The sequence below is a fragment of the Impatiens glandulifera genome, chromosome 3, assembly GCF_907164915.1.
Source record: "Impatiens glandulifera chromosome 3, dImpGla2.1, whole genome shotgun sequence".
Classification (NCBI taxonomy): domain Eukaryota; kingdom Viridiplantae; phylum Streptophyta; class Magnoliopsida; order Ericales; family Balsaminaceae; genus Impatiens; species Impatiens glandulifera.
The window spans coordinates 42528442-42600530 of NC_061864.1; the positions used below are offsets into that span (position 1 = coordinate 42528442).

Genomic DNA, 72089 nt, shown 5'->3' on the forward strand with positions numbered 1-72089 from the left:
ACTTGAATACATTTCAGGGGATTATTAATCAACTAGCTGGAATGGGTATCAAGTTCGATGATGATGTTCAAGGGTTATGGATTCTTGGTACACTGCCAGACTCATGGGAGACGTTCAGAACATCACTGTCTAACTCAGCCGCAAATGGTATTTGCACTATGGAGGTGGTGAAGAGTAGCGTCCTCAATGAAGAGATGAGAAGAAAATCTCAAGGTTCTTCTTCACATTTTGATGTCCTACTTACTGAAAGAAAAGAGGGGACTAAGAGTAGAGGCCCAAATGAGAGGAGCAGAAGTAAAAGCAGATCTGGTAATAATTCTAATACTAAGTGTTATTATTGTGGGAAAATGGGGCACATCAAAAAGTTTTGCTGAACATTCCTACGAGAGAACAAGAATACAAATGATAAAGAAAGGAAATCTGATGATGGTGACAAACATGAGAAAGTCAATGCTACCACCGTTGATTTCTTTTGTTTGTATGATAATGATATTAATCTCGCTTTCCATGAGACTAACTGGTTGATTGATAGCGGTGCTTCAATACATGCCACATCGCGGAGCGATTTCTTCACATCATACACTTCTAGTGATTGTGGAAGTGTTAGAATGGGTAACGATGGTATTGCCAAAGTTATTGGTTTTGGAAACGTGTGCCTAAAGCTTGAAAATGGCAACACGTTGGTTATGAAGAATGTGAAGCACATCCTCGACATCCGTATGAATTTGATCTCCACTAGGAAGCTCGATGATGAAGGCTTTTACAATACTTTTTGTGACGGGAAATGGAAGCTTACTAAAGGCTCATTGATATTGGCAAAGGAGAAAAGTGCTCCTCATTATATATGATGCAGGCAACGATTGCAGATTCTTCAGTCAATGCAGTTGATGATGAAGAAAACGTTGAGCTTTGGCATAACAGACTTAGTCATATGAGTGAAAAAGGTTTGATGATATTGGCTAAGAAAAGCCTTCTCTCTAGAGTAAAGAATGGTTCTTTGAAGAAGTGTACCCATTGTTTTGTAGGAAACAGACTAGAGTTGCATTCAAGAATGTTCCTTACTCGCGTAAACCAGGTATACTTGATTTAGTATATTTTGATGTGTGTGGTTCTATGAAAACAAGGACACATGGTGGTGCCTTATATTTTGTGAATTTTATTGACGATCATTCAAGAAAGAGTTTGGTATATACTTTAAAGTCTAAAGATCAAGTGTTAGATGCTTTCAAATAGTTTCATGCTCTTGTGGAAAGACAAACAGGCATAAAACTTAAGTGTGTTCGGACTGATAATGGTGGTGAGTATCGTGGTCCTTTTGATGAGTATTGCAGGAAACAAGGAATATGACATCAAAAAACACCTCTGAAGACACCTCAACTAAATGGTTTAGCTGAGAGGATGAACCGAACACTAGTTGAAAGAGTGAGATGTTTGCTTTCGCAATCACATCTTCAAAAATCCTTCTAGGGTGAGGCTTTGAATACAGTGGTACATATTTTGAATCTCACGCCAAGCGTTCCTTTGGATTTTGAGTTGCCAAACAAGATATGGTCGGGAAAGGAAGTTTCTTATGAAAATCTACGCGTATTTGGGTGTAAGGCTTTTGTTCATGTTTCGAAAGATGAACGATCTAAGCTTGATGTAAAGACGAGACAATGTGTATTCACCGATTATGGGTTGGATGAGTTTGGTTTTAGATTCTATAATCCAATTCAGAAAAAGCTCATTAGAAGTCAAGATTTGTGTTTATCGAAAATCAGAACATAACAGATATTGATAAAATAGAAACAGTTGAGAAGAATTTCGTTGATTCTATTGAGATAGATCCAGTTCCTACACATGCAGCGCATCCTAATCATGGGGGAGATGTGTCAAATGATAGTAATGGCATTGCTAATGATGAAATTCCACAGACCAGTAATCCAGCTGAAAATGCTGATGAAGAAGTTCAAGATGAACCAGTTGAACCTTCTTTGAGAAGATCGGTTTGAGAGCGTCGTCCATCAACGATGTACCCTTTAGGTGAGTATGTGATGCTCACAGATGCAGGGGAGCCAGAAACCTACCAAGAAGCAATTTCTGTTGATGAGAAAATGTCGTGGTTGAAAGCTATGGAAGAGGAGATGCAGTCACTTCATGAGAATCACATTTATGACTTGGTAAAGTTGCCATGAGACAAAAAAACTCTCAAGAACAGATGGATTTTCAGGATTAAGACCAAAAATTACAATTCACAACCAAGATACAAGGCTCGGTTGGTTGTTAAAGGGTTTGGTCAAAAGAAAGGTATTGATTTTGAAGAGATATTCTCTCCGGTTGTAAAGATGTCCTCGATCCGAGTTGCTCTTGGTATAGCAGCATGCTTGAACCTAGAGATTGAACAACTTGATGTGAAAACTGCATTTCTTCATGGTGATTTGGAAGAAGAAATTTATATGGAGCAACCAGAGGGATTCAAAATCAAGGGAAAGGAGCATCTCGTGTGCAAATTGAAAAAGAGTTTGTATGGTCTCAAACAAGCTCCAAGGCAATGGTACAAGAAGTTTGATTCTTTTATGATGAGTCATGGGTTTAACAAGACATCGTCAGATCACTGCGTATTTGTTAAAAAATACTCGAAAGATGACTTCATTATTATTCTTTTATATGTTGACGACATGTTAATCATCGGTCATGATACTAGCAAGATTGATATACTAAAGAAAGAGTTGAGCAAATATTTTGCAATGAAAGATTTGGGACCGACGAAGAAGATACTCGGCATGAATATTTCTCGTGATAGAAAAATCAGGAAACTTTGGTTATCTCAAAAAGACAAATCGAGAAAGTTGTTGAAAGATTCAACATGAGTAAGGCCAAGACAGTTTGTTCTCCACTTGAAGGTCATTTCAAGCTCACTTCTGAGCAATGTCCTAAGAGTGAGAAGGAGGAAGAAGAAATGAGCAGAGTTCCTTATTTGTCTGTTGTCGGAAGTTTGATGTATGCCATGATTTGCACTCGGCCTGATATTGCTTATTAAGTTGGAGTAGTTAGTCAATTTCTCTCAAATCCTAGTAAAGAGCACTAGGAAGCTGTGAAGTGGATATTAAGATATCTGAGAGGTATTTCCAGAGTGTGTTTGTGTTTTGGCAGTAGTGATCCTAGGGTATACAGATTCAGATATGGCAGGTGATGTTGATTCTAGGAAGTCTATTTCAGGATTTCTTATGACTTTTGCAGGAGGAGGTGTTTCATGGCAATCAAAGCTACAAAAATGTGTTGCGTTGTCCACCACAGAAGCTGAGTACATTGCAATCACTGAGGGTTGTAAAGAAGCTTTGTGGATGAAGAAATTTCTTAAAGAATTGGGTTATAGCCAAGAGAAATTTGTTGTTTTTAGCGATAGCCAAAGCGCTATCCACCTCTCCAAGAACTCGTCATTTCATTCTAGATCAAAGCATATTGATGTGAGATACCCCTAGATTCGAGACATGCTTAAAACAAAGCAATTGCACTTAGAAAAAGTGCACACCAGTAAGAATGGATCAGACATATTTACGAAGACTTTGTCGGGAGAAAAGCTTGAAGCTTGTCGGAGAAGAGCGGGCCTGTTGGAGCCCACCATATGAGTCGGAGGGGGAGTTTTTTGGGGTGTCCAGCCCATTGGGTTTGGAATACTAATATATATTATATTATTATATATTATATATTATATATTATATTATAATGGTATATTTTATATTATCATATATTATTTTATATTATTATATAGTATTCTATACTATATAATAGACATCAAGGTTTCCAGTCACAACACACAAGTTTGAGGGAAACACGACAGAGAACAAAACGAAGGCAGGCGTTAGGAAGAAAAAAGAGTTTTTTCTTCAACTACTTTCACTTCTCTTTCTAGATAGGTCTTAAAGGTTTAGGTAATCTTTCTGATTGTAAACCTTATTTTGTAAAAACTTTGTATTGCCCATTATAAACGATATTATAGTGGATGGTTTAAGCGGCCTAAGGGTCCCGTGGTTTTTTACTATTGTTTAAGGGTTTTCCACGCTAAAGCTCGTGTCTCATTTTTTATTTCTTTTCATTGTCTGATTGGTTGAAAGAAGATTAATAGCTTATAAACAGGGCACTAAAACTAAAAAGGAATATGTTCCGCATTAGGTTCTTTTTATCAACAGTAAGTTTGTATAATTTCATCATGATGATTTACATGATGTCGCCACATAGAAATATTTAATCCAGAATCTTGTTTAAGGGTAGTTTCATTAAACTCAACTCTTTGAGTTCAGAAGATGATTCTAGATTATCATCATAAAATACTATATTTGGTTCAATCAGCTCAAATAATAAAGGATTATCAATTCTTGGATTAAAAAAGATAGAATATTATTTTTTATTTTCCTCTTTAAATTTGACATTAAAAAGTTGTTGAATTTCAAGATTCTCAACTGGTATATATATTAGAAGCTAAAAAATTACCATTAGAGCATGAATAATATGAAAACGAGAAGTCCTACAATTTAAGTGCAAAATCCCAAGAAAGAGAGAAAAAAGCTCTGGAGATTTTTAAGGCACAGGCGGCACATCATGACACGGCAGCACGATAGACACATACGACATGACCGTCATAGGTGATACAATATTGTCTTGAGTCGGAAGTCATCAAATCGGCACTGAATTCACCATTTATCAAAGGAAGTGTGATCGGCACGGGCAGCACAATTGGCACAGGCAGCACAGCCCGATCTACACGGACGACACGATATTGTCTTGCATCATTAATGAGCCATTAAGTTTCTCTTGTCTAGGGTTTCTTGTGCATCTGTAAACATTGCTGGAATTTGCCCTCGATTGCGATTTATCTGTGATTATTTCTTAGGTTTCCTTCAATTATTTTGTTCTTTTTCTTCCATCGTGGGGAAGGGAAAGAACAAAAGTAATAAATCTAAAGAGGTTAGGGATTTTGTGTTGGAAGGAATCAAGGAAGTAGCCGTCAAAGAAATTGAAAGAATTGCTGAAGAAGTTATCAAAGAATAGCAGGATATCAACACTAGTAAGCAATCTACTCCAACTGCTACAAGAAAAATTTCTATTGAAAATGATGAAGGAAAATAGGGGGATAATGAAGGAGCTTGGAAGATACGCTATAATGAAAGAGCTAATATGTTTGGGCTCAAGAATCAGATTACAAAGATCTTTATGCATGCCAAAAGGGGAGAAATTATCATCAATAAGAAGAAAGCACAGCATATTACAATTCAACTCAACATTCACTATATTCAAGACTGGAATCTGTTGAAAAAAGAAGAATATAAAGAAATTGTTCAATGGTCAGTTTCTACAATGAAGGAACTGATGAAGACTCTCAAATCTAAGTCATATACTATCAGGAGAAACTCGATATGGAAAACTAATGAAGTCTGGAAAAACAGCAATGCAAAAAAAGTCAAAGATCATGTCTATAAAGGGAAAAATCTACTTAGGCAATACACAGACAAAATTGGAGGTATTGAATTCTCAATTTGAATTTAAATTGCCTACTGAAGTAGAGGAAATCTGTATAAAGGAATGGGAAAATGTACTTGTGGGAAACTACATAGGGAAAAACAGAGTATCCTTCCCAATTACTAAAGATGCAATGTTGAATCAATGGGAAGGAAAAGGGCTGGAGAAGATTTCAGCAAATGTCCATGAATTATATTTCCTTAAATTCAATAAAGGATCTAATTTGAAGGAAATTCTAGAAAATGGGCATACATATATAGGATTCAACTGTATGAAATTGGAAAAATGGTCTAAAGACTTGAACATATTGAGTAAGCCAAAAGAAACTGCACAGATATGGTTCAAGCTCTGGAATATACATGTAAATGTGTACAATTCTGAAGCACTTAGTCATTTTGCAGGTTTATTGGGTAGACCATTATACATGGATCCAATTATTGAAGGAGGAGAGCACCTATCATTTTCTAGAATTAGCATTGAGGTGCATCCTAGAAGCACGCTGCCGAAAAGTATGACCGTACTAGACAGAAAAGGAAAACCTAATGTCATAGAAATCACTTATGAGTGGAGGCCAGATAGATGCTCTTTCTGCAATACCTTTCAACGTGCAAGCCCAAAATGTGATTTGGCTAAGGAAGAAAATTAGAAAATTTATAAATGCCAGAAAGTAAAGATGTAGGAAAATGAAACAGAGGTGTCTATATTCAAAGAGAAAAATGTGGTTAAAAAACATGAAACAGAAGATAAAGAAAATTATGTACAAGAAGAAAGTAGTATGAAGGAGATGGAACCTTAACCTAATCATGTTGAAAAGATAGTTGAGGATTCTCAATCAAATCAAGTTGAAGTGGTTGCTGATAAAAATAGAGAGGAAGATACTCAGGTTAATCAAGAGGAAGAAGATAATTCCAAGGTTGATACAGAGGAATGCAAAGTTATTGAGAATTCCAAAGCTAAAGTTGAAGGAAATAAAGACAATGATCTTGAAATCAAGCTGAGAATAACAAGGTGAAGAGTCCGGAAATCCTGAATAATAATTCTTTCTATTAAATCAGAACGGGTTCATATAAAGAAAGAAATCAAAATGAGAATAGGCAGTATTTATCAACCTCTTCAAGTCATCCTCCTTTCATTAAAAGGGGAAGGGGAAGGAGAAGAGGGAGGACAATGGGGAAGTGGAAGACAACATGTTGAAACATCAGGTTGGTATGGAAATAAAAATCCTAATTAGGATAATTATGATTTGATACCGTTTGTAATCTTTGTTTGTAATCTTTGTTTCTTGTATGTTTGATTTCTACTAATTAAGCTCTTTAGAGTCGTTTGATTGTCATTATTTAATCATAATTAAAATTTGTCTAGCTTTGATTCTTGACCCTTCCAGTTTTGGGATTTTAATGAAATAGTTTTAACCGTTTTCTAAAAAAAAATATGAAAACGATTTAGATAGACACAAATAACTATAAAATTGAAATTATACAAACTTGATGAGAATGAATTTCAAAACCGACAGAATACCGGTCCTCCGTATCAGCTTTACAAATTATAAAATTTTCAAACTATGATAGATTATTATTGTTAGTGTCATATTTTTAATTTGGTTGAATAAATTATATATAATTTAATGGTAGATCACCAAGTTTAATTATTATTTATTTAAGAATTAATAAATTAAAATGTTGCCTAGTTATGAATAGATATATTATATAAAATATTAGTATGTCATGGTTGGAGCCGGACTAATATTATATAGAAGTTAATAAATTAGGATGTTATTTCATTATATATTATATAATATATTACTATTAAATGGATGGGGACCTTCGCTAGATCTAGGGTATCAATGAGAGTGGCTCTACCCCTAGACTTCTTCCTCGAGTCGTCTACGTCATCTGGTATTAATTAGAAAAAAAAATATGTTTGTGGACCAAATCCATGTGATTTAATTTGGGAAATGACTCCACTAAGAAATTGATCATTTCACCTAGCCTTGAAAGGGATCCCACTAACAAGTGGAGACGAATTCAACAATTGAGAAGATTGGTCATTAAGAGATATAATCTGAAGTTGGAGTAGAGGGGTGAAGCTCTAGAGTAGGGGAGGACTTTCTCAACTTGAGAAGGTCACAACGAGCAAAGGAGAATCATTAGATAGAAGGGAGAGAGCTCAAGAATAATGAACCATTGATGAAGCTCAAAGATTTCGAGATTTTATAGTTTTTGAGTTAGAAGTACTGTTTAACTATGGAGATCATTAGAGCTTGTTATTGAGTTCACTTAGAATGTGTATAAGTGGTCTAATCACTTCTATTAATCATATAATGTTGTAATTCTCAAAAACCCGATTTGAAGAAAAATCGTCATTTTGTGTTCTAGCTCGTTATTGTTCATTCTTACCCTTTCATTCATCTCTAGATACACAATGTGATCTTTCTAGGTCGATTTGACTCATCAAAACAGATAAAAACTAAACGCCCAAACTAAAAAAATTTGGAGTTTTGGTTTGATGTTTTTTCTTGGCTGTTAGTATGATTGAGCACCTCAAAGGGATCTGATCACAATCCTTACATAATTGAGATGGTGCTAGTGTGAAAAGAAAATCATGCGAACTTGAAAAATAAAATAACTTGTGTTGGTTGCAATGTTTCATGTTTGTAGCTTGTGATGTCAGATAGGTTGTTGTTTGTGTGTTGTAGGTTATGTGGTCACAAGTGAAGGACTAGAGAATTAAGAAAAAATATGGTCTGTAGTTTTGGCTGTCTAGTTTAAAAAATGATCGAGGGTCTTTACCACACACTGTTTTCGATTAACAAAACCCAACAGAGAAAAGATCGTCAGCGAGCGTTGTCCTCTATCCAACCGAGAAAGTAAGAAGTCATCCTACTGACAAAAAATAAGTATCCCACCGAGAAATCAAGGCCTTGCCTAGATTTAGACCGAAATTCATTGCTCCATTAATCGGGAAGCTCAACTTTGAAATGTGTTGTGATACTTATTGGAGAATGAAATTAATTTTAAATGTCTTACAAAATTTTCAAAATCTCAAAACTAAGTTTCAAATTTTCGATGAATTTGTGATGTTTAGGTGATAATGTTGTGATTAGAATTTGGTAGTTTGTGTATATGTTGATATATTGAGTAAATCTATTTTTGAGTTTCAATCAAAGAAATAAAATTAGATTAGACTTGTTAGTTGTTGTTTCTTCAAGTGAAGAATATATAGTTAAGAGTTTGTGCTGGCATCCTTCTCGACAAACGAGAAAATAGAGCTTTGACCAAGAAACTTAGTTGGGAGACCGAGGATCCTGCATCCAAGGCTGTTTCACTTGCCGCGCCTATGGATCCCACTCCATATCTTATCCATGCCCCGGGACTGAACCTACATAGTTTATGTAGCATGTGCAGAGTCGGTCCTGAATTTTGGGCTGCTTCAGCCCCGATAGAAAGAATGTCGATTTTTTTTAGTTTAAAAAATTGATAAAAAATAGTGCTAGAGTACTTTATGTTTAAACTTACACCAAATTTAATAAAATATCTCATTATTTTTTAGTAAATGGGTTGCCCTAACCCGAGGGTTTGTCGGGCTTATCCCAGGGCCGGCCCTAAGCATGATCCCATGTGGATCATTCTTTGCCTGAACGATCGCGACCCAACCTGCTTAGTCTCCATTTTCTTTAATCTTCTTCACTATTATTTGTTACTTTACCATTTTTAGCCATAATTAATTTTTAAAAAATAAAAAAATGACTAAGCAGATATTTACCAACAAAAATATAAAAAAATATATTTTTCTTAGACCCTTTTTGGTTTTATTTTTATTTCTAACTTATCTTTATATTTTTTTTTTAGGTATTCTTGAGACTTTACATTAGCCTATAAATATTTTTCTCGATCTTATCTAATTTGATGTACTATAATATAACATAGACGAATGTCTTAAAGACAGGTTGATACGAGCCTAGAGAAATATTTATTATTGAATTTACCCTTAGACGTATGTATTAGACGTTTTATAAATAAATGAAATATAAAATCTATTTTATAAAAATAGTTAAAAGTTTATAGTAGATACCGTCATTTGACAAGAACATGAGACATAGCGTCAATGTCTAAATTAGAATCTGATGATTGAACACCCAAAAATATATTTTCTTTGTTAATATCTAAGTCTAGATTTTCTAAGTACTTTGGTTTATCTTTTTTTCGAATCTCATAAAATTTTGCAAAGAAGATACTTTATTAGAAGTCGTCTCACCTAAATGTGACATGAGGAACCAAATATAAGTCTTACAAAAATAAGAAATTGATTTGTCTCAAAGGAGTCACCACCTAGTTTTCTTGTTGACTAACTTGGAAAGAAAAATGTTTTCACATGAGAGTTGTAAAGTGTACAAACGTATTTGAGAAATTCTAGTTTATTATTCGATGTTTAGTTACACGTGAGAAAGGGCGTCGACACTACGTCTCATATGCCCATTTATATGGGTCGTTTCTATTACAAATAATTGGTCATTTACGAAAAATATAATTTTTACACCTTTGTTTATTAATTATCCACATCCTATACACCTCAAAAGCTCTAGCCTAATTCTTAACATAGATCTTGGAATAATACTCATATGTTCCAATTGCATTCTTTTAAGTTCGTCATTTGACTATATAGGAAAAGACTATAATTATACACAATTCAAACACAGATATGAATATGAGACGATCAAAGATCAACTTAAATAGATTCCATAAATAATTGTTATTACACAAGTAATTCATACTTTATTTTAAGAAAATAAAATTATCAAATTTATATTTTTTTGGATTATATAATGCAAGTTATATATACAAATGCATATGAAAAACAAAGAAAATATGATTATTATCACGATAAAATTTGAAAGTCCAAGACGAACATATCAAGAAATTGACTTGAATGGCTCCATAACTCACATTCCTCATATATTCTGAAAACGAGATATGAGAATCCAAAATGGTAGGCGTATTCGAGCTGATTTCCAAGAACATTGAGTTAAGACTAATTTTTTTGGAAAACCTTTTTGATCACTTTATTACGTCCCATGGCAATGTCCACTTGAATCTCATAAAACGAAGTGAGAAAATAACTCGCTCGGTAGTTGTCTCACCAAAATTGAGATGAAAACCCAAAATATAATATAGCAAATGACACACACTAGTGAAAAAATAGGTTTCTGTAACGATGCTTAGTAACGGCGGTCGAACGCCCTTACTGAAGATTTTTATCAGTAACGGCTATTAAAGACCGTTACTGTTATAAACATATCTGTAATGGCTATTAAAGACCGTTACTAATAGAAGGAAACAGTAACGGACATAAGAAAGAACCGTTACAGATAATAGCAGCTTGAATTCTTTTTTTCGAACTAGTGGTATCAGTAACGGCTTTCGAAAGCTGTTACAGATACGGCTTCACTTTACAGTTTTTGGAATTGGTTATCAGTAACGGTTTTCTGAAAAAGACGTTACTAATTACATATCTGTAACGGTTATTAATAAAACCGTTACAGATATGAAACTGTCTTTTCATCTTCTCTTCCACTATCTGTAACGGTTATTCATAAAACCGTTACAGATATGAAGCCGTCTTTTCATCTTCTCTTCCACTATCTGTAACGGTTTATCAAAAACTGTTACAGATATGGCTTCACTTTACAATTTTTAGAATAGGAAACAATAACGGCTTTATCAGAAAACCGTTACTAATGTGTTATCTGTAACAGTTTTAGCAATAACCGTTACAGATAGTGTAAAAAGAAAATAAAACGGCGGTTAGCTATCTGTAACGGTGTTATCAATAACCATTACAGATAGCCTAAAGTAAACCCGCGAACAACTTCTTCTTTCTTTTTTTTTTCTTCTTTCTTTTCTTTCTTCCTCCGCGCTTTCTCCTCTTCTTCCCGATCAGTCGCCGCCCTTGTTGAAGTCGCCGCCCATGAAGTCGTCGCCCGTGTTGAAGTCGCCGCCAGGTAAGTTTTCTTCCCCTTTTCTTCTCTCCGTCGTTCCGCCGCGCGTTCCGCCGTTCTGCCGTTCCACCGTTCATCGTCGATCATCAATCATCGATCCAACAGGTGATTAAGACTTTTTCTCCCTCTAATTATGATTCGGTGATAGACAATCACACCATTTTCATCATACATTTGGTAAAAATATAATGGTTGATTTTCATACCCTATTGGTTCTATTTGGTTTCTGCTGTTCTATTTGGTTTCTGCTGTTCTGTTTGATTTCTGCTATTAGGGTTTGTATAATATGCATGTTGAACAGGAAATAATATGTACCAATATTTGCAAAGAACAGAATAAGCATTTCTTCTGAAGATACTAACCATTATAAACACTAGTTTGATTAGTCTCTAGTGCAATCATCTATATGTGCAAGAAAAAGTTGATGATTCAAGCATTATAAGTTATAGACAGCATAGGCAGTATAAAATTTTGATTAGCAGTAGCTATAGGCAGCATGTTCCTTCTGATCAACTCAGGTTCTAATTTTGTTCTATTCCCTTGGAAGTGTTCCAATTTAGTTACCATTAAAATCAGTTAAGAATCTGATATCAAATAGTTGATCGGTAATTAACTTCACATAATTTGATTTAGAATAGAAGTCTATTATTGATGAACTTGCAAAGGTTTGTGATTTTTTTAAGAATGCACATTCATGTATTTCTAGTTTCAAGAGTAACATAACATAATTGAGAAAAATATTATAAATAATTCACATTGGGACTTTTATAATTGAGAAAAAATCATTAGAAACTAATATTAGAAATTATATTTGTGTGGGCTGATATAAATTTGGCTGTGTTGGCTTCATGTATTCTACCTGCTATTATGTATCTGTAGGGGCTAATTATTTATTTAAACCATAGTTTTGAAACTTGGTCTGGTCATCAACCCGGTGATAGAACTTGCTATAGATTATGTCCATTGCTATAGATTAGTCCATTATTGCTTGACTAATCCATTACTATTAATAATTCAATTTTTAGTTTGCAAAAATTCTGAATTTCCACGTTTGAACTGTTAAATTCGTTCTTCACTATCGTTTGAACGGTATAATCAGGTATTCAATCATGTTACTTCTTATATGTTGAACTGTTGAATCAGGTTTTCATTATCACTTTTGCGTTTGAACTGTTGAATTAATTAGGTTGGATCCATTTCAATTCTATCGGGGTTTCAATTTTCCATTGTCTTTGTTGCCGCGGATTGTAGTTTGCACTTCAAAATCCAGGTTAGTTCTTATTTACAATCAATGTTAGATTGTTAGTAGATTATTTATGTTAGGTTAGTGGATAATTTGTATGTTAGGTTAGATAATATTGAATGCTAAGTTAGATTATTTGATGTTAGATTTAGGTAAATTATTTGAATGTTAGATTATTGCATGTTTGGATTATTAGATTAATTGTATGTGAGATTATTGGATTGGTAGATTAAGTTAGATTATTTGTATGTTAGATTATTGCATGTTTGGATTATTAGATTAATAAATGATTTGTATGTTTCATTATTGATGTTAGGTTGTTGGATTATTAATTTGTATGTTAGGTTAGATGGAAATCCCAGACAAAACATGGATGACTATACTTCGTACCGATCCTAAATATAGTGAGGGGGTTGACAAATTCATAGAATTTGCTGAAAGGTCTACGGGTAGGTCATCGATTGCATTTCCTTGTGTAAGGTGTGCAAATCGAGTATATGAGAATAAGAGTGTGGTTAAATCTCATCTAATTGTATAAGGAATAAGACAAAATTATGGTTTTTGGTATTTTCACGGTTAAAAGAGATCAATTGGACGTCAACTTGTAAATGTTGTTACCGAGAATGTGGAGGAAGATGAATCAGATGATGAAATTGAAGACGAACCGATCAATGAACCACCAAATAACCAGACTAATATCATGGAAGACGAACCTGTTGAAGTTTGTGAGGATCATCTAATGGAAGATATTATTGCTGAGGATCATCTAATGGAAGATATTATTGCTGATTTGTACCCTAATGTCAACATTGATAATGAACATCCGAGTGAAAATGAGCCTTTCGTTGATGATGCTACGTTTTACAAATTGTTGGACGATTCGAAATTACCTTTGTATGAAGGTTCTCGCATTTCCAAATCCTCAACTCTTCTTAAACTTCTTCACATAAAGAATGTAGGTCAGTGGACAAACACATCATTTGATTTATTGTTGAGTTTATTGAAGGAGGAAATACTTTCAATTCATAATCAACTACCGAATTCGTATTATGAGTGCAAGAAATTCATTAAAGACATGGGTCTATCGTACGAAACAATTGACGCGTGTAAGAATGATTACATGCTTTTTCATAAAGAGGATAAGGATTTGCAGCAATGTAAAGTTTGTGGGCTTTCTAGGTGGAATGTCAATAAATCTAATGGTGCAATTCGAACGAAGGTGAATGGTAAGTATATACCCAATAAGTCGCTACGCTATTTTCCATTAAAACCGAAGTTGCAAAAATTATACATGTGTTCCAAAACTGCTCCACGCATGACTTGGCATAAAGATAACAATCCCGAAGATGATGTGCTGAGGCATCCTGCTAATTCAATGACATGGAAGACCTTTGATAACTTGTACCCAAATTTCTCAACAGAACCTCGAAATGTGCGACTTGGTTTGGCTAGTGATGGTTTTCAACCTTTTGCTAGCGGAAAAACATCGTACAGTATTTGGCCAGTTATTCTCATCCCTTACAACGTCTCTCCTACCACATGTATGGATACAAACAATTTTCTTCTTTCAATGCTCATTCCAGGACCAAAATGTCCCGGTGATTGTATTGACGTATTTCTTGAGCCATTTATTGAAGAGTTGATGGAATTATGGAATACCGGTGTGAAGACATACGATGCAAGCAAAAAACAATATTTTAATTTACGGGCAGCTCTTATGTGGACTATTAATGATTTCCCGGCTTCTGCAAATTTGTCTGGATGGAGTACAAAGGGGAAATTGGCATGTCCGTCTTGTAATCAGAACACCGCGTCTTTGAGGTTAACAAATTGACAGAAGGAGTGTTACATGAATCATCGACGATTCCTCCCGTCTAATCATCGATGGCGCAAAGAGACCGATACGTTTGACGGTCATACTGAGCATAGAGGTCCTCCTGTACTATTATCGGGTTCCGAAATTCAATTGCAGGCGCGAGATCTAAAGGAAATTTGTTTGAAAAAGTACCTGCCTAAGAAAACGAAAGTTATACATGAATCCCGAGGTGATAATTAGAACAAATTCAGTATATTCTTTCAATTGCCTTACTGGAAATCTTTGATGTTGAGATATAATTTGGATGTAATGCATATTGAGAAGAATATATGTGATAGTTTGTTGGGAACTTTAATGAATTTCAAAGAAAAGACCAAGGATGGAATTAAAGCAAGGAAAGATTTGGTCATAATGAACATAAAACATTCCTTACATCCGGTTGAAGTTGATGGTGTTCTTCGGTGTCCGTCGGCCCCCTATGCATTGTCCTTAGAACACAAGAAACGTTTATGCCAGTATTTGAAAGATATTAAAATGCCAGACGGTTTTTGTTCAAATATTGGGGCGTGTGTAAACATGGAGGAGAAAAAAAATTCAGGATTGAAGAGACACGATTGTCACATTCTATTACAATATATCTTTCCACTATCTACACGTGGCCTACTTCCCGATGATGTGTACGATGCTGTGGTGAATTTGCCAAAAAAGTTTACAACGCGGACAATTGGAAACATTACATGACGACATTGTTTTGACACTTTGCAAATTGGAGAAGATCTTTCCACCTTCTTTTTTTGATATAATGGTGCACTTGCCAGTTCATTTAGCTTTTGAAGCTTGTCTTGGAGGGCCGGTTCAGTATCGATGGATGTATCCAGTTGAACAATATATGAGCACACTCAAGAAATACCTTAGGAACAGAAACTTTCCAGAAGGTTCAATCAGCGAGAGTTACCTTTTGAATGAGAGTATGAGCATGTGTGCCCGATATTTGGACGATCAAGAGTCAGAAGATGAATCGATAAATACAAGTACAGCATTCTCCATATTCATCGCTATGGAAGACTTATCAAATGGCACAGCCTACACATATCAACCGGGTGATCGTGAGCGTGCTCATTGGTACATCTTAAAAAATTGTTGCGAAGCTGAAGAATATTATAAGTAAGTCCATTAATTACATCTTATATAAGTATGATTTAAGTTAAAATTTAATCTATCATTTGCGCAGCGATTTCGTTCAATCATGCCCTCCTAATATTTCCAATGAGGCTCGGGATAAAAAATATGTTAGATATTTTCAAGAAAGAGTAAGTAATCGTCTCAACAATTTCCTTTTTTAGTATATGACAATTAGTTTAACAATAATTTCTAATTGATAGGTGGAGCAATTAACCGATCAATCCGATAGGACAACGAATCTTAAGATTTTAGGACGTAGGCCTACATTGTATGCAAAGAAATATAACTCGTGCAAAATAAATGGGTACAAGTTTAACACTGAAAAACATGACGAGAGCTTGACCACCCAAAATACGGGGTTTTGGTTGTTGGTAATAATGGGGCCGAGACTATTAACTACTATGGAGTAATCAATGAAATCATAGAAGTGATATTCTTTTGTGGAAGACGAGTGATTCTCTTCAAATGCAAATGGTTTGATGTTTATCACAAAGATCGGGGCATTAAAGTTGATAAGTATGGTTATGTTAGTATAAATATCAACAGGATTCTACAGACTCAATTAAATGAACCATTCATAATGGCAATCTAAGAACAACAAGTCTTTTACTCTACAGATATGGCATCAAGGCTTGAATGGAAAATTGTGACACCAATAAATCCCCGTTATTCTAATTAAGGTTGAATTATTTTCTATGAAGGGTTACTTGTAAATTTGTCTTATAAACATTACATTCAATATTTGCAGCTATCATGGCACCTAAAAGAATGCAAGGTAAGAGTTTAAGCAGCGCGCTAAACGACTTATACAAAGGACCGAGGAGCATTCAGAAGATCCTGTGCAATTGTGTAACTCTATCGGGGAAATTGATTTGGACCTTGATGATGTCATGAATGTTGATAGTGTACCAAACACTAACCCCGATGATGATGATGATGAGACACAGCCCCCGTCTGAGGAGCAAGATGGAGGTACTTGTGTTTTTGCTTAAGTTAGTTGTTATGATCCTATATAATTTTTTGTTTAATTTTATGATCTATTTCGAGGAGGAGACGGAGCAAGAACAAGAATAAAGCAGTTGGTAGATTGCAAGCAGGGCAAAAGGTGACTCTTCAATTTAACCCGGTTGATGGTAAACCAATGTGTGAGAATAGGACAGCTTGGTCGAGGCATATTGGGAGTGTCATTCGAGACTCCAATGCATTACCTCATAGGACTTTGCATTGGTCAGACCTGAGCTCTACACAGCTAGATCACATATGGATGGCTATCACGGTAACTTTTATATTATTAAGTCCATTATGTATTCAACACAATCTATAATCGTATTTTAATGTTGACTATTTAGGATCCTTTCGTGACTGTGGAGGATGACATCAACAACTATCGAAGACAAAATTTATTTCAAGTCAACAAATTATGGGATAGATGGAGATGTCATTGGAACACCATGTACATTAAATCCCGTGAAGTTAACGAGCAAGCGATTATGGAAAAACCCCCTCCCGAGATCGAAATAAGTGATTGGCATTGTCTACTTGATCGTCGCTTTCTCACTCCGGAATTCAAGGTAAATTAAAGTGTTTATAAAGAGCTCTTACATTAATCATTCATTAAACACAAATATTTTCTTATTTGCAGAAAACAAGTACTGTGAATGCGCAAAATAGGTCGCGTGTTGTGTACAAGAATCATGCGGGCAACATCTCATTTTCGCAAGTGGAGAAGCAAATGGTTCGTTTTATCATTGAATAACAAAGTTTTTAATGTTATTACGTTTTTATTAATTATTAAATTTGTACAGGAGAAGACTACCGGTACGTCGCCTAATTTTGCGGAATTATTTCTACACACTCATACAAAGAAACCAACTCTGCAAGATCCAAATCCGGAGGTTCCCCCTATTATTCAAGAAAATGTGGTAAGTCGTGTTTATTAGTTATATTTCTTTTATTTATTTTATGTATGTATGTAATCAAATGTAATTTATGTTTGTAGACTGCCTTGCGAACTGCTATAGAAGAAGACCCGAATAGAAATGAATTGCAGTTGGCTGAGTGCGCATTCGGGTCTCAGGGACATGGGCGAGTTGTGGGTTTGGGCTCCGGTGTCACACCTAGATCTTTTAGACCTGATGCTCGTGGTGGTTCTAGCACACCGCGCAGTGACACGCAAAATTTCCGTGAACAAAACCAACTTTTATTTGAGGAGATGTAGAGGATGCGAGAGGAGCGTGAAGCGGAGAAGCTTCAGTCACGGAGAGAGCGTGAAGAAGCCTTACTCGAGCGTCAAATGGAGCGTGAGGAAGCACAAAGGCAGCGTGAAATGGAGCGCGAAGAATTATTGATGCAGCGTCAAGATGAACGTGAAGAAGCTCGAAGGGAGCGTGATAGAATGCGGGATGAGATGCTTGAGATGAGATCGACGATGAACTTCTTATTATCCAGGATTCCCCGTGATCAACGTCCACCTGCCCCTCCCACTCGAGATGATGCCCCTCCTACTTAGAGATTATGCCCCTTCCACTTGATCGTCGCTTTCCCACTTGAATTCTGGTTATTTGAAATGTAATTTGAAGTACGTTAATTAATGGTTTTTGAGATTTGTGATATGATATTGTAGTTTGTGATATGATTGTAGTTTTTGGATGGATTATAGTTTGTGGATGGATTGTAGTTTGTGGATGATTATTGTTTTGAATTAATGATTGTAGTTTTGGGTTTTTGGTTATTGATGATTGTGCTTTTTGGTTTTTGGTTATTGGTTATTGATGATTGTGGTTTTTATATAAGTAAAAATTTGTAAAAAAAAACGATTAGGGTTTAGTAACGGTTAAATAATTTCAAAAACCGTTACTATAAACATAACTGTAACGGTTTAACAAATAAAAAACCGTCACAGAAACAACACAAGTATCTGTAACGGTTTTCGAAAACTGTTACAGATACTGCTGTCTTTCAGTAACGGTTTTAGCCGGCTAAAACCGTTACTGTTGTTCCATTAATATCAGTAACAGTTTTCGAAAACCGTTACAGATACTTATGTTGTTAATTCTGTGACGGTTTTAAGACGGCTAGAACCGTTACTATTGTTCTTTTAATATCAGTAACGGTTTACGAACGCCGTTACTGATACCTGTGAAGTTTTTGTAACGTAATTTTTAGTAACGATTGGTAACGGTTTTATTTGCCGTTACAATTATGTTTCAGTAACGGCGTTCGATACTTTCAGTAACGGTTTTCGCCCTTACTAATACCCCTTTTTCTACTAGTGATAATTGCTCTTTTGAGAGTTGTCGTCTAATTTTCCTACTTGAGAAATTAGGAAAGAAAACCTTTAAGAAAAACCTTATATGTTTAGTGATTCGTTATAAGTGGAGAAAGGCCTCGATGTTATACCCCCACACGCCCGCTCGAATTATCGTTCTTTACCCCCAAAACTTTTGACCTTTTAAATAACATGACATTTTACATGTTTTTTAAGTGAAGAAAATTTCATCATAGCCGCATGTGACTAATCATTCATACCTATGACATATTTTAATTCTAGGGAATTGCTCACAATTTGTTCCTAGGCATGTTTCTATATTACAATCATGTTACGAGAAATAAACATATAGTGAAAGAATTTACACACACGTGTCATAGAGGCAAAAGTAGGTGAAAACTTGAAATAATTCCAATCTAGCCATGTAAAGTCATCTAGAAATGAAAAAAAAAGTTAATATAATTTATATGTTGATGATGGAAAAAGGTATCGTCTTACTTTAGTAAAAAAAAATAATACCAACAATGAAAATAATAAGCAAGAAAATAAGTATACATCTAGGCAGGAGATTACTAATGGAACAAGACCTACAATATAATAAAATAGGAACGTGTTCATCTTCAATGTAATAACCATACCTCCTAAGTATTAGGGATAACAAATATACTTAAATTATGATTAAGAAATAACATTTCATCCTAGAAAATTGACATTGATCCACTTAAAATTTAATAAATTAATATGTTACAAACAAAAGTTATTGAGTGAAATCTATATATATATATATATATATATAAAATGATCCTTAATTTCAAAATTGTTCGGATTACCGGGTCAAGAGTTGTGATTAATTTGGATATATATGTGAGAGTAAATAGATATTTGGGTCGGATTGTGGGTTGACCCGCCCATAAATTTAAAACAGTTAAAAATAAAATTAAAAATGTTATATATATGTTTCGAATTTGCAACCTAACAAAATAAGTACAACCCTTTAACCAATTAGACTAATAAGACTTTATATTTTAAATCAACACCAAATTTAATGAAACGCAAGACATTTTAACAATATAAGTTCAACTTTTTAACTAACTAATCTATATATATATATATATATATATAATGATGTTTAATTTCAAAAGTGTCTGGATTGCCGTGTCGAGAGCTGTGATTAATTTGGATATATATGTGAGAGTAAATGGATACTTTAGTCGAATTATGGGTTAACCCGCCCATAAACTTAAAACGGTTAAAAATAAAATTAAAAATGATATATATATATATATATATATATATATATATATATATATATATATATATATATATATATATATATATATATATATATATATATATGTTTCGAATTTGCAACGACTTGAGAAAACATAAGGGTTTGTTCATGAAGAGAATGTCAGCTTGAGTAACGCAAATATTTGTGAGAAAAACTTAAGAGTTTGTCCATGGAGGAAATGTTGGCTTGAGTAACACAAACATTGGTGAGTAAACCTAAGCATTAGTCCATGAAGGGAATGTCGTCTTGAGTTACACAATCATTGGTGATAAAAACCTAAGGGTTTATGTCTAAAGGTGTAATTGAATGTTGAAAAATGCACCCTCGAATTTGGTTATTAAATAATTAAAATCATTATAAATATAAAAACTTAAATGAATTGGTTACTTGATTTTTTTTAATATTTTTATTTTTTGAAATAAGTATATAATAATAGGTAATATTATACTTCATTATATAATTTATATAATTATTCAAAATATAACTTATAATATATAGAGGAGTAATAGGGAAAGGGAATTTGAGAAATAGAATGACGTGTGTCCACATCACTAGTTGAAAAAATGATAAAATATGAGTAGAGAAAAAATTTGTTAATTTTTTCTCCTCAAATTCTCTCTCCCAAATTCTCTTCCCCAATTTTTTCTCTAAAATATATATACATACACAAAATTATAAAATTATTTCAACAAGCGTTTAAAATATTAATATTTCATTCTAAAGATCAGGGTTCGAATCCCTCTAAAAAAAAGTAATTATTATATGTTAGTGCGCGAACATTGGTAGATGAAGCGGAAGCGAGAATGTTGGTTTGAGAAAACCTAAGGGTTTGTTCATTGAGGGAATGTCGGCTTGAATAAAGCAAACAATTGTGACAAAATCTAAGGGTTCGTCCATGGAGGGAATGTCGGCTTAAAAAACACAAATATTAGTGATAAAAAAACCTAAATATTTATGCCTAAAGGTGTAATCGAATGTTTAAAATGCACCTCGAGTTTGGTTATTAAATAATCAAAATCATTATAGATATAAAAATTAAATGAATTGGTTAGTTAATTTTTTTAATATTTTTATTTTTCAAATAAGTATATAATAATAAGTAATATTAGACCATAGTAGATAATTTATATAATTATTCAAAATCTAATTTACAAAATATATACATACACAAAATTATAAAATTATTTCAATAATCATAAGTGGTCTAGCGGTTAAAGTGTTAACATTTCATACTAAAGAATAAGGATCGAATCCCTCTAAAATAAGTAATTATCATATGTGAGTGCGCGAACATTGATAGATGAAGCGGAAGCGAGAATGTTGGCTTGAGAAAACCTAAGGGTTTGTCCATAGAGGGAATGTCGGCTTGAGTAACGCAAATATTAGAGAGAAACCTAAGTGTTCGTCTATGGAGGAAATGTCGTTTGATGAACACAAACATTGGTGATAAAAAATCCTAGACCATCTCCAACCAAAAAACTCATTCTCAAACTCAAAATGCAGTATTTGTCTCATGAACAGTAATTTATCTCCAACCCAAAAACTCATTTTCAAACTCAAAAGAATATTCTTCTAATATTCTTTTTTACGTTAACTTTTTCAATACCACTTATATTTATCAATTTTACAAATTAAACCATAATATTTTATTTATTCCATTAGAGAAAATTCTTATAAAATTAATTATACATTAATAATTTATATACATTAAAATAATAAATTAAAAATTATTAATCCTATTTTTATTATTTGTCGTTAATTTTTATTTTTTATCTTGTATTTTTAGTTTTTTTTTATCAATATTCTTCATTATTATAAATTTATGATAGGTAAAAAATTATTAATAAAAAATCTAAATAAATTATATAAAAATAACTGAATATATAAAATTAATACATATCAATATTATTTTTACATTAAACTTCCTAGTAAAAAAATGCAAACTAAAAAAATAAATAATTTACCTATATATCAAAATTAAAGGACTTATTTATAATTTTGAAAAATAAATGCGTTTGTGAATAGTAATACCCAAATATGGGTATTTTAGAGAAAAAATAGTGTTTTCACCATTTTGGGTTTGGGTTTAAGGGTGGGTTGGAATGGAAAAACGCAAAATAGGTTTGGGTTTGAGGGTGGGCTGAAGATGGTCTAAGGATTTATGTCTAAAAGGTGTAATCGAATGTTTAAGAATGCATCCTCAAATTTAGTTATTAAATAATCAAAATCATTATAGATATAAAAAATATAAAAACTTAAATGAATTGGTTAGATGATTTTTTTTTTAAAAATTATATAATAATAAGTAATATTAGACCAACTTTATATAAGATTGATAATTTGATCCAGAATTTAATGTTTGAAGATTTGATTTATCGAAACTACTTTTATTTTCATCTAATGAATGTTGTAAATTTACATGATTTTGGGTAAGCTTAAAAAAATAACAAATTAATTTTAAATAAAACGACTGGATAAAGGTAAATTTTGTCATATTTTTTAATAATTAGATTAAAAAAATATTGAGTTAAATTATAAAGTCAAAATAATTTTAAATAAAATGAGCGGAGAAATGTAAGTTTTGTCATATTTTTTAATAATTAGATAAAAAAATATATTGTGCTAAATTATAAAGTCACATTTTTTACGTAATTTTTTTCTTAGTTTTTATATAATTTTTCGTGCAAATGCACTAATTCTTATAAATTATCATGTCTCCACAATCATGTATACATTACTCCTCTAAAACGTACGTCTCAAAACTCCACGGAAAAGTTTCAAAACTGAAACCTTTTAATGTAGTTCTCTTATTGATAGTACATTTAAAGTTATCATTGATTGCATCCCAACGGAAAGAATCTGGGCAAAAATAACATCAGCAAGAATATCTTAGATTAAAACGGTTAATCAATTTCCTATACCTTTCGACATGCATTTAACTCATAGATTACGTTTCATATAACACTGTGTAGTAAACAATGATTAATGCAGAAATAGCAAGGATAGTTAAATCAAATCAAGTGGTTATGCAATGAAATAACAGATGTTTACCTAGTTCATTACATTTTTTTTGAAAACATGCAATTTTAAAAAAACTTTGCTTGAAAACTTGCAGTTTAAAAAACTCCCGATCGTAAGTCACTGGTTTGATAAAAACAGGAATTGACAACTTTCTTCATAGTCAATTCGATCTTCACGATATAAAAATATGTACAGCTCAAAGCTAACTTTGATAGCTTACGCCGATCTCCAGCCTAGAAGCCTCAATTTGTTTGGAAACTAGAGTGGACAAATGATTTGCCCTCCAGATATTTGCCATTGCTTGTAAATCCTTCAATGTGAGTATCTTTAGTTCTTCATCTCATTAAAATGGATAACATGGTATCCATAAGTCAATGCAATTTTCTGTATATAATTATCACTACGTTCACATATTAAACCTCTTTTATCTATGGAGAGATCATTCTCGCTAACAAACTCAAGAATCAGAAAATGTATGTTGTATTATTTATATAAAAGAGAACAACTCTTTGGTGTAATTTACATTAAATTCAAATGTGAATTAATAGTGAAATTTAATTCAAATGAAATTCACACCAAATTCAAATATGAATTAAAGTAAAAAATTAATCTAAATAAAATTCACAACAAATTCAAATTTGAAATAAGGTGAAATTTAGTTCAAATGAAATTCACATCAAATTCATTATGAATTAAAATAAATTTAATTTAAATGAAAATGAATTTTTTAATTGTTACAATTAATATTATTGTCTTGAATGGGGTAATTAATAGATGGTGTTAATTGCTATTGTAACCACAAAATACTTATTGTTGGATGTAACTTATAAGGATGATGAAAATGCAAGCAAGGATAACCGTTGGATGAATGAATGATGAATTAGTGGTCGTTGGATTAAATAATTGATTATGAGTTTAATTTCAACTATAAATATCCCTTCACCTGTATTTTTCTCCACACATCATCTCATCCTTTCTCACTCTAGAATTCCAAAAGGTCTCTCCTTATTTTGTAAGTAATTTTCGAGTTCCTTGTTTGAAATTTCCGTTGAAACCCGATGATAGTTCAAGTACGTTGGTCAAGTTCGATGAGTAGTGATTTCAGTGTGGAATCACTACTAGATTCGTTGTACCCTGAGAGACAGTCATCTGCGATATGCTCCAACACAAACGGGAGACGATAAAACTGTTTTAAGGGAAATGTGTTAAACATGTGTCTCGAATCAACATCTCAAATTTGGTGATTTCCTTCTTCGTATATTTAATTTATCTGTAACATCATATGTATATATATATTTTTTCTATTTATTTCAAAACAAGATATATAGAGAGAGAGGAATTGTTTTAAGGGAAAAACATCTCAAATTTGGTGATTTCGTTCTTTGTATATTTAATTTTATTTAATTTATCTGTAACATCATATGTAAATATATTTTTTTGTTTATTTCAAGACAAATTATCTAACAATCTTAAAACAATCACATTGTGTTAAACTATTTAGTAGTTTACTATATCAAACTTTGTAATCTATGATGTTTCAGAAATACGAGTTGTGCTGTTACAAAATAGATGATGAATGTTGTTTGAAGGATGAAATCCGTTCTAAATACTTTAAAAAGAGTTGCCAACGGTTATTGTTTAATAACGCTAAAGTTAAAAAGGATAGTATGTTCTCTTTTATTTTATATATAATGCTAAGATAATATTATATATATTGGAAAAGAAAATGGACAAAAAATTGTTTTAATTAATAAAATTAATCAATGGTGTTATTTAAAATTAATTATAATTGAAACATATTGTTTCAATTGTAAAATAATTAATTATAAATATATATACCTTCTTAAATTAATTAAAAGTGATAATCGATTAGAATATGTTAAGGAAATATAGTCTATTATATATATATATATATATATATATATATATATTGTCTCATATATTGACCTTTTAATTTGGATACTAAGTTATCATTTTTATTGACAGAGTGAAGTGAAAAAAAAGAATATTTTCTTCTTAATAAATAAAACAAAATGTCGTAAAAGCGGTAAAACAAAGAAAGAGCTTGTTGGTATAGTGGTTTGAAGTTTGGATGCAAGGGTGTGATGTGAAAGGTCCCTAGTTTGAATCTCATTTCAGCCAATAATTTGTTTTTAGAAATTTGATTTGTTATAAAAAAGACTCTAGTCATTTATGTTGGAACCATACAAATTTTCTTGTGTAGAAATTATGTGATGAATTGATAGTCAATGATTTATTGGTAGAAATTAGACTAGTTAAAAATGACTTTAGTCATTATTGATGTTGACATTTCAATTTATTTTGTAAAAATTATGAGATGAATGGATAGTCAATGATTTCTTGATATAAATCAAACTAGTTAAATGACTTTAGACATTGATGTTGGAGATGTGTTAGGATCGAAGATAGTGTATCTGGGTTTCTCCATCATCTGAGGAATACCCTCCGTTGTATTTGTGGTTGTGTTGACCTTTAATATCTTCATGGGACCATCTATGATGACATACCACATGTCATCATCTTGTGTCGCCAGATGTGCTTGCATTCTGATCTTTTAGTCATCATAATCTTCCTTTGAGAACATTAGAATCTTGTTTAGGTAAGACATGATACAGATATTTGTAGTAGCTTAAAAATAGAAAACCTTCTCTGATACCACTTGTTAAGATTGAAGACAACATTAGAAGGGGAGTTGAATATTGTTGTTCTATTTTTTACTTAAATGTGATTTTAATCCTGTTAATGATTAAAAATTTGTTTCTATTCTTGGACAAATCGTAGTAAACTCTTGAACGGTTTGAAGTGTAGAAAATGTTTGCAGGATTTGAAGCGGAAAATATAAGACTAAATAAAGCAATGAAAAGACAACACGGGATTTTATGGATGTTCGAAGATAAAAGCTCTTACATCACCTCTTCTTCTATTTCCAAAAGGACTCTATTAGAAGACTTTGATTTGTATAAATGCTACACAAACTCACTCAGATCACATGTCTTAACACTTGCATGTTTGAACTTCTAGCTCTCATACTATCTTGTTGAATAGACGACTATCTTTTCTACTTACACAAGTAAGATGTTTATTGAATGATACAAAAGATTATTGAGTAAATTATCTTGTGTGACCGTCGTGTATGTTAATGTCTCTCAACGTATATCGTCTCATGTATGTGTAACGTAGTGACATGCAAGGAACTCCTTCACCGTTCTTCTTTGATGCCTTTTTATACTTGAGGCATGACAACGGTCAAATCCATTTTGTCGATACGTGGCAATGGTACGTTTGTCGTAGGTTTGGCATACGGGGTTTTAGTGTGCAAGGGAATATAATATTCGTTTATCGTTTTAAATTTCAAAGTTAAGATGATTGTATATTTTGTTGTATTGAAATTTATGAGTGCTTAGCTACTTGACTTACCTGATAAGCATTCAGCTGATATGGAACTCAGCTGATAGTGAGCCCTGCTGATGATCAGCTCTACTGATGAGCTACTTTACTAATAGCAAACTCAAGTGTTGATTAACTCAACTGCTAGCGAACTCTATTGATGGCGAGCTCTATTGCTAGCGAACTCTACTGTTTGGCCAACTCTATTGTCAGCAAACACAGTTGTTTGAGCAACTTTGTTGCTAGTGAACTTTATTGTTTGAGAACCTATACTGCTAGCAAACTCTGCTCTTTGAGTGACTCTACTGATATAAAATCTGATGATAGCGAATGTTTAGTTGATGTTAACTTTGTTGTTGGCGAACTTAGTTATTGATCAACTCATTTACTAGCGAACTCTGTTATTTGAGCAACTCTACTGCCAGCGAACTCTGTTGTTTGAGAAACTCTACTATCAACGAACTATGTTGTTTGAGCAATTATGCTGCCAACGAACTCTACTATTTGAGTGACTCTACTGATAGCAAATTTGCTGATAGCGAATGTTCAGCTGATGGAAACTCTGTTGTCGGTGAACTCTACTGATGGAGCAGTTCAGGTGATAGCGAGTCTGTTGATGGCAACTCTGATGTTAGCAAGTCTTCAGTTGGTGGAAACTCTGCTGAGCAATACGGCTATTGGCAAGTTGTTTACCATCAGTTTCCTAGAGCAGATGTCTTTGATTTTACCTATGCATTAATGTATTGTTGAATTTAGTTTTATTCATTCATTAAAACCACGTGTGTTCATTTTAATTATCCTAAGTTCATTTTAATCAATTAAAACGTTTTTCGTAATTCAACTTTATTTAACGATTTATCCCTTTAACTTAATTTAACAAGATGAATGGAGTAGTCAATGATTTTTTATCGATATCAGACTATTTAGAATGACTCTATCCATTGAGGTTGGAGATGAATGTGGTAGTAAATAATTTCTTTGTAGAAATCAAACTTCTTAAAATGACTTGAGTAATTGATGTGAAAATCATTCTAATTTCTTGTGTATAAATTATGAGATGAATGAGATCTATAACAATTTCTTATAAGACATCTGATTTGTCAAAATGACAATAATCATTATTGTTGACATCATTATAATTTCTTATGTAAAAAATTATGAAATGAATTGGGGATCTTAACAATTTCTTGTATAGAAATTTAATTTGTCAAAATGATGTTGTCATTAATATTTTGAAGCATTTTAATTTCTTATATAGAAATTATGTGATTAATTATGACAGAAAATGAATACATTCAAAAAGACAACTATGTAAGTTGAAATATTTTCGCAAGAAATGTGAGAACGATTAACCTAGATTTGTTTTGAGCATTGTCGCTTCACGTGGATTATCGTGAAAACACGATAATGTAATTACTTTGATTAAGACATGATGTACATTTGTAGTTATATATTGTGTTTCTAAGTGATTGCTTATATATATAACAGACATATTAGCTAATATTATGATAACTTGTGTTAATTCATAATATATATGATTAACTTGTTATTTATATACATATGTGAATAAAAATTATTGTATATATATTTTATTTTAATAGAAAATTTTAATTTTTTTTCATAAAATTATATGTGTCTTTTAGTATACAATAACTCCTATGGAAAGTTAAAAGTCATCATTAATTAAGAAATTGACGAATTAATGACATAAATAATTATTTATAATAATTAATTATTTTATATTTGATTAAAGATAAATTATCAATTATTGATGTATTTTATAAATGTATTTTCTTAATGATATATGAATAAATTATAATATATATGATGTATCATTTGATTATGTTATTCAATTATAATTTGATATACATGGTTCGATTTCATCATAAAGATTTGTTTAATTTGATGTTTTTGAAATCTAATAATTTAAAGAAAAGTTGTGTTTGATTTGAGAAATAATGTGGCAAACGTGCCGATATTATGGGATGAAACGTGCAACTAATATAAATATTTAAGCGGCTTCGACCAAATATGCTTGAAACATTATGATTTCTCTTATAGAAACCATTTGAAATGATGAATATGTATTTGATTAAATATTCTAATTTCTTTTATAGAAATAATGTGATGAAATAAATATTTCAATTGATTAAATATTATAATTTTTTATATAGAGATTATGTGAAGAATGATTTATATATGAATAAACATTCTAATCTCTTCTATAGAAATTATGTTTATTCAATTAAATATTTATAATATAGTTATTTTATTCATTGTATGATAAGTATAATAAAAGAAATTTATAAAAGAATTGTGTGACAATTTTTCTTGATTATAAAATCATTTATTTAAATCATACAAATGTGTGTGATTTAAAAAAGGTACCAATACAAATGTGGGGGGCAAATATTTTTATTTATAAAAACACAAAAAATTATTGTGTATATTATGAGAAATAAAAGATAATTTATTGTTAGAGAAATATGTTTTTATAAAAGATAAAGTTGCGCAACTTTACAAAAATAAATAAAATAACAAAAAAAATATTGTTTGTATTTGCTGAGTTGGTGCTCAAATCGATATATTAAATTTGAGGATTTTGAAATCAAGAAACGTGTCATATTTTGACATTACTTTCATATAACTTTAAAGAACCAATGTCTTCAAAAGAATTTTATGAAAAAATGAAAAATAAAGTTTTTAAAGTCTTGATATGACTTATAACAAATTTTATAATAATTATATGAAAATTTGATCATACTTTTATTAAAATGTGGATGTGACAATTATATATATCGTGATGACAATGAAAATTGTTTCATTACGTGTCTTTTGTACGATAATTTATCGTTAAAAATTACGATACAAATGATTAAATTCATTAATGATGTGAATTGCACTACACGAAATATCATGTTGTTATCAAATGATATATTGATATTATTAAATGAAAGATTTTACATTTACAAGTGAATATGTTTACACTTGAAAGTGCAATCTATGTATGGAAATCTTCTAAGAAAATTATGATTATAAATTAAATGTTATAATCTATAATTTTAACTTATGTCGAAAAATAAAATATTTTTATGCAAAATATATAATCGTTTACATGAAGTCAGAATAGTTTAAAGTTATTTTCTCTACTAGTTAGTCAAGTGAACAATATTTTCATAAAAAAATATTTTTTTAATGGTAAGCGTGTACGAATGACTATGCTTCTTATTAGAAAATATTTCAAGATTATCTAAAATGTACCAACGAAAATTTCTAATTATTGTGATAGTAATTTGAAATTAGACAAATTTAGAGTCAATGACAAGTCTAGACATACACGTCTTAGAAATAATGAATTAGACTATACTCTCTATTGGAGTTATCAAATTTTACTATGTAAGTCAAAGATATCATTGTGGATCCACTAACCAAAATTATTGAATAGAGAGTTAGTTTGACATCTTTTGAGACATTAGTTTACTATAAGTTGATATGAAGGAAAACTCAACCTATGCAGACTAGAGATCCCAAGAACTATGTCAAATGGGACAACCTAATTGTATTGACTTGAAAAGTTATTATTGAGGAGTAATCCTATAACGAAACAATATATATTTTGACGATGATAAGTATATTGTTTTTAATGATTCTTTGTGAGCAAAGAGATCACCTATGTGAGGGAGAAGTGGGGTCGCTTCAAAAGAATTGCACGGTTCAATTCTAGACTCTCTCACAAAAAATCAGGTGCTTGTTCAATGGCCAAAACGGACAGAACCATGAGAACTTGACATGTATTAGGGAAAATTCTATGGTGTGTAATCGTTTACACAAATGGCAGAATTGTTCAAGGACATCGAGTCTACTAATCAACTAGTAAAGTTATATACTTTCATAAGGGAAGGTTCAAACGGTTACATCTACCTATCCTATTTAGAATTCAACTGTTGAACATTTCACCAGGTTAATCTTGGAGATTGTTCGAATTAAACTAATTCTATTAATTAAATGGAAATGATATTTGGACAAATAAAAATTACACCAAATTCAAATGTGAATTAATGGTGAAATTTAATCCAAATGAAATTCACACCAAATTTAAATGTGAATTAATTGTGAAATTTAATCCAAATAAAATTCATATCAAATTCAAATGTGAATTAGAGTGAAATTAATCCAAATGAAATTTACATCAAATTCAAATGTGAATTAAGATAAAATTTAATCCAAATAAAATTCACATCAAATTCACTGTGAATTAAAGTGAAATTTAATCCAAATGAAAATATCTTAAATGAGTTAATTAACAAATGATATTAATAGCTATTGTAACCACAAAATAATTATTGTTGGATGTAACTTCCAAGGATGATGAAAAGGCAAACAAGGATAACCGTTGGATAAATTGATGATGGATTAGTAGCCGTTGGATTAAAGAACTGATTATGAGTTTAATTTTCAACTATAAATATTTATTCGCCTTGTATTCCTCTCCACACATCATCTCATCCTTTCTCACTCTAGAATTCCAAAAGTCCTCTACTTATTTTGTGAGTAATCTCCGAGTTCTTTGCTCGACACGACTGTTGAAACCCGGTGATAGTTCAGGTACGTTGGTCAAGTTCGATGAGTAGTGATTTCACTGTAGAATCACTACTAGATTCGTTGTAACCTGGAAGACAATCATCTACGATAAGTTCTGGCACAAATGGGAGACGATAAAATTGTTTTAAAGGAAATGTGTTAAACACCTGCCTCGAATCAACATCTCAAATTTGATGATTACGTTTTTCGTATATTTAATTTTATTTAATTTAACTGTAACATTATATATATATTTTTTTATTTCAAGACAAAATATCTAATATCACTTTTATGGAATCACCATTAATCTTCAATATTTCCGAAAGTACATGAATATTTGTCTCTATTGATTACTCGTGCTATTGATTTTATATGCACAGTACACAATGTTTTAAAAAGAACTTATAGCACAATTAAGAAGTGGGTCTAAATCAATCAAACAAAATCCATAAATAAAGATGAATGCTCAATAGAAGAGGCATAAAATTAATAGAGGATTGTAAAGTAAAGAATCTAAAGAAAACAACGATGGTGGATTGGTTAAAATAGAAATTGGAATTAAAATTGGGGATAGTAATTCTAATTTTTAAGTTTGGTAGAATATTAAATATTAAGAATTATATTTTAATATAGAATCGATGTTCTAGCTTTGATTTGGTTTGTGGTTTGCAAGAAGATGGGAAGGATGCATGGTTCCTGTGACCCCGTGATATCTAGGAATGCCACCTTAGACTAGGCCTTCGCTTATCGAGCCTCCCCGAACCTCTTGGGCCTTCAATTTCGCCCCCAACGAGTCTGAACCTCCTTTAGCGTTTATCTCTTGCCAACTTAAACTCAAGTAGGGCATTATTTTCGTCTCACTTTAATTATTTAGGTATTTTTTATTTAAAAAGTTTTAAATGATTTTTTAAAATTCTTAAAAAATAGAAAAAAAATTGTTTTAAATGTTTTTTAAACTATTTTTGAAATTATTTCTATCTTAGAACTGTTTGAGATTATTTTTCTATTTTTATAAACTTCTTGTCTTGTGTGCTTAACGTTAGTTTGTAACTTCAATAAATATGAGGAAAATTTTTAAATTATTCTTAAATTGAATCTGATTTTATTTTGCACTAACTTTAATTTTTGAAATGATTTTGGGTTTTTGTCACATGTTTCCTCTCGCAAATATGTTTGACTTCACTATTATTTTATAGTGTCCCTATTAAGAAAAAAAATGATTGTTTAATAAAGTCTTTGAAACCTTTGAAGGTTATGATTTGTAAAGATAAGTGAAGTTGATGGGCAGCTACAATTGCATGCAGTTTGGAGAGAAAGTTAATGATTTTTTTTAGTCAAAGAAAGTCTAACTAAAGTAAATAAATACCGAACTAGAAAATAATATTTGAAGAAAAAAATTTAAAAAAACGGTATTTCCTAGATTTGTAAATAGTAAATTAATGAAATCACATCTTCTTCTGACCTGTTAAATGGTTAAGTGTTTTTGCTGGTTAAATACTTAATTCATTGTCTCATTTTCGTCTGGTCAAAATAGAGTCGAGGTTTGTACGTGCCGATCTTAATTCATTTGCTGATTAAATTAACATGCCGAAAAAAAAATTCATCCCTAAACAAAAACTGAACATTTTAGCAATGACAAATATCTTAATAATATAGATAATATATTAAAGGTATATTTTTTTTCAATCATAGAAATTAAAATTATAATTATATTCAAATTTATGAAATTAAAATGAGAATTTCAATATTAATTCTTATAAAATTAAAATTTCACTGTCAATTATAGTTATCCAAACATACCTAAGAGAAAATACTATATTTGGATCAACTCCCTGTGTGAGTTATGTTGGGCATTGTTGGAAAGCTTCCCAGTTAACACAAAATTGTTTCATAATATTTTTTAATGATATAAATGTTAATTTTGTGCACAAAGTTGGATTGTGGTGTAAAATTTGTATATTAAGTTATAAAATTTTATCTATATATATAAACTTGACAAAATGTGTTAAAATTTGACAACTGTATAATAATAATAATAATTCACTTTTAATCCATATCATCTGCCATGTATTAAATAATATATGTTTTTAATACACATCAGCATTGCAGTACAAGAAACTCAAGGTCCAGATATTCGATTGGTGTTCTTAAGGACGAGGATGAACTCTGGGTCGTAACAGGAGGGGAATTTGATTCGATCCGGAATCGTCTTTCAGTTGGAATCCCGCCGGTGGGAATTACCCCAATTCCTTACTGATAGAAAAGATTTCAGTCGAAGTGTTTGATTATATCAGACCTATCAAACCCATTAGGAGCAAGAAAAGTTCTTGAGAGAGAGTTTAAAATTCATCTTCCATATTGTTCAATCCAATAACATTCATCTCATCTGCGACCTGATTTACGCTGGAACAGTTTCGGGTTTTCCGGAGAAACTGTTTCCTAGATTTCATAAGTATGTCGAAAATCATCGAAGTACGAATCGTAATCTAATCCATATTATCTACAATCACTCGAAGGATCTAGGATTTCCCAAATTTAGAGTCAAAATTATTTATTCGTACAACGATGAAGTGTTGAATTGAGCTATAAAAATGTCAAAGAAGCCAAATCGGTTAGATAACATGAGGAACATGTTCACAGAGGAATTGGCGAAATTGAGAATATGGAGTTTGAAAATAAATGTGAGTTTCTTCTTTATGGATAAATTTATTAAGGTTTTTCGATGAACATGAACAAGTGTTGAACCGTAGAGATGAGTTGGATTAAAACAATATATTTAATATCTTACATGGATTAATATTTTTTAATAATTATATAGTTGTAAAAAAAAATTGACATTATACATAAAATTGACATTTATCCCATTTTGACTTGAGAAAAATAGAATAGTAGAGTACCACTCACCCATTTGGTCCCGTAATCCATCTTCATCATCGCTTTGATTGAGATTATGGGTTGTGTAACAGAGAAAAGATGGCTAGCATCAAATAAAGATTGTCATTCTTTAAGGCAAAAAGAAAAACAAAACAAAAAGTACAGCTCCCTCTATATATCTAAGAAGGGGAATGCCTGAATTGAATGAGAGTGATGTATTGTTCCTATGAGGATGATGCTATTTTCTTCAATTGTTTAGCTTTCTTGAAGTCATGGGCTTGGTAGTTTTTATCAACCTCCCATGCAAGCTGAGACATGCAATTGAAAGTTGATTTTACACCTTTCTCATCTGTCACTTCCCGGGGGAATGGGATCCTAGCCTCAAACATTTCACTCTCCTCACTCATTAGCCGTACATCAAACCCTAACCGATCGAGCCAAACCATCTTTGCCTCAACTACCTGAAGTGGAAAATCAAACAAACAAATACCATTATACTTAATAATAAGACTGATTATCTTTAAGAACTCCACCAGTGCAGATTTCTTCACAAAAGAAAAGAATAAGAAAAAAAACTTTTTTTTAATAACGATGGGTTCCACTCCTCCTTCGGAGTGCGACTAATCCCTGCGGGTTAAGCATATAACCTGTAAACTCACTTAAGCAATAAACCAGATAGCGAAACTTGCTATCTGGCGGGCTCAAACCAGGGCATCAGGGAGGTGGGGATATCCATCCTTTTTTGTCGTTAAGCTAGAAAAGGGGATAATAAAAAAATACTTGATAGACACACAATCAAGCATCACAAACCTGGAAATTCAAATCAATGTAAACATTGCAAAAGCGATTAACATCCTCCATATTATGGGTGTTTATCTCATAAACAATCTTTTCTGCAAACTCACGGAGAGGATCAGGGTTTGCTGCTTTATATTCTGATGAACTGACCCATATCCCATCCTGAAAGAAAATAATTAAACCCTCAAGTACTGTGTATCTATCCTCTACAGCTTATTTGAGATAGTAATCTCATTTATTCAATTCTAGAATGATACAAGGTTCTTTCCATAAGCAGTTTCAATGGAATCAAAACTATCTGTCCCTATTTGTATAACAACAAATTACCTCTTTAAAATCTTCAATTTGGAGCACCCTGTCAATAGAAACAACATGAATGAGGTCTTCATCTACTTCTTCACCAAACCTCTTTTTCCATGCTGCCTGAAGCTTCTGTACAAATCCAACAGCTTACATTAGGCTTTCTTAAACCTTTTATTGAAATAATGAACTCAAAGTTTCTCCATTCTCCATATGCAAATAATGGATACTAGGTTAAACAACTGCATTGTCCCCAATATGGGAATCCTACAAATATTAGCCTAGAAGCAACGACTATACACTATAGTTGTAACTGCTACTGCGATTTGGATACTAACATGATTACATAAATGAGAGCTTTGATTTGAATTTGAGAATTATTAACTGTAAAATAATGTTGGATTAAAACCATATGCATGTCAAAATTGAACTACACCATTCCATACCCCACCCCACTAATTGCAATTTAGTCAAAATTCAGAATGTTACGACTTCAAAATCATTCTAGACCTGTCTAGAATGATCTCTTAAACTCGTGGTTTTTTTCCCGTTCTTGGAAATTTTTAATGAAATGACGCTAAGTCGTTTTTCCAAAAAAAAATAAAATAAATAAAATAAAATAAAAATAAAAATAAAAAATAAAAAATTTAGTCTGTTGCAACATTCTTATGGCCAACTTAGACAATACAAAGCTCAAGAAATAATTGGGTTAAAAGTAGGTTCATACATAAGTTCTAAAAAACAACAACTATTGACCACAGAGGGAAACAAAAATGTTGTTGACGCCCCCATTGTTTCTCCCAACAAATGGAATAGGGTATGATGCCATGTAACTGACATAGATGTTGATGGGCCTGATGTAATGGGCCAGACAGCCCTTTGTATGGACAATAATTAGTTAACTTATTATAAATAGAGAAAGTAGTTATATTAATTGTATAGACGTTGATTGTTGAAAGACAAACTGTTTATCATCTCTAGCTTAAACTAATCCATTCTCATCTACACTATTATCCTATTCTCATCTCATTTCTCTTGCTTTTCATCTCTAGCTCAAACTATTCCATTCTCATCTACAATATTATCGTATTCTCATCTCATTTATCTTATAAACCCTAGATCCGTTACATGCAACTGCACTGATACTACAAGAGCTAACATGGACAAGCTCAGGGATGAATGTTTACCTTCAAAAGAAATTTATCTTCAGGTCTGTCGATGCTTCCTTGAATGGTGCATTGCGGCGTCCTCAATCCAGACTGTTCTAACTGTTGTGAGATGACAAAATCCCGAAATAAAAAATTATTTACAATTCTACATATCGTAACAATATCATAAACAATATCACATCAAGAACAATAAAATATCTATCATTTTTTTCCTCAAAAAAAATATCTAACCTGCACATGTAGGCTAGATCTTTTATCTGCAGATAACAGTTTTCTAGATGAGTTCAAGCACAAAACTGGAGTACCCTCAGCATCAACAGCAAAACGGACTCCTACACCAAGGGGCCAACCATCGTGTCCAAAGGTAGAAAAGGTTCCCACGGAAGAAAGCTCCATTATTGTTCGTGAAACCTCTGCAGGGAAAGGTTTATTACTACCATCCAATTTTGAGTGGGTAGGATCAGCAGCCACAGATACAGCGCATTTAGGGAGCCGAAATGCTGAAGTGCGGGATAGACAACGCTTCGAGGAGTTGAAATTGGTTTTCTTTGTGAAAGTAAATAGAGAAGTTGAGAACTTTGGGAGGCAGCAGTCTGTGGGTGGGATTGAAGGAAGATGAGTGGTGAGAATCTGGGACTGAGGAAACATCTGATCTGGTTGAATTGGTATGTTCTTTACAACTTCGGGTTTCACTGCAGCAAAATTGGGGAAAAATTGACCCAAAATTTGAGAATTAACTTTAGATAATTATCTAATATCCACTTTATTTAATTATTTTCCTAATCCTATTCTATTTAGTATTTATGCAATATATAAAGGGAAGATTGCAAACCAAAAAGTTAATACAATAAAACTCAAGCTTTTGAGTCTTTCATTTTTAAGCTTCAACACACAAGGTAAGAATCTGCTATATCTTCAAATTCAAGAACAGAGAAATTATTGTTCCTTCATAAACAGAAAACTTCAATCAAAGGTGAAACTAAAAATAATAGTCACAAAAGTAAATCTTGTCATCAATTTTATTTTTAGTCGGAATTCGGAAATAATACCAACTTTTAGTTTTAATAATTATAAGGATATAAAACACTAAATAGATACCTCGTCTTCTAATTCGTTCCGGTGCAGGGAAGGAAGTTGGGAACACACTACAGACAGGAGCTACCTGCTGCAGATCTAAAGGAAAAGGTAAGATCGAAAAGGGCAGTTGAAAGATGAAGGTTGCAGATCTAAAGATAGAAAAATGAAGAAGGAAGAAGAGGTTGTATGTGTACATGAGCAGAAAAAAGAACGAGGAAGAAAGATCTGGTAGAATTTAAGCTAGGCTACTTATCTATCTGTGTTCCAGATGTAGTAATGGTGAAGAAAATGTGAAATTAATTGAAACATTGCTGCTGCTATGTTAAACTTAGGAGCCGGACTGCTAAGAAAGAAAAGAATGGGTTTGTAACGATAAAATTGCCTGCCCTTCAAGAAATTGAGTGATCGTATCGTCTTTGCACAGTTGAGGTTTGATAGTCGTCACCTGGTGATTATTTTTACTTTTTTATTTTATTGATCCTTGCAAATGCAGGGATGAAGACGGTAAAAGAACTACTCCCACATTTTCCTAAAATCAAATTCCACTATCTTTAGTCAATTGGCACAAGAGTATAGAGTCAACTAATTTAAACCAAGTTCTAAATTCTAATTCAACTCAAGTTAGTATAAAACATTTAGAATTGACTTTGATCAAATGACCTCAAATCAACCAAGGTAACAACAACTCTTAGCACTTGAATTAAGCCAATCAATATTTTGGAACCTTAATCACTTCCAACATTTTAAACAGATAGAATACTTCATTCTAAGTACAAGCTGATCCATCAATCCATCAAGCTAATTCTCCTATATCAAATAGTTCCAGATTATTTACATCTAGTTCAAATTCATCCAAATCATGTTCTTCCAAGTTATATACAAACCATTCCATCTATCAAATTCAAAACTAATAATTCTAGATTATTTCAATAAAAATTTTCAAAACAATCCATCAACCCAATTTCATCATCTATAATGTAGCAAGGAATCACATCTTCAGTTGATGACAAAGGAATTACCCCATAAAGCCGATTTCAGAAGAATCAAATAAAATTAATAATTTTTAGACATCAGAACATTGGCTGAGCTTCATACATTTAGAATTTCATAAACTGTAAAACGAAATCCAGGATACTAACAAGACTCACCTAGATTGGTAATAAAAATGTAGCCGGCGCCGGTCTTCTTCGGCTGGTTCGTCTGCCTTTGCTGCCGCTACTTTAATTTACTGTGGACTGGATTTTGGAACTCGGCCGCTTGGAGCTCGAATAGAGAACTAGAATGGAGAGAACTGGAGATTATTTAGGTCGGTGGCTCTAGATCTCCAAAATTGCGGCCCTTGGAGGAAGCATCTTCGATCGAGGGCTCTCCTTCATCTTCATCAACGGGCAGCTTTCGAGCAAGAATCAACGGTGGAGCGTGGGCATCGTGGTCCCCTTGGCTGCCCTAATGTGGAGCTCTTCCGTCTCTTTCACTCAGTGGGCCTTTTCATGGGAAATTTGACGAAATGACCGTAATATTCACTTATTTGCGTCTGTATTCACTAGATAATTTGAGAAATTTGACGCAATGACCCTAAAAAGGTGCTTTAACGAGAAAAGTGTCAACGCGATGACCTTTTTTTATGACGAAAATGCTCATATTGCGTCACGCAACCTGGGTGCATTGTGAAAAGTCCACAATGACCTTGCTATATAATTAAAAAAATTCAAATTCTTCTCTTTTCTTTTTATTTCTTTTTTCCCTGTGTTCTCTCTTTTCACGTCCCCTTCTCCTCTTTCTCTCTAAAAACAAGACGACTCCCGACGACGACGTTGGAACCACAGCGAAGGAAGGACGTCAGAATCCCATGATGCCCGCTGCTCCTGTTATGTTTCATTTGTCCTTCACTTGTTATTTCTTTCTTTCTTTGAACGCATTGTTTGTTAGGTTTAGGGTTTAGGGATTGATTGGTTAAATACTACCGTTGCGACGGAATTCGGGTGCGTCTCGCGAATCCGGATGCGTCTCGCTGGTGCATCTCGCGAATGCGGGTGCGTCTCGCGAATGCGGTTGCGTCTCGCGACCAAACCATTTATAGTTAGTACTTGCATTTCATTGTTACGGTTGTGTCTCGCGATTGATAGTATCGTTTTTTTCAATTGCAGCTTAAGTATTTGTTGACGTATTTGTTGTGTATAATGGAGAGTGGAAAATTGCAGTTGATGGTACTAGGTCTTTCTGTGAAAAATCATGCAAAACTATGGATATACCCCAATATACTACATTTGCCGAATTAGTTGATATCATTTATGAGATGATTAACGTGCAAAAGTCTACATATGATTTAGTGATTGAAGTCATGTATGATGTTTCGACAAAACTTCCACCTATTGTTATTGAGCGAGATAATGATGTGGACATCTATTTATCACGGTTGATTTCGGGTCGCACTTCGTCACCTTTGTCACCACTATGTGTCTCATTAGTAGAGAAGTACCCAAGTCAAGATAGTGCACTACCACTACTTACTAAAAAAATTATACATGGAGTTGTTTCTCGAGTTGTTTCTCGAGTTGTTTCTCGAGTTGTTTCTCAACATATTATATTTGAAAGTGAAAATGAAAGAGGAGGAGGAGAAGATGAACGGGCTCATCATGAACTGATTAATTATGAACGGGTTAGTGATTTTAATTATGAACGGGTTAATAATTTTAATTATGAACGGGTTAGTGATTTCCAAGCTACTACTAGTGTCGCACCAGCAATTGCACGCACGTCGCACCGATCATCAATACCTACATCATCTAGTGCTAGAGCATCAATGGGTATACCATTTAGTGCAAGAGCATCAATGACTACACCATCTAGTGCAAAAGCATCAATGGGTACACCATCTAGTGCAAGAGCATCAATGGCTACACCATCTAGTGCAAGAGCATCAATGGGTACATCATCTAGTGCAAGAGCATCAATGGCTACACCATCGACAGACCCGACAGACCTATCACCGACAAACCCTTCATTTACCTTGACATTAACTAGTGAAACCGTATTGGAAGTCGGTGCGTTGTTTGATAATAAAAAAGAACCTCAACTGACGCTATATAAATATGCGATGACTTATCATTTTGAATTCAAAGTGATGAAGTCACGAAAACATCTTTGGTATGTGAAATGTTTGGATGAGACATGCAAGTGGAGATTGCGTGTTGTGAAAGGTAAGTTGTCTGAGATGTTTGAGATTCGGAAATTCAACCAACAACACTCATGTTCAGTTTTGTCGAGGCCGGAGAAAAAAATGCAAACACCGGCATGAGTTATTGGGCAGTGCATGAAGAGTAAGTACATGGACCATCACCATAACCCTTTGATTAAGAAAATAATTGAAGACATGCAGTCAACTTATGGGATATTTTTGACTTATAATAAAGCTTGGAGGGCAAGGGAAAGGGCTTTAATGGCGGTGCGAGGAACGGTAGAGAATTCCTATGAAAAATTGTCATCATACCTATACATGTTGGAGAAGAATAATCTTGGTACCATAACAAATATCCAGACAGACGAGCTCGGCCACTTCAAGTATATGTTCATATATCTAAGCCTCTCAATTAGGGGTTTCAAAGTCTTTCGTCGTCATGTATTGTGCGTTGATGCCAGTTTTCTCAAGAACAAGGTGGGAGGTCAACTATTGGTGGTTATTGCATTGGATGCGAATGAGCAACTATATCCTGTTGCATTCGGCGTTGTTGATTCAGAGAATAATAACTCATGGACTTATTTTATGCAAAAATTTAAAGAATCAATTGGATTAGTTGATGATCTTGTCTTCGTATCCAATAGACACCCAAGCATCGCCAATGTCTTGTGTGCTGTTTTTCCAGAAGCAGACCACGGTGCGTGCACATATCACATAAAGATGAATATTATGGCCAGATTCAAAACTGATAATTATCATGTGGAGTTTGATTTGGCTTCTCGTGCGTACACTATCCCCCCACTTTAATCGGTTTTTTGACAAGATTAGGGTTAAAGATTATAGGATTGCTGCCTATTTGGATGAAATTGGGTTTCAAAGATGGAGTAGAGCATTTTCCCCGGTAAGTGATACAATAAACTCACAAACAATTATGCTGGGAGTTTTAATAGTCAGAGTAGGGAACCATAAAATATCACATTTCAACAATGGATGAGTATTTAAGATTCACAATACAACATTAGTTTAATGATAGAAGAGAAAAAACGTCCAACCACCAAAATTTTTTATCTCCAACGTATGAAAAGTTATTATGTGAGGGTTTTGAGAAGGCTAGATTCTATACCGTATCATCCCTTAACCGATTCGAGTTATATGTGCATGACAATGAGTCCCATTTAAAGTCAATTTGAAAGACAAGGACTGCACTTGTAGGGTATTTGAAGTCTCCGGTCTTCCTTGTACGCATGCACTGGTTGTTGCCCGTCACCGGAATGTGGTTTCTTATGACTTATACTCAAGGTATTATTCAACTCAAAAATAATATCTATTTAACCAATTTTTGAATCGTTTTATTTTCCTTCTCATAGGTATTACACATGAACTGTATCTTGGGTGAATGCATATGTAGAGACATGTTATCCTGTTGGTGATGAAGAGAATTGGGATGTTTCCGATATTATCAAACAACGTGTGTGTCTAAAACCACCTATAAATGTTAAGAAAGGGCATCCACAAACTAAGCGTAAGAAATCCCAATGTGTGGTCCGTAAGGTCCCGAGACGATGCAGCTCATGTGTAGGTCTGGGACATAATAGGGCAACATGCAAAGCAGTGATGCATGCACCATCTACTGCAAGAGCAAGAGCATCATCATCTCAGCAACTTGAGTCATCATCATTTCAACAACATGAGCCATCATCATCTCAGCAGAATGAGCCATCATCTCAACTGTACGAGCCATCATCTCAGATGTACGAGCCTTTAGCTTAGAATAAACTTGTTAGAGAATGAACTTACTAAGTGTAGTGGTGTTAATGTTGTTTTTGTAATACAGGATATACTAGAGCAGTACCATCTTGTAATGGTGTAGACTTATTACCAAGTGTAGTGGTGTTAATGTTGTTTCTAGATATCTAGTAGTGTTAATGTTGTTTTTGTAATACATGGTATGCTAGAGCAGTACCATCTTGTAATGGTGTAAACTTATTACCAAGTGTAATGGTGTTAATGTTGTTTCTAGATATCTAGTGGTATTAATGTTGTTTCTGGATATCTAGTGGTGTTAATGTTGTTTTTGTAATACAGGGTATGGGTGGTATGATTTTGTTCTGACATACAGGTTTGGATTAGTTATGTGACGCAACTGCATTCGCAAGACGCAACCTGCATGACACAACTCAAATGTGTGACGCAACTGTAAATGTGTGACGCAACTGCATTCGCGAGACACAACTGCAAATGCGTGACACAACTACATTCGCGAGACGCAACTACAAATATGTGACGCAACCGCATATTATATTAGTTCAGAACCTAGAAACAATAACATATATAACATTTAATACATCAACAAAGTTTGATATCATTACATCAACCATATTACAAAAATTTGATATCATTACATCAACCATATTACAAAAGTTTGATATTAACATTACAAAAGTTTGATAAATAACATATGGTTCTACAAGTTCATGAAATAACCTGACCGCCCACTTTTCTCTCCAATCTTTCATCTCATTTGAGGTCACTTCTGCTAGACTCAGGTTTGCAGTCAAGTACTCCATATGCATTAGTACAAAGACACCACAATCTCCACTCTTAGTTGCATTGGGGACTTGACTCTGGAAGTCTTGTGTATGGAAAAACGTCTAAATAAAGCCGAGGAAATCTTAATTTTTCAGCATAAGACAATGCCTTGTCAAATATACACGGAAGCATTTTACACATCGGTTGCATAAATTTATCAAGATTAACATAACATTCAGGATTGCAGTCATATACGTCTATGCGCCACTACTGTAGACAGACAACGCAAAGTATCCGGTGGACGTCTTTGTTGTTCAAAGGAATATATATATATATATATATATATATATATATATATATATATATATATATATATATATATATATATATCATCGCATAATTTTCAACTATCATAAAGTTTTTTTCATTGCCTTAGAAGTATTCTATAAAGTTTCTAATGTCAAACTCAATATAGGATTTCAAGAAATTTTTTGTAATCAGCAACGAACCTGGGGCAGAGCCAATAATCTACAATTGTGAAATTATTGTTATATGTCTTTGGATATAGAAAACATCTTCTTCTCATAATGAAGCAGCATGCAACGATTTCTTGCACGATAGAAAAACAATCAAAATACAATCTACAATTGTGAAATTATTCTAACATAGAAGATGACTTACCTGATCTTGCAGCCAGTTGAACCTTTTCAGCCCTCGGCAAAATAAGTCTTTATCACCTTCTAAAGTATGGAGCTCAATTTTTTTGTCATCAGTATTTGGATCTCTAAGCCATGTTTGCAATTCAGTTAGCAGTTGATCGTCATATTTTAGAAGGGGATTGACGGTGATAGGATCTTGTAACTTGGGTAGTTTTAGATTAGGGTTGGTCATATCTGGATCATTCCTCGGCTTCCTTGTCCTTCGCGAGACAAATATGATTTTCTTAGGAGGAGTATTGCATAGTTTCAGATCATCGTCCTCCTTTTCCTCCATTTTTTTCCCCACCTTCTTTTCCTCAATTTTATTCCCCGCCTTCTTTTCCTCATTTTTATTCACAACCTTCTTTACCGGCTTTTTCTTCATAGTCTTCTTTACCGGCTGCTTTCTCTTCACTGCCTTCACTTCTTCTTTCTTCTACACTTCTTCATTCATCGGGTCCTTGTCAAACTTCTCCACTGCTTCCATTTTCTTCTCCATTAATTCATTCTCATTCACCATCTCAACGTTCTTAATCGGATCTTGAACAATATTCTCAATTGGATCCTTCTCAACGTTTTCATTCTCATTCACTGCCTCTTGAACAATGTTCTCAATCGGATCCTTCTCAACATTCTCCTCTTCAAAAATGATCTCAATCGGATCCTTCTCAATCGGATCCTTCTCAATGTCCTCCTTTTCAACAATCGGATCCTTCTCAATCGGATCCTTCTCAATGTCCTCATCTTCGACAATCGGATCATTCTCATTCTCAATATTCTTCTGCTCCACTTCAACATTGTCCTGCAAAATGGCTCCAATATTCGAATCTACATTATTCACCTTCTCATTCTCCTACAAAATGGAAAATAAAATTAGCTTCAGGTAATTCGCGTCACGCAACTACATTAGCGTCACGCAGTTGCGTGATGCAACTGCGTGACGCAACTGCGTGACCCTAATGCGTCACGCAACCATAACATTTTTAATATAACATTGAAGATGCATTGCACGAATTACCTGGTAGGTCTTCTCATCTAGTTTTGTTGTCACGTGGTTGGCGAACTGGTTGATTAGACTGAGAATCATCTTTTGAAACAAAATAAAGTTGTTTTGTTGATTCACTTTGATGTCTCTTATGCCTCCCTTCATCTCTTCGACATCTTTCTTCATCTCTTCCACATCTTTCTTCATCTCTTCCATATTTTTTTTCATCTCATGACATATACATCGAACAGGAGATGCCGGTGATGATGCAGGTGTTGAAGTTGCGGTTGGGGGACTAATGGGACTAGGGGGACTAGGGGAGGTTTCCTACGATGCTTTTTGGATGCTTTGTTGGGAGCTACATCATAATCAAGCTTCCTCTTCCTCTTCGAAGGTTGGACAATAGTATGTTCTTCCTCTTCATCAACATCTTCAAATTCATCTGATTCCGCTTCAGCTTTTCTCTTTCTCCTCCCTTCAGTAACTCCCTCAAACAAATCATCGAATAAGTTGTCAATTTGTTCAAAATCCTCCCTACTGTACAATATTTTCTTCGTGGAGGACTCTTCCATCGTAGACAAAACAGTGCTATGAAGGGCAGAATGTAGCTCCTGAATGGTGTTCTTCCTTTTGGATTGATACAATAGTATCCTTGGGCGAAAAGGGCCATCAACATTCACCTTCGTGGCGAATCTAGGGACAAAGCTTTGGATAACCTCATAGGTCCACACTTGTAGTTCTAGTGAAAACCCATAAACGTTATAGGCAAAAATATTAGTAACTTCAGTCCCAATCTTGGACATATATAAAGACATGTGGCGTTTCATGTCCTGGTTAAAGCCCTTCATGGTGACTCTAAAGGACACCTTTCTCATGAAAATCGGAGGAATTCTTCAACATCTTCAACCATATAGATGATTTTGACATTTATAATCCGTCATGGGTCAAATGAAAAGAGGTACTAGCAAATCAAGCATATCAGCCCCATCTTCCATGAGTCTTCCTTATCGGTGCATGTCATAAAAGCAGATTCCATCTCCTGCATTTGAACTGTCATATTCCTTTTGAAATATTTTATCAGCAAGGGTGGACAACTTCGGCATTCATCTTTGTATTCAGGCCATCTTTCGAAGTTGAGGCCTGTAATCAAGGCATACTCTTTCATCCCAAAAGTCAGTTCCTCCCCATTCAAGTTGAAAATCATCCTATTCGAATTGGACTTAACCTTCCGAAGCATCATCTGATGTAGAATTGTTCCTGAGAACAACAAGTGCGGGACTCTTTGAATAAATACTGAAATTGGCAATTAAGAGCCCTCTCCATAAGATCCATCTTTTCCAACCTATCAGATATTTTATTTAGGGCTTGGACAGATTTCAAAGAAATCCTACCAAGAAAATCAGGAACAAATGTCTGCCATCTACAAAAGGGAAAACAAAAACAACATTGTTGGTAAAAACATTTTACAACAAATATAAACAAACAAGAAGAAACCGTCAATCGCTAAAAACAACCATCAATCGCTAAAAACAACCATCAATCGCGAGATGCAACCGCGAGACGCAACCATAAAACCTAACATAAACCATTTGCAAGACGCAACCCTAAACCCTAACATAAACCCTAAACCATTCGTAAGATGTAAAAGACGTAACAAAGTTAAACCCTAAAACAAAAACCAACAAAACTAACACTAACCTAATTATTGATGAAGTCGGTGAATGAACGAGAAGACGAAGACGAGCAGGAAGTGTCGTCGAGGCAGGTGCGAGAGAGAGAGAGCAGGAAGAGTCGTCGAGGCTTATTTGGGTTTTATAAGCCTTCAAATAAAACCCAAGAAATATGAAATAAATTTTGACACGTGCCAGCGTGACGCAGTTGCGTGATGCAACCAACATGAGTGCCCATCAACACCTGCATTCAACGAATCAAGGCGAAACAATGTCGTTCTATAAACGAAATAAACACAAACAATCATTTATAAATGAAATAAACACAAAATATGGATCTATAAACGAATATAGTGGAAATTTTATCTTTCGTCGTTGGAAGTTCTTCGCCGCTCTACGCCATTGAATATAGTGGAATGGTGTTTTTTTATGTGTTCTTCGCCGATGAAAAGAAGAGAAAGTCTTCTCCACCATTAGGGTTTTCAGCGAAGAATACAGAGATGAGAGATAAAATGAAGCAACAAATAAAAAAATATATATATATATATATATGATTTTATAGGGTTCTAATTGCGAGACGCACTTGGAGTTGTGTCTCGCGAAAGGGTATAATTGTCATAAAAAAAGGGTAACTAGCGCTATTTAAATTATGCACTGGCACTTTTCTCATTTAAGGACATTTTTAGGGTCATTTCGTCCCCGATAATTTTTATTGATTTGGTGATCACTTTATTTTTTTTGACGAAAATACCCTTATCGCGTTTCGCGAAGAAAATAGGATTTTATATAAATATTCTAATTTTTTTATTTCGTTATTTTCTTTCTCTCTCTTCTCCTCTACTTCGCGTTCTCTCTCTTTCGCGACGGCGGAACCCTAAATGAACACATCATATAGATCGACGACCAAAATCCGTTCTAATATCATTTGTTCTTCTTATTGTTAATCCTACTAATCGATTTATGTTCTTATTTCGTTCATCTTCAAACCGTAAACCCTAAACCATGAGATTGTTCTTAATGTTCATTTTGTTGATATTTTGTTCATCTTTTTCATATTAGTTGATCAAATTCATTCTTCATATTGATAATATTAATATTTGCATATTGATGTTCAGGGAAATTCATGTTCACGATGGAGGTAATCCGATAAATAGAGTATGGCTTCATCACTAATAGCAAACTCCCACAGGCGATGAACTACTGTAGACTTCTTCCCATACCGTATAGAATGAAAAATTCGTTTTAATGGGAGTAGCTAGATTCAAGCAAGCATTCCAGCGAAAGGATCCTTCGACAATGGGCTCTGCCCAACACTAAGACTGACTGACTTTATACAGAGAGAGTGTCCCTTCGCGATGGGGCCAGATTTGTTGGTTGATACAATGAATCGGTTGTTCCTTTTTCGATGATAATATTTGCAGATGATGCCCTAAATCGGTTCCATTTCAGGAAAGATTCGTGTGATCTCGTGAAACGGCGTAGAGGTCATGCGAAGTAGCACGGTCGTCACGCAAAGCGGTACGGTGGTCACGCGAAGCGGCATCGCGTTACGCGAAGGCCCATCGCATTACGCGAAGAGGCACGGTGCTCACGTGAAGCGGCACGGTGGTCAAGCGAAGGCCCATCACATTACGCGTAGCGGAACGGTCGTCACGCGAAGAGGCACGATATTCACGCAAAGCAGCACAGTCATCGCAAAGCGGCACGGTCATCACGCGAAGGCCCATCGCGTTACGCGAAGCGGCACGGTAGTCACACGAAGGGTCATCCCTTGTAACGAAGGTCCATCCCTTGAGTGTTTTGTTTTACCTTCTGACTCAGATTTTGTTGGAAGTTTTCGTTGTTCAATGTTCTTTGAATCTTTTGATATTCTAAGATTGTCTAGAAAGACAATTGTTGTATCTTTTTCACTAGTTTTAGTGGATGATTATCCAATTGTTAGATTATCTTAAATTTGGTTCTTTGTGACAATTATTTTTTGAGCAATTTATATAAGGCCTTATTGTTTTCAAATAACCTTAATTACTATAAGTAATAGATTCTTAATTCGAAAATGAGTTTATTTGAAATTAATCTCAAATCGATTGAGATTTACAACTATAGACTGAGACGAAAACATAGTAGAGAAAAGATTGATAGAGTTGATGATACAATGTTTGTTCATAATATTCAGCATAACCCTAAACCTATCCAAATTAAAACCCTTAAATACTAAGTAAACCTTAGCAAAAGTCTCAACCATAGTTAGAAACATAACTGATAAGTCAAGACAAACAAATAGGCCTGAATATGAGCATATGACATATTCTTTAATCAAACCAAAAAAAGAAAATCATTCTTAATTCAGCTGAAAAACAATAGGAATCGAATTTGGTGTTTTACACAAATCTAAGTACAACTCCACCATAGCACGTATGTCTGCCCTTCGCGTGACCACCATGCCGCTTCGCGTGACCACCATGTCGCTTCGCGTAACGTGATGGGCCTTCGCGTAACGCGATGTCGCTTCGCGTGACATCGTGCCGCTTCGCGTGACCACTATGCCGTTTCGCAAGATCACACGAATCTTCTCTGAAACGGAACTGATTTAGAGCATCATCTACAAATATCATCATCGAAAAGATGAACAATCGATTCATAACATCAACCAACAAATTTGGCCCCATCACGAAGGGACACATCGTGAAGGGACATTCCATCGTGAACATGAATCTTCCCTAGACATTAATATGAAAATATCAACATTATCAATATGAATAATGAATTTGATCAACCAATATGAACAAGATGAACAAAATATCAACAAGATTAATATTAAGAACAACATCATGGTTAAGGGTTTAGGGTTTAAAGATGAACGAAATAAGTGTTGGGTTTCGCAACAACAAAACTACGGATCTTCTTAGAAATCAAACCTGTAACAAATCAGTTTCCAAATCGTCTATGACGAACAACAGATTTACCAAGAACTGAAATAGCACAAAGCAATAAACAACAACACAATACACGTGGTTCGATTAAAATCGACATACGTCCACGGGAGGGATAAGTTTCACTCAATCAAAGAAATGTCAATAGTAGAAACTTACATGCCCTGCTCTCAAATGAAAGAAGTGATTACACTAGGAATGATTGGACTACTCCACAATCTAAAGCTCCCCTAATCTTTCTCTCTAGATCAGCCAAAAAATAAGAAGGAAACTAGAAACCCTAGATCTGTTCACTCTCTCTCAACCTTACTATATTATGAGAAAAATACTTTAAAAAAAGTATTTATACTTTAACCCGTTTTCATAACAGAAAACACTGACCCATTTACCCGGAATTTAAGAAATCCGCCTGCAATGGGAAGGAACACCTCAATAATTCTCCCCCTTCCGAGCTATGGGAGAATGTTGCTATAAATATTCATCATCATGATGCTCCTGCCAGAACCATTCTGGCTTTGGCACAATATATCTCATGCTTGCCTCTTCGCAAACACTTTTTCATCATATCTGACTCGTTCTCATCTGTATGCATTTTCTCTAAGTATAACTTCTTCTTCTCGAGCACTTCACGAATCCAATGGTACCTTCTTTGGATGTGTTTTGAACATGAATGGAAACTTGGATTCTTGCTCACATGTATAGCACTTTGTGAATCACTAAACACCACAAACCTGTCTTGTGCAATGCCTATTTCTTTCAACAATTTTTCATCCATCTCATTTTCTTACAACATTCAGTAATGATAATATATTCATCTTCTGTAGTAGACAAAGAAACACATTTCTGTAGACGAGACTGTCATGATACAGCTCCTCCTCCAAAGGTAAACAAATACCTTGAAGTTGATCTCATTGTGTCAATATCACCACTCATATCTGAATCGGAAAACCCTTCAACATGTGGCTTTCTAGTACCATAACACAAAGTGTATTTGGAGGTCCCTCGAAGATATCTCATTAGCCACTTAACTTCTTCCTATTGTGTCTTACCAAAATTCGAAAGGAAACGACTAACTACTCCAACCGCATGAGCTATATCTGGTCTTGTACAGACCATTGCATACATCAGATTGTCTATTGCTAAAGCATATGGAACACTACACATTTCTTGTCTTTCCTCTTCATCCTTGGGAGACATTATCTTATTTATTTTCATGTGTGTAGTCAATGGACAAGTAGATGGTTTTGCCTTGTCCATACATAATTGTTTTAGAATCTTCTCAATATATCTCTCTTGAGACAGTCATAGTTTTTTCTTCATCCGATCACGAATGACCTGCAATCCATGAATTTGTCTTGCTTGACCCAAGTCTTTCATCTCAAAAGACTTAGCCAAATCTTTTTTCAACTTGGCAATCTTGAGCTTGTCTTTCTCAATAATCAGCGTGTCATCAACATATATGAGAAGTATAATAAAATCATTAGATGCAAACTTTTGTACAAAGACACAGTGATCTGTAGACGTCTTCATGTACCCATGGATGGTCATGAATGACTCAAACTTAAGATACCACTGTCTTGGTGCTAGCTTCAAACCGTACAGACTTTTAACAAGTTTTCACACCTTGCTTTCTTAACCTTTCTTATTGTAACATTCAAGTTGCTTCATATAAACATCTTCATCCAAATCACTATGGAGAAATGTAGTCTTGACATCAAGCTGTTCAACCTCAAGATCCATACAAGCAGCTAGACCTAACACCATCCGGATAGAAGTCATCTTCACTACCGGTGAGAAAATCTCATCATAATCGATTACATGCCTCTTGCCAAAACCTTTGACAACCAGCCTAACCTTGTATCTTGTCTTGCTATCATCACTTCTTGCTTGATCTTGTACACCCGTTTATTTTGTAAAACTTTTATGTTCTTTGGTCTTTCAACTAGTTCATATGTGTCATTTTTCAGCAAAGACTTCATCTCTTTATCCATGGCAGCTAGCCATTCTTTCTTATGAGCATCATCAAGAGCCTCCTTATAGCATATAGGCTCCCCACAATCAGTTAGAAGAACATACTCTATAGCAGGGTACTTAGAACTTTATCTTTTCTCCCTAGTAAACCTCCTAAGTACCTTTGTTTGTTGATTCTATTAATTTCCATCTTCTTGTTGAACTTCAAAATCAGCCTCAATATTATCATCAAGATCAGTTTCAGTATCATTTCCATGGCCTACAGCTTGACCCTAAGGAACATCATCATCATTATCTGAGTCTGAAGCTACATGTGGCCTTGTCTCCTCAACATTATGAGACAACTCAAGACTAGAAAGGTCACGTATGTATGCATCAAGCTTTTCACCATCTTCAAAATTCTCAATAGTCTGATCTTAAAGGAATACCACATCTCGGCTTCTCAAAACTTTCTTGTCAACTGGGTCATAATACTTGTATCCCCACTTTTCATCACCATAACCCAAAAATATACATTGCATAGTTTTTGCATCTAGCTTAGACCTCTCATCTTTTGAAACATGCACAAAATCTCTACAACCAAAAACACGTAAATAGTCATAATTAACATTTTTACTTGACCAGACACTTTTTGCACACTTATTATTCAATGGCTTGGAGGGAGAACGATTGATCACATACACTGTAGTGCTCATGGCTTCAGTCTAAAAATGCTTAGCCAACCTGGCATGGGAGAGCATACTCCTCATCCGTTCCAACATTGTTCTGTTCATCCTTTCTGTCACACCATTTTGTTGTGGAGTCTTGGGCATAGTCTGTTCATGTCGAATATCATGCTCTTAGCAATAATCATCAAATGAGCCTATGTACTCTCCCCCATTATATGACCGCACCCTCATCAGTTTTCTTCATGTCTCTCTTTCAATTAGCTTGTGAAAGACCTCAAACCTTGTTGCAACCTCATCCTTGGACTTTATAGCATATTCCCAAACCTTCCTAGATGCATCATCTATGAAGGTTGCAAAATATGAAGCACCACCTATGAATTTAATCTTCATAGGACCACAAATATCTGTATGGACCAGTTCAAAGACATTCTTTTTTAGTTACCCTTTTGACTTACTGAAGGAGACTTTGTTCTACTTACTCTTCAATCAATGCTCACAATTTTCAAGATGAGCATTCTTGAGATTCAGCAACTCATTCATTTTGATTAAAACATTCATCCCCTTTTCACTGATGTGACCTAGTCTCTTGTGCCACAAATCAGAGGATGACTCCATCACGACAAAATATGCTGCATCATAGACAATTTTCAAATTTGTCTTATATAAGGAACAACATTTCTTACCTCGTGTAATAACCAATGAACCCTTGCTTAGCTTCCATGCACCACCACTAAAAACATTATGGTAGCCTCCATCATCGAGTCTACTTGTTGAAATCAAATTCATTCTCAAATCAGGATCATGTCTTACATCTCTCAATATCAGGAACTAACCCATGTTTGTCTCGATTCTAACATCATCAAGACCAACTATCTTGAACACACCACTGTTACCCATGTGAACCTCACCATAATCACCAGCTTTGTAGGACTGGAAGTAACCTTTGTGTGGAGTAATATGGAATGAGACACATGTGTCAACAATCTATGTTGTTTCATTTGAAGATGTACTAAGATAAAAGTCTTGAAAGTTAGAAGCATATGTCAGTTCACCATCTGAAGCATAAGCAGATGTATCTGCACTCTGTTCTTTCTTTTCTCTAGGTTTCACCATACCCTTCGTTTTATCATTTTTAAATTTTCAGCACTCGTTTTTTCAATGACCCATTTTGTCACGGTAATGGAAAGCACCATCCTTCTTTGGAGCTCTAGACTTGCTTCTAGACTTGCTCCTGCTCGAACCACTTCTATTATCATTTGATCTTCTTCTATCAGTCACCAACATATCAGACTGAGAGGGTTTATCCCCCTTTTGATTCTCCTCATCAAATAAGGAACTGGTGACAAATGCCATATTGACTTTACCATTTTGTGCTGAGTTGCTGAGAGTGATAATAAGTGTCTCCCGACTTGTAGGCAAAGATCCAAGGACTAAAAGTGTTTGCACCTCATCATCAAAGTTTATTTTCATACTACTCAGCTAATTCAAAATATTTTGAAATTCATTCAAATGTTTAGCAATTGATTTATTATCAATGTACTTTAAATTCACCAGCCTTCGTACCAGTGTTGCTTTATTCCCTGCTAACCTCCCAGAGTAGAGAGCTTCAAGTTTGCTTCACACATCAAACCTCGTAGTCTCATTCTCAACATGGTGCACAACATTTACACCAACCCATGAACAAATAAAGTTGTAGGCCTTTCTATCTGTCTTTTTCCAATTAGCTTTTTTTGTAGTCTCATGTCTAACACCCTCATTTTCAATTGCTTCATTCAAATCATTGGAAACTAATATATCACTAATCATCAGTTTCCATTTCCTGTAGTTTGTATCATTCAGACTCACCATATCAGGTCTAGATTTCCCCATTATTACTGTCTTAACAACTGACAAAACCCCAGCAAAGAAACCAGTTGATCTTCTCTTTGAATTTCGTCAAGTAATCAGTAGAACACTCTACTCCAATGTTAAAAAAGATAATCAATCAATACTGCTCTATACCACTATTGGGTTTTGCAACAGCAAAACTATGGATCTTCTTAGAAAATAAACCTGTAACAAATCAGTTTCCAAAACGTCTATAAAGAACAACAGATTTACCAAGAACTGAAATAGCACAAAGCAATAAACGACAACACAATATACGTGGTTCGGTCAAAATCGACCTACGTCCACGGGAGGGATAAGTTTCACTAAATTAAATAAATGTCAATAGTAGAAACTTACATCCCCTGCTCTCAAATGAAAGAAGTGATTACAATAGGAATGATTGGACTACTCCACAATCAAAATTTCCCCCAATTTTTCTCTCTAGATCAGCCAAAGAACAAGAATGAAACCAGAAACCTTAGATCTGTTCACTCTCTCTCAACTTACTATGTTATGAGAAAAATACCTAAAAAAATATTTATACTCTAAACCGTTTTCTTAACAGAAATCCCTGACCCATTTAATCGGAATTTTAAAAAAAAATCCGTCTGCAATGGCAAGGAACACCTCAACAATAAAAACATAAATCGATTAGTAGGATGAACAATAAGATAAACAAATGATATTAGAACGGATTTTAGTCGTCGATCTGTATGATGTGTTCGTTTAGGGTTTCGTCGTCGTGGCCGATGGCCGTCGAGAGAGAGAACACGGAGTAGAGAGAGAAGAGAAAGAAAAATAACGAAATGAAAAAAAATAAAGTATTTATATAAAACCTTATTCCCTTCGCAAAACGCAAAGGACCTTCGCGTTACGCGATAAGGGCATTTTCCTCCCAAAAAAAATAATGTGATCACCAGAGTAATAAAAATTATCGGGTGACCACGGATACAAATAAGTGAATCATTAAGGTCATTTCGTCAAATTTTCCCTCTTCATCTCTTAAGCACGTTTGGCAAAAGCAAGCTTTTTTAAAATTTCTATTTAACTTGTAAAATTTTAACATTCAGTCTACTTTTGATAAATTCTTTAACTATTTTAAATTTATAGTATAATGGTGAGATTCTAAGAATTATATAAATTATTTTAATTTTACATACTTTTACAAAAACAAAATGAATTTATATTAAATATATATATAAAAAAATTATTAGTTGTTCAAATAAATAAGCTTATGCTTAATATTTTCATTTGTTTATGATTATTTTTAAATTAATAAATATTTGTTTAGAAAATTTTGAAGTATATTCTGAATTTTACAAATATTTAATAATTTTAAGTTAACTTTCGATTTTGAATTAAAATATTTGCGATACAAATCCTCAAAAATTCCAAATGTCAGATTCTGTTTGAAAGATAAGATGCCTTTTTCACCTAATTAAGAAAAATTGAATCAACTGGCCAAATTTCAACTTCTCTATAATTTGTTTTTACAGGATGACAGATCAACTTACCACTTCTCATTTGACTTACCTTACTAGATTATTTACTTTACTTTTATTAATTTAACTGTATAAAAGGTACTTTAATAATTTATCCTAAAAAAATCTTTATTGATTAAACAAGAGATCAAAATCTTAAAAAAACCCAAAGATCAAACAAGCTCAGAGATATTAAAAAAAATTATCAAGTAGAGATTTAGAAGAAATTACAAAAAGGGTGAAAATCTGTATCAAAATTAAAAAAAATAATTGTCCAAAAAAAGAAAGAGCCAATGTTTTGAAAAATGGGTTTTGTGGGCTCTTTCACATCATTGAAAATGGTTTAACTCGACTTTCATTATATCTTCAATCCAACTTTTCTCCAAACTCTTCTGAACCCAACTTTTAAGTATCTTTCCAATAAACATTATTTTGCTGACTTTATTTTATATTGTTTTCTAAGAGTTAATGTTTGGTTTCTTTTGTAGGTGTTTTTTAATATATGGATTTAGGGTTGTTAAGACATTTGAAACCTAAGCCTTCCACCTAAAAGTTCTTCGATCATTAAAAGAAATAGGAGGATTAGGTTGCTTTAGAAATGGTCTGGTTCATCACACGGGATGCCCCCAAAGAAAAACTACGAGTTTTTGTGCCAAAAGTCTGACTACATTATTGGCAATGAGACGTGTTTGGTAACTATTTCTTATGCAAACATGTAACATTTTACCAAGAGGTCGATAATTGGAGAGGCTTGTGCAGAGCATGTGATCCAATTGGACAATCGTGACAACCTGAAAAAGCCACACAAAAAAAGCTTTATAATTTAGGTTTTAGGCAATAACTAAAGATTTCAAGATGTCCAACAACTTATAGTAAAATGAGATTCTCAGTTTTCAGATGTGATTTATCTGATGCAATCCTGGATGAGAAATCTGGCAGAAATAGTGTTTTCAAATGAAGATGCTGTGTCTCATTATACAAATTCAAATCTCAATTATTTGCTCTTGACAATAAAACCACAATATGAGGTGAGAACTATTCTTTCTTGCATCTTCTACATCAGATGAAGTTAAAAATGCTTTCTTGAATTGGGCCTAAAGGAAAAGATTTACATGAAACTTCTAACCAGTATGCCAATAAAAACTTCTCATGAAGTATGCAATAAACCAAGGCATTCTTTCTATGGGTTGAAGCAGCAGCCTGGTTTGAGAAGCTTTCTAATATTTCTCAACTGTTTTTCATATTAGACTAAGGGGTTTGATTATTCTTCATGTGTAATATATATTGTAATTCAGTTAGTGAAAAAAATTATAAAAACTTTCCAGAAACTCTCTTATCTTAATTTCTTCTCTAGCAGAGTTTGAGAAAGTGTTCTACATTCATATTAATATCTAGGACTTCTATCATTGGATAAAGCTCAAATTGAAGCATATTTTATTTAACCTCTTTATTTCTCTATTATTTACAACTACAACTTATTTGAGACAAATTAATGTCAACCAATTTTAGTCTCTGTTGCTATCAAGACAAACCTAGTAAAAAAGCAATGGTTGATACTGGGAAGATTTACATTATCAATATGGATAAAGCTACCAATATACAACACAATAGGATGCAATGAGAGAGGAACATAGTCACATACTCACATGTAATCAGTCATCCTCATCTTCATCTTGATTGCTTCTGTGGTTATTCTTTTGGGCATTATACATATCTGCAACCTGAAGAGGTAATTTGGATAAAAAGCCAGTTATAGAACTATGACTTAGGGTAGACTAAGACTTGTAAGACTGGAATTTTATTCTTTACCATCTCAGAAGTGGAGGCTTGTTCTGGATTCTTATCTTCTCGTATACGAAGAAGTCGTGGAAACCGGAGAGAAATGCCCTTTAGGAAAATGCAAGGCATGAGACAGAATGAATATTTTAATATAATAAATAAGAAGCATAAATGGAATCTACTTTGGCTTCTATTCGATCCATAAATGCCATACAAGTAAGTATTCATGAACCTAGATAGAGCATACAGACAGAAAAGAAACAAACCTTAGCAGGGTCCACAACACCAAAAGCAGCACGATGAACAGGGCTGATGGTCAAATCTGCGGCTTTTACTTCCCAAACCTGAGACAAAATTGAACACCTTTTACGCAAAGAAATATGAAGACAACCGAAGATGAAACTAAAAAGGCCACAAAAAAAGGTCATGTGCCTCATTTCAGTTAAGTTATATCATTATGTTTATTCTCAAATTATATGGAAATTCAGAGCTGAAACAGAGAAAGAATATAGATTACCTCAACAGGTTCAAACCAAACATCTGGATTGATTGTTTCCGCATACCGATAATATGGCTGGAAATCATGAGATTGTTATCATCACTATAAAATGGAGGAACTGTTAAATAACACAAAAGAGTCAACCTTTGGTTTAGTTATCACTTTGGACCGTAGGCTGGCAGATCGTTCCTCAAGCACTGATTCAGTAAACCCAGTTCCTGTCCAGGATAAGATCAAAGCATTTTAGCTTGATTCCAAATTTCCATCATTGAACTTGATGTTCTAAAAGCTTAACTTTTAGTATTTGGTAACTTGATGGCACCTCTGACAGTTTAATGAGGTCATGAGTATAGATTCAGTATCACTCTGAAGTTCTGCTAATCTATTATACTACTCTACTGGTTCTTACTAGACACGCACAAGATGGTTTTGCATGATAGAAATTATTAGTTTGATAATAATGTGAGTTCTTTCAAAGTTTTAGCTTTTAGGTACAGTGGTAACAAACATTTTCCCACTCAAACAAGGTGCACAGAAAATCTTGTAAGCCACAAAACTTTGTTGCAGGACCTATCAATCTTCTAGGAATTGAACAAGTGTACAAAGAATGTTTTCTCTTTTTAGGTGCAACTATAAGAGTTTTACAGAAAGCATTGAGGTTTTACCAATTTTACATATGCTCTGATATTCCTCATTGTTGCTGTCATAGCAAGCAATCAAAAAGGCCCCATAAACACCTGTGTGGAGAAAAAAGAGATAGTGTTAAGACAAGTGGTCCTCAATACTATAAGCTGAGATGATTGAGACAATCCCATGCAACATGTTTTCTAAATTATACAAGAAAATACTGTAGCAAGAAGAGATCTAGTTTGGGGCAGAAAAAAAGTTGATCTCAAATGGAGCTTATTCTATTGAAGCCTCCCACTGGATAAATTAATTAACATATGCAATGTTTTAAAATGTTTCTAATGGTGAAATTAACTTCCTAGGTATATTCGTAAAAAAATATCTTCAGAGTAACATGTGATAAAGTTTACCTAAAATAGTTCATTTTAAATGTCAAGTCTAATGATATTTAGCAAATGTTATAAATTTTTTGAGTAATGATAAAGAGTGGGAAAAATCTTGACAAGAATGTCTAGGGAATGATGTATCACATTTTGGGTGGATTGAAAATTCAGTAGGAGAGAGAATTTTCAGATTTTCAAACCAATTAGAATGTAACACATCATTCCCTACACATTCTTGTCAAGATTCTTCCCGCTCCCTATCATTACTCAAATTTTTTATAAAAGATTTTATAAAGCAATTTCCCAGTGTAGTCTAACATAATCCATGTTACTTAGACTAACATACACTAGATAAGCAATTTCCCAATGTAGTATACATAATCCAGCAAATATTACCTGTACGCTTCCCTCGACCATGAAATGCACCAATAGGCACTAAATCCAATGAATCACCAATACTGCAAATTTTGCCAGCAATGTCAGAACGCAACCAGTCTTAAAAATACTAGTACAAAAATATAGTCTTCTATCTATTTGGAAACACTATATTTTTCTGTATCGAATCTAGATGAGAGACTGTCAATCAATTTCTTAAATTTGTGTTTTTTGTCTAACTAATTTCAGTTTCTAAATGTGATCCCACCTGTATCTAGAGACATGATAGAAAAAGTGTTTCCATATGAAGCCAACGACTCTACCTTTCCATGTAGTCTTTCTTTAACTTTAGCCAGTTATGGGACCTTTTAGCCGGTTCGTATGTAGCATCTCCTCTAAGAGTTTTGATAATTAATCCCTCAGAACTGTAAATAAGATGAAATCAGAAACCCCAAAAAATTAACTATGTACAATGAATTGGAAAATTTCTGACACCAATTTCAACAAACAAATTAAATTCGCAAAAACAAATGAATGCAACTAGGAATCGTGGTGAGCAAATAGACCAATCCAGTCCAATCAACATAATTCAATTTAATCCATAATAGTTATGGACTAAATTTAAGATTAACTCAAAACCCAAACTTTTACAAATTGAGTTCTGTAACTATTTTGTTTTCTATTTTCCATTTAATAATAACAAAATAAATTGAACCTTGTATGAGTATGTTAAAGATTAAATGGAGAGAAAACACTAATGATTAAACATTCACAAAAAAATGTAAATGTGAAATTGTTGCATTCACAAAAAAAATGCAAAATTGCTGCGTTCTAAATTTTAAAGAATCACTTTGGAGATTGCGAAGATTCCCAATCCAGATTTTTCTTCTTTGAATAATTAAAGTGTCACATAATCAGATGCAACAAGTTGCCATGCAAGAGTCTGAGATAATATTACCAAGTATCAACGGCATTGTCAAGAAACTTCTGTATTTCTTCCAGATCATTTGATGTAATAGCTGTAGCAAACTGAAAATATCCATGTTCTTCCCCAAATGATTCGTAAAGATGCTGCAAAAGTCAATGAATAACTTCAAACTATTTAGGGAACTGTAGAAAAATGGGCACAGGTGTAATCTCTCCTAGCAGTGCTTTCAAGAAAATATCACTGTCTATGTTGTGCACACTAAAAAAAGAACAGAAGAAGTAACTTAAAAGATAATGTTCTTCGCATGCATTAAATGGATTTGCTTTTAGCTGGGTGGGATTGGCAGTTATACAAAAATTGGGGGCATACAACAAAACTAGAAGAATTTTAAAGAAATTATAGAAAGATAATCAGAAACATATTGAAAACACCTTCCCACAACCATGGCCATGTAATTACACAAGCAAAGCTAGACTGGAGGCCACATATATGCTACCAACCTCCCTCAGCCACAATATGAAAATTACTCTCAGAGGAGTGATTAAAAGGGTCAAATGATACTAGTGAGAAATGGTAAGTATTATTTTAAAAACTAGCCGTCAACTACTTTATTCATTTAATCATGAAGTAGCTGCAGAATCAAGATGCAATCTGTTGGCATCTTGATATATCACATACAATAGCACAAAGCACCCCTAACAGTGCAACACAGGATCAAACTACTGCATCAAATAAAATAGTAAAATTCTACTACCCAAGCAGAAATATGGAAGTTTTATGGGGAGATTAAATCCTCCCCATAATCCAATTATTCTCAAAACTTTGATCAAATAATGTTATTTAAACCTCTAAATGTTGTTTTAAACCTCTAATTTGATTTATTATAAACTAATACTACAAACACATATAATTTATATGTTTTTTTCATATTTCGTTTAACATCTTGTCACTGTTTTTAATTACATGATGACTTAATATTATAGTCCAAAACCAACCCAAACAACCTCTTAAACTTATTGGTCAAAAACTAATCAACCACCAGATAAAGAAACAGATTCAAATCTCAGAAATATGTTTTCCATCAAATATGTGACACAATATGCCATACAAAATACAAATAGGAGAACAGACCACTGGAACTCCACTTTCTATTTACAACTCAATCAATGAAAAGGATATAATTACTTTCAAGAATTTATCCGTCTCAAGATCCATAATATCAATATCCAATCTCCTTATGTTAATGCTGCTCAAGTATTTGGTGAGGAACAGTAATTAACACTAACATTACCAATATGCATACGGACAGGAAAATAGACCTCTAAGAACTATATATTGTCTCCTTACATTATTTTCATGCCAGAAGCGTGATAAATTGAAAATACAAACTACTATTGAACAAACAGGTAGTAATAAGGTAGAAAACTGCTTGCAAATAACAGATCCCTCAATTTTTTCGGCAGAAGAGGTTATGAGGAATAAGACAAAGAATAAGGTAGAAAACTGCTTGCAAACAGGTAGTAATAAGGTAGAAAACTGTTTGCAAAGAATAAGTTATGAGGAATAAGACATACTTCTCTCCGAATATAAAGTTGCTCTTGCAGAAGAGGTTGACCATTCAGGTACAGAATGTCAAAAGCAAATATGCAAACATCAACCTTGATCTCACTTATTACCACATTTTTACGAGCACGGGTACTGAGTATCTGCCATAAAGGTATGCCAATAAATTGTATACAAAACAGAAAATAATGAGAAAAAATCATAATATATCCACATGTATTCTCTTAGATACATATAATAAAATTAAAGATATTAAACTAAGCCATTTAATAAGCAAGAACAGTTGAAATTTACAAAAATATTCCTAATGGTAATTAAGGCTTCATTTAATTAAGAAATATTAACACAAAGACTAGACAATAGCTGAATCTGAAACAAATCTAGTGCTGCTTGTATTTTGAAAACCTCATACTTTAGTATCCCACAATTTTTCCAGCCATCTTCCTTCCCTGTGTCATGGAAGGATTGAAGGATCAGGGAGCTAGGAAAATGGGGAGTAAAGAGAAAGAGTGGGCAGAGGAAGAGGAAGAGAACGAGAAATGAGAGAGGAATTTGAATATTCTCATTTGCATGTATCCTTCAGAACCTCTAGCTGGCTTCATAGACCAAGGGGTTAAACCTCCACTAGCAGAAGAACAATAACCAGCCATATATTTACAACTATAAGTTAGACTAATTTTACAAAGTTTTAATTGGCTAAGGATAATTTTCCATTTTGGCAAGCTGCGAGTTTCAGAACTTTTCAAACAGACATAGGGAAGTGCTTAAAATGCTAAGCATTAAGATATACCCGATCACCAACATCAACTTTGTATTCCATTGGTCCCTTCTTTCAAGCAAAAGGATGAAAATCAACCAACTATTTGTAGCTGTTAGTTATAATATTTTTGGAAAGTCCATTGGAGATCCTTGTAGACATTGCATATATTTAAATTCCCCTAATGGCTAGTTAATTACCTCTCTCAGTACTACTCATCATCTTAATGTGCCTTTCCTCCTCTAATCACAATAGGACACAGCATGTAAAATTTGAAATTTATCAAATAAGAAGGATCTAGGGAAAGAAAGGATAAAAATAAAATAAAAATGAAAGTATGAACAGTTAGCTGCCAAATCTTCATATCACTACAAGACAAAGCAGCTTGGAAATATTGGCAGAGAGAATCGGACACGAAAGGGAAGAGGTACGAGGAATTGAAAAATATGACAAAGCTTAGTCTTCGAGATTCAGAACTGGGAATATCTTGCCAATGTATATTAAGAAATAGAACAACTATCCCTAGTTAACAACTGCAGGTAGCTCAGTGACAAAGCTAGAAGAAATATTTAAACTGAAATAGCTTTATGCTTACAGAGTGGAGTTTCTTTGCAGAATGAGCCGGGCATAATAATTATTGTATAATAGTCTGAATTGAGTCAATTTTCTTGTTATCACATTTATGTAGAATGACATCATAATTTATCTTTTCCTGAATGTTGGAGTTATGGATTGTAAATGAATACACTTTTTTGGGTAATAACAAGTCTATCAAACTTTATGTTTGTTGTAACATAAGATAAGAGACCATAAATTGGGTGTTGTGCACCTTACCTGGAAGGGTAATATTTTCTTCTTGTCACGATCATAAGCTACAATTTCACAGTCAAGAACAAATGATGTTACTGATGGTTTCCTCAATCTGCAGTAAAACAGAATGAATTTTTCAATGGGAGTGTGATTGTGCTTGTGACATAGATCGTGACCAAATAGGAATATTTTGCTACCTCAAAACAGCTGCAACAACATCCGGAAATTTCCCAGTATTTCTCTCTGCATTCCGACTGTATATCTCAACTGAACCATCTTCCAAGTAATGTATCTGTGGTAATTGTCGAGTTGAAAATACAAATTATTTGTCCAAATCATCTGCTAGATTCAATCACATCTAAAAGGATAAATTACCTGGGCACGTTCACCGTCATACTTGAATTCACAAGTAAATTCCATGTCTTGAAATTTATCCAAGATCTCAGATACACCCTTTGTTGGTTTTGCAAGCATGGGTCCAATTGGAACACCAGGGGTGAAATTACATGTCTTTGGAAGATCCCAGACGCCTCCAGTAAGAAGAGCAGGGATTATGCGATCATACACAGGAATTACAGAGTATACTTGCTTCACAATTTTTGAAGCCTAACATCACAAACAAGAATACAACAGAATGAAGTCTGTAAAACAATGATCAGAATAAATAGAACCTCTAGAAAGGTAATTACACACATAGTTTCAAGACCTCAAAACTAAGTACTGTCAAAATTAATAAATGTTTAAAAATAAGTAAGAGCAATTAAAGCTAAGTAAATAAACACATGTTACAAATATGCTTATGGTACTCCTGCAAGAGTATTATTAAAAGTATGTTGAACAAATTAGCAACAACTGAAAATGCATATAAGACAGAAATTCTACCTCTTCCAGTGAAGAATCTGCATTTCCTTTTCGACTTGAATGTTTTTCTGTGTATACTGCTGCTTGACCTAATGCAGCTAAAAGTGTTTGTTCAGCCAAGCCAATTCGCAGCTTTGACTGGAAAAATATCCAAAAAGTGTTAAGAACAGGGCGAAAGATCCTAATCCTACATTCTAAGATAAACAAGTACATCTCAAAACCTGAAGAAGGCGAATAAGATATTGAGGTTCACAATCCGTAGCTGCTACTAGAAGAGCCTTGATATGATTACTTTTCTTCTGCTGACTATCCTTGCCGGACTCCTTCCAAATTAAAGCAAAATGATTTAACAATAATCATTAACTGTATTAACCAAGCTACAATGAACAAGTATCATTCAAAAGAAGTAAGACTTTTTTAAGGTCACAGGATTCAGATTCATTACTTTATTAGAGACTTTGTAATCAAGATATATGGAAACCAGATGAAAAGACTAATAAAGCACCTTGGCAATGAGGCGAAATGTATCAAAGACTTTGGCAACAGTCAACGGTTCCGGTTGTCGCATCAATGTCTGCGACGAACGACTTGCCTTAGCAACAAGGCCCAAGTCTCCTAATGTCTAACATCATAGAGAAACATAAATAAATCAAGATTGATGGTTATTCGTGTACATTTTGAAAAAGATATTATAACCAATAAAAAACCTTGTATTTTTTCTTAATTTCTGTTTCTGTAGCTCCACAAGCTGCTGCAAGAGCCTTGATGATAGAAGCATCTCCTATCCCAAGCTCTATACCTTCATGAGCAGGTGCTATTCTATTCGCTGCCAGATAAACGACAGCAAGCAAGTCATCAGGAGTTGTTGTAATAACAGTCCTTAACAAATTACAAACAATGTCCGTAATTGCAATCCTGCCAGACTCCTTATCAATAGCATCAAAAGCTTTAGCAATAAGCATGAAAGGCACCCGTTCTCCCTCTCCCCATAATACAGCCTTTTTAGGATCAAAATGTGTCGGTTTCTTCCTTAGCTCAGTTATACTCTCATCCGCAGTAATCAATAGAGGTTTCTTCGGTGAAGGTGAGCTTATCTTCGACATGGTAACAAGTTCCAAAGGCTCCTTCTTGGGATCATTAAGGTCTTCTACCTCATTAGAGATTTTGGTTTCATCAATTGGCTTGAAAACAGATTTGAGATTCTGGGTATCCTTAGAACTTGTAGTTTCAGTCAATTTACGCTTCTTGGGCGATGATGAAGATGTTTGTTGAGGAAGCTTCTTCTTGGCGTCAGCTTTGGCACGTGACATGAGAGCATCGAATGCGGATGGACGGGATGACATGATTCTGACCCTAGAGCTAGGGTTTACAAAGATAATGGACTTAAGAGGAAATTTGTGGGTTGAAAAAGAGGAAATGAGATGAAGACAGTTGATTGTGCTGTAGATAGATAAGTTCTTCACATAACATGAGAACATTCAGATGAATTGCAGAGGAAGTTTGAGAGAAAGATTGGACCAAAACTGATGGCGGGAACTGGGAAGTGCAATTTGATCCAAAGTTGTAAGGGTTCAAACACAAATATGGAAACAAGGGCTTGTATCAAAGATAAACAATGTCTATATTATTTGGTAACCTATTTGGAAACTGAAGGGAGAGTAAACCTTAAAAATTTTGATTTTACTAAATCTTAGAATTTAACATGAATATACAAATTTAGAATTTTAAATTTTTAATCTAAGTTTTTTAGATTTTAATATTATTTTGATTTTACAGTGTTATATATGATTTTATGTTAATACTGTGAATTTTATATTTTTAAATTAAAACAAAAATTATTAAAAACTAGATTAGTTGACTTTCTAATTATAATTTGTTTTTAATATCTCTGTTTATTATTATTATTATTTTGTAATTAATTAAAATTTATTATATTATATTATTAATATTATTTTTTAATTAAATTATAAATAATCCGAATTTTCAAACTTCTAAATTCCAGATTGAATGTGACCGTGTGCCTTCACACACAGAGAATTCAACTTTTGGCACACAAATAAGAAAATAAAAATTATTTTATCATTGTATGGAATATGAGAAAGTGATGAAAAATAAATTATGAAAAACAGATGAATAAAGTCTTGTTATTATGGGAAATTTGATGAAATGGCCCATAACAGGGAAAATTCCAAAAAAGGCCCGCGCCTGCTAATGTTGGCAAAAAGGGCCCTTTTGTCCTGCGAAATGTCAGATATACCCCTCGCGCGTCAGATTTTACGCTCATTGACGCGAATTACCATTCACGCGATTTAATCTAAATCGCGTGATTTAATTCACGCGTTTTAGATGAAACGTGTGAATGGCAATTCGCGGTTTTCAATTAACGAGAATTCTCATCCACGCGTTTCATCTAAAACGCGTTGATCAACTCACGCGTTTTTAGATGAAACGCGTGGATGGTAATTCGCGTCTTTAGTCTTATATATAATTTTTCGGCCCTAATTTAAAACAAAACCTCCCCGATTCTCCCTCCCACTCCGACTGCGGCCGACTTTCCATTCCTACTTCCTTCAACATCCATCAAGATCATCGTTCCTCAACATCATTGTTCCTCAACATCATCGTTCCTCAACATCATCGTTCCTCAACATCATTGGGATCCTTCCAACATCATCATTCTTCAACATCATCAGGTCAGTTTAGGGCTTAAGGTTTAGGTTTAGGTTTCGATTTATATTATACCGTTTATATTCATGGATATGGATGTATTTAGGTTTAGGGTTTGGTTTTGATGTATTTTATGCCGTTTCCTATATATATTGATGTATTTAGGTTTAGGGTTAGGTTTTGATGTATATTATACCGTTTATATTCATGGATATTGGTGTATTTAGGGTTTAAGGTTTGGTTTTGATGTATATTATGCTGTTTCCTATGTATATCGAAGTATTTGGGTTTAGGGTTAGGTTTCGATGTATATTCTGCCATTTATATTCATGGATATTGGTGTATTTAAGGTTTAAGGTTTGGTTTTGATGTATATTATGCCGTTTCCTATATATACTGATTGATTGTTGGTTTTCCTATATATACTGATTGATTGTTGGTTTTCAATTACATGAATATTGTATGGTTAGCTATTGATGTATATTCTGCTGTTTATATTGATGGATATTGTAGTATTTAGATCAGGAGCTACCGTTGTGGTTTTCTCAGTTCGTTCAACAAAATGGTATGTAATAAAATGGTTGTTATATTGAATTGAAATGTTCATATTTATGTATTTAATAACAAAACTCCTTTTTTTTATAATATGCAGGCAACAAACACTGTTATGACCTTATGTCCCAATCAATTATCACCTGAAAATAATGTACGTTCTATTCTCTCTACTATGTCCATATTAACTAGTTTTGAATGTAATAACCATTATATTATTGTTTTACACAGTTGTTGATAGTTGAATTTGCTCGCACTTTTGGTGTAAGGGTGTCTCCGAAGTGGAGAGAAGATGTAACCCATGTTTTTGCTTACACTGATCCCAATGGTGCATGCGGCCGAACTCAAAAAGTATTGAAGCCAATTCTGAACGGGAAATGGGTCCTTACTATTGATTGTGAGTCTTTGTTAACACGATTTGTTTCATACATATGTCTGTTAAATTAATATAAAAATTGTTTTGTGTAGGGATAAAATCATCATTGAAAACCCAAAAGTGTGTTGATGAGGAACCTTATGAGGTTAAACATGATAATCATGGAGCCCAAGGTGGTCCTAAAAAAGGCAGACTTCTGTTGTTGAATAATGTGAGTTTGGTCTTATTCCTCCTATCTGTACTTTTATTATTTTGCTTGATAACTGAAATTATTTTCTTTGTTTGTTTTTCAGCGTTCGAAACTGTTCGACGGTTACATTTTTATATTTATAGGGAATTTCATCCCACTTTACAAACAGGATCTCATTGAGTTAATAGTTGCTGGAGGTGGTAGTATTAAAGAATCGGATAATCCAGATTATCCATTTGCTGAGCCAAGGGATGCGAAAACTATAATAGTATATTTTGAGATATACAGCAGGTGTCGACCAATTGAAAATGATTTTGATGTTCTTCCCGACAATTGGCTTTATGAGACAGCGGTTGTTATGTCATGGATATTGGATGAACATGTTGTTCCTCATACAAAGTTGCTTCAATCTGTTGTTGCTTGTGATTTGCATCATTTGCTTACTTAATTTGGAGTTGTTTAAACTTATTGTTCTTCTATTTATGGTTTATTTATGATATTTATGATATATATGGTTTATAACAATACTTAATTTGGATATTTATGATTTATGGTGGTTTTATATTATTGAATATTCTTCTATTTATGGTTTATTACTTTTGTTAACATAACTTATGCTTACTAAATATTGGATATTTATGGTTTATCATAACTTATGCTTATTTAGAACAATCCAACATAACTCACGCGTATTGTGTATAATCACGCATATTCGCTTTCTTTGTTTATAACATAACTCAAACAACAAGGAACAAGGAACAATGTTGTTATTCACGCGTTTCATCTAAAACGCGTGAATAAACTCACGCATTTTAGATGAAATGCGTGAATGACATTCCTCGTCTTTCAATTAACGTGAAATTAATTCACGCGTTTCATCTAAAATGCGTGAGTTTATTCACGCGTTTTAGATGAAACGCGTGAATTTCAATTCTCGTCTTTTATCGTATATAATATTTTTGTGCCCTAATTTATAACAAAACCACGAATCACTAATTTCCCCTTCTCTCTTCTCTCGCTTTCGCCACTCCGACTCGACCCTCCCTTGAAGAACTCGACCACGAGCAGCAGCAGCTGACGACTACGATGACACCACGAGACCTCTCCGTTTGAATTTGTGACCCACTACTCTTCGTTCTCAAAATGGGTATGTTTATTTTATGGGTTTTAGTGATTATGAACACTAGGTTAGTTATATTATAGTTTAGCTAGGTTGTATTCGAATGAATGGGAATCAATACTATGTTGTTATTCTAGTATTAAGGTTTAGGGTTTGCTGGCATAGTGTAGCTGATTCACGCGTATTTCACTCACGCTTATTGATTCCCACTCACGCGAATTAAGCTTTGAGGTAGATTTTACTGGTATGTTTCGTGGAGATACAATGTTCCAAGAATTAACCACAAGTTTGCTTCAATGGACCTATTGGATAGGGAGCTCTTATCCCATTAGATTCATTAAAGCAAACTTATGGTAAAAAGTTACGGCATTGGATTTCCTGAAACTCTACGAGCAAACTCTCATCGGTTATGGTAATGTTGTTGAACTTTTTTCAATTCTTGTGATGTTGTTGAACTGTTTTCAATTGCAGCTCAAGTACCTGTACTTCTTTACTTTGATGGAGAGTGGAAAACTACGGATGATCTTACTCATTTTTCTGCAAAGTCAAACAGCAGTATGATTGTTCCCCAAAATTCTACTTATGCCCAATTAGTTGATCAAATTTATTCTTCTACCGATGTTGACAAATCTAGATATGATTTATTGCTTCAAGCCAAGTATAATGCTCCTGGCATGATTGCCAAATTTTCTTATATAACTGATATAAAAAAAATGTGGATGTGGAGTTCTTTTTACATGAAGCAGTTTCAGTCCACAACCGCACTCCATTGTGTGTATCCTTAGTAGAGAAGTCACTACCAACTCAAGAAAGTGTAGCGGTTCCAGAAATTGATGACCCCGACGTCTTCCCGATGCAGCGTGAGGTTTTCTTCGAAAATGACATTGAAGATGAACATTTGCGTCTGAATGTGGGGGATGATGCTGATGATGATTGGGTTCCTATTACCCAACCTAGTAGTTCTGATTGGGTTCCTAGTACCAATCCAAATCCAAGCGGTGCTTGGGTTCCTAGTACACAACAAAACAATGTTGTTGTTCGTACTCAACCAAGCTGCAGTGAATGGGTTGCTAGTAACATACCAAGTAGTGAAAATCCTATACATGAGGCAGTAAGTACCGGAATCGGATTGGAAGTCAGTTATTTGTTTGAGAATAAAAAAGAACTTCAACTGAGGTTATATAAATATGTCATGACTAATCATTTTGAATTAAAAGTGGTGAAGTCAAAAAAGAACTTTGGGTTGTGAAATGTTTGGATAAGAATTGCAAGTGGAGACTGTGTGCTGTCAGAGTAAATTCCTCGGAAATGTTTGAGATTCGTAAATTCGTAAAAGATCATACGTGTTCAATTGTGACGAGGCAAGAGAATCAAAGGCAAGCACCAGCATGGGTGTTTGGGGAATGCATGAAGAGCAAGTACATGGACCATCACCATGACCACATGCCCAAGAAAATAATGGAAGACATACAGACTACTTATGGAATAAAGTTGTCTTATAATAAGGCTTGGCGGTCTAGAGAAAAGGCCCTAATGGCGGTGCGAGGAACTGTAGAAGATTCTTACGGTAAATTGCCATCATACCTGTACATGTTAGAGAAGAACAATCCGGGTACCATAACAGACATCCAGACGAATGAGCACGGTCATTTCAGGTATATGTTCATGTCCTTAGGCTGCTCAATTAGGGGTTTCAAAAACTGTTGTCGTCCAGTATTGTGCGTCGATGCCAGTTTTCTTAAGCACAAGGTTGGAGGTCAGCTATTGGTGGCGATAGCATTAGATGCGAATGAACAACTCTATCCTGTTGCATTCGGCGTTGTTGATTCGGAGAATAACAACTCCTGGACTTATTTCATGCAAAAACTTAGAGATGCAATTGGATTGGTTGATGATCTCGTGTTCGTATCTTATAGACACCCAAGCATCGTCAATGCCTTGTGTGCTGTTTTTCCAGAAGCTGACCACGGTGCGTGCACATATCACATCAAGATGAATATTATGGCCAAATTCAAAACCGATCACTGTCACGCCGAGTTTGGTTTTGCTTCTCAAGCATACACAATCTTGAAGTTTAATCAGCATTTTGACAAGATCAATGCTAAGGACCCTCGTATTGCCATGTATTTGGCAGATATTGGGTTTGAGAGATGGAGTCGTGCATTTTTTCCTGGTAAACGATACAATCAAATGACAAGCAATTACGCTGAGAGCTTCAATAGTCAAAGTAGGGAAGCTAGAAAGTATCCCATATCAATCTTAGCTGATTATTTAAGATTCACATTACCAGATTAGTTTAATAGTCGAAGAGAAAAAGCGTCCAATCACAATGAACGTTTATCTTCTTATTATGAAAAGTTCTTACGTGATCAAGCTGAGAAGGCCAGATTATATAACGTTCATCCACTTAACCGATTCGAGTTTTATGTCCATGACGGTGAATCTGATTATAAAGTTGACTTGAAAGGAATGAGTTGTCGTTGTAGGGTATTTGATGTATCGGGTCTTCCTTGCACTCATGATCTGGCTGCTTCCCGTACCCATAGATTGGATGCCTATGAGTTCTGCTCAAGGTTTAAGGTTTACTTTACTTTATTTGCTATTGAATCTATATCTAACTAACTTTATTTCTCACATGTTCAATTGTTATCTATCAGGTATTACTCAACTGAATTGTGGATCAATGCGTATGCGGAAACAATATATCCAGTTTGTCATTAAGAGTATTGGGATATTCCAGAACATGTCAAGCAACGAGTGTGCCTTAAACCACCTGTTAAGGTTAAGAAAGGGCGACCTCAAACAAAGCGTAGGTCATCCCAATGTGAAATTCGTAAGATACCGAGAAGATGTAGCTCATGTGGTGGTCAGGGTCATAACAGGGCAACATGCAAATCAGTAATGCCTGCACCCTCTACTGCAAGAGCTGCAAGAGCATCATCATCTCAGCCGCAAACATGAATATTGTCTATGCAATTTTGAATATTGTCTATGTTTTTTAATTTGAAAGTTGAAAGTTGTATACTGATTGATTGTTGGTTTTCAATTACATGAATATTGTCTATGTTTTTTAATTTGAAAGTTGTATACAAATTGTATAATAC

General features: G+C 33.8%; 2 protein-coding genes across 4 annotated transcripts; both read right to left on the minus strand.

Annotated features, from left to right (window-relative positions):
* Window positions 1-34261: 34261 nt before the first annotated feature.
* LOC124932077 (glutamyl-tRNA reductase-binding protein, chloroplastic) lies at window positions 34262-38876 on the minus strand. Of its 2 annotated transcripts, none has more exons than XM_047472682.1 (6): window positions 38668-38876; window positions 36674-37134; window positions 36461-36541; window positions 35301-35402; window positions 34986-35135; window positions 34262-34636 (listed from the first exon to the last, which is right to left on the minus strand). In XM_047472682.1, exons 2-6 carry the CDS (start codon window positions 37088-37090, stop codon window positions 34400-34402), a joined length of 987 nt encoding a protein of 328 aa, XP_047328638.1. In that variant the 5' UTR covers window positions 37091-37134; window positions 38668-38876; the 3' UTR covers window positions 34262-34399. The 2 variants fall into 2 exon arrangements, with proteins under 2 accessions (XP_047328638.1, XP_047328637.1); XM_047472681.1 differs by having other exon boundaries at window positions 35301-35405; window positions 38668-38874.
* A 17183-nt stretch (window positions 38877-56059) lies between these two features.
* LOC124931432 (DNA ligase 1-like) lies at window positions 56060-65683 on the minus strand. 2 transcript variants are annotated; one of them, XM_047471892.1, is made up of 18 exons: window positions 64788-65683; window positions 64586-64702; window positions 64302-64403; window positions 64102-64218; window positions 63595-63825; window positions 63417-63511; window positions 63244-63331; window positions 61664-61795; window positions 60120-60232; window positions 59485-59586; window positions 59183-59244; window positions 58442-58513; window positions 57921-57994; window positions 57795-57851; window positions 57544-57621; window positions 57308-57385; window positions 57145-57219; window positions 56060-56289 (listed from the first exon to the last, which is right to left on the minus strand). In XM_047471892.1, exons 1-17 carry the CDS (start codon window positions 65556-65558, stop codon window positions 57151-57153), a joined length of 2358 nt encoding a protein of 785 aa, XP_047327848.1. In that variant the 5' UTR covers window positions 65559-65683; the 3' UTR covers window positions 56060-56289; window positions 57145-57150. The 2 variants fall into 2 exon arrangements, with proteins under 2 accessions (XP_047327848.1, XP_047327847.1); XM_047471891.1 differs by lacking the exon at window positions 56060-56289 and having other exon boundaries at window positions 56889-57219; window positions 64788-65682.
* Between the last annotated feature and the right edge of the window lie 6406 nt (window positions 65684-72089).

Excerpts from the sequence above, each read along its gene's own strand:
- LOC124932077 (XM_047472681.1), bottom strand. The coding sequence starts at position 37,090 with ATGTTTCCTCAGTCCCAGATTCTCACCACTCATCTTCCTTCAATCCCA. Across the intron at positions 35,406-36,460 it reads AAGATAAATTTCTTTTGAAG|AAGCTTCAGGCAGCATGGAA; the intron begins GTAAACATTCAT and ends GGATTTGTACAG. Across the intron at positions 35,136-35,300 it reads AAATTGAAGATTTTAAAGAG|GATGGGATATGGGTCAGTTC; the intron begins GTAATTTGTTGT and ends ATTTTCTTTCAG.
- LOC124931432 (XM_047471892.1), bottom strand. The coding sequence starts at position 65,558 with ATGTTCTCATGTTATGTGAAGAACTTATCTATCTACAGCACAATCAAC. Across the intron at positions 63,512-63,594 it reads ATGACGGTGAACGTGCCCAG|ATACATTACTTGGAAGATGG; the intron begins GTAATTTATCCT and ends CAATTACCACAG. Across the intron at positions 63,332-63,416 it reads GTTGTTGCAGCTGTTTTGAG|ATTGAGGAAACCATCAGTAA; the intron begins GTAGCAAAATAT and ends GTTTTACTGCAG.